This window comes from Diuraphis noxia, unplaced genomic scaffold, assembly GCF_037042655.1.
Source record: "Diuraphis noxia isolate RWA-SAM2 unplaced genomic scaffold, SU_Dnox_SAM2 contig0001, whole genome shotgun sequence".
In the NCBI taxonomy this organism is placed as follows: domain Eukaryota; kingdom Metazoa; phylum Arthropoda; class Insecta; order Hemiptera; family Aphididae; genus Diuraphis; species Diuraphis noxia.
Genome location: NW_028301711.1, coordinates 40568075 through 40640163, shown reverse-complemented (window position 1 = coordinate 40640163; position 72089 = coordinate 40568075). Strand labels below are relative to the sequence as shown.

The following is a 72089-nucleotide window of genomic DNA, read 5'->3' as shown; positions in this document are numbered from 1 at the left end:
GATGATCACTACCATTTTGTTCTATTATTAGCGTTACATTGCGCATAGATTGGTAGTAGATATAATACATTAATACTACACTAAGATATACCTATATATTTTATGATATAATTGGGCGAATGCGAACTACTCGTACTCTTACTCGAATGATGACGTGTTATTCCTTTTTGCTTTGCATATCTAAGACATTTTTTATGTTTAGTTTAATATTTCTTAATTTGTTAGAATAAAGAGCCAAAAATTCTATCATTATTCCATTACTTTGTTCTGGATAATATTGAGTAGAAACTTACCTACCCCAGCCCCTAGATGTAAGGGCTGCATACGAACTGAGTCCCAATATAACCTTTTATGATGAATTGAATTTTAAGATAATATATACCAATGGGCCTACCAATGGGCGTCACCGTTTTCGGCCAAAATGTACCCTTCCGTTTTCGGCCAACACTTACCCTACTCTTTTCCGCCAAAACTTAACGTTTACTTTTCGGCCAGCACAGTTTTCTATAAAATTTACAATTTTAACAACTTATGACTTTATGAGTTATGATTGTATCAAAAAATATAATTTTTTTTAAAAAAATATTACATAATACTTTGTGAAAAAATAATAAAATAAAATGTTATAATATAATACATCAGTCGAATAAAAATATAATAATAATTAGATAAGCATCTAATACTTTGTGAAAAATAATAAAATAAATAAATTGAATAAAATGTTATAATATAATACATCAGTCATAAAAGAGTGAGGACTACAAAAATAGTAAAATTTGTCAAACAAAAATGAATTTTTATTTAACAAATGTAATAATTTGTTCAGTTGTTAAAATTGTAAATTTTAAAGAAAACTGTACTGGCCGAAAAGTAAACGGTAAGTTTTGGCCGAAAAGTGACACTGGCCCAAAAGGGAAGGGTACATTTTGGCCGAAAAGGGGGCCGCCCATACCAATTGAGTCCATGTTTTAATACTAACCGAGTCCTGTCAAATTAAAAAAAAAAAAACATTTTCCTTCCTATGTTTACAGATTTAGGACTGTCTCAGTCTATCTGTAACAAAATATTCTACAGGTATGGTTAAAAATGTTTTACAAGCATATTGTATAAATTAAATAAATATAGATGATGAAATGACATTTTTATATATGTAAAAATGTATGGGATCAACATTGTATATTATGCTCAAATCTAGTTATTGTGTTCGATTGCAACAGCTGCATTTGATCACTGATTTCTTTTACTTTTATATAATTTCTTGTATTAATTATATGAACACTTCTAATTTTTTATATACGTTTCGCATTGTACATTCAACGAAATGTTTATAAATTGGTAAATGTTTAGATGGGCTGAATAAAACATAGCATTAAATATAAATAAAAATGATATTAAAGTGATACATATATAATATATAGGTATATCCACCTGGAGCGGTTTTTGACGCGTGGCACAACTATGCGGCATAATTTCCGCCATGTCTGGACTCTGGATGGTTGATTTTATATTTTACTCAAAATAATTCTGGACTCAATTCGTATACTATTAGTTTCCTAACCCAGGGCGCAATTAGTATATTATTTTTTTCCCGTTCAGGTATAGGGACTCAATTATTATACAGCGGATGCAAGGGAGCTTAAAGAGTTATTGTTGATCGTGATGTTGCAGTTTTCCAGATATGTAGGTGAGATGATTATTAATGTTTCGTAAATAGAGTAAGTTTCTTCTGTACACTGCATTACCTATAATATAGTGTAGTATGGTAACCGGAAAATATGATATTCCTAGTCGCCTTGTCTATAATTACTGATCATCAATAAAATAGCCTCGCCATTTATGTATATTTAAGGTATAAGCTAGTTAATGTTTGGATGTTTAATACATTCCGAGTATTATTTATATTAAGTACTCGTATATATAATATATTATTATTTACCCGAACCTCAATCTACTCATCCTCTCTGTAACTGATCACCAAAACATATCTGATTATAATCATCACTCAACTCGCCAAATACTGCAAACATAAAGTTCTGTATTATACATAATAATTTCATGGCACAAATTTATTATATATTCTAAAACAGGTACCTATCGTAGTCTATTTGTCTATATGTATTAATATCATATTATTTATATTATTATAGTACGCACAATATTTATTATTAACTTCCTCAAGCAAACCAATATTTATAACCAAATCTAAACATGTAAGCAAATGTAATGTTAAAAATAAAATAACTAATGGCCTTTGTTGCCGAAGTTGTAAACGATCAATAAAAAAAAAAATATATATTTATTGTAATATAAGTTTTTGGAATAGGTATTCAATTATTTTGATAAACTCACTAGTTTGACTCAATTTTTCATATTAGTGTTTGTCAGCTCAATTTTAATAATTTGTTTGCTTCACACTTTAACATAATTTTATATTTTAATTGATAATTCGTTCACCTGATGTAAACGGTTTAATGTTCATAAACCATAAGACATCAGACATTTTAGTTACCTATCTGATTTATTCACCTTGTTTATCTGGCAAGTAAGTTAGTTTAAGTTATTTTAATCTCTGTACTATGATTAATCTTTGACTTTAGAATTACAGATAATTATTTTTTATACATCAATTAGGTACAATATGCGATATATAACTGTAGACACTAATAAACCAATCAGAAATAACAATAAAAATAAGGCAACACCTCATTATGATCATTAACCAAATTCACTATGAAAAAGTATAGAAAAAAAACATTAGTGCCTACTACCTATAGAAAGTATAAAAATTATTTTAAGTTTCTCATAAACTTATAAATATATATATATATATATAGGACATTTAGGTGGTTCAAATAAAATATTAAAGATCATACCTATGAATATTTGGAACTTGAAATTATAATTTGAACAGTTCACTGAGTACCTATACAGTTGAACTATTTATTTCCATACAACTATTATAGGTACCTTGCTTATAAAGGCAGAGCTTGCGCTAATGTGCAGTTCTTATTTAAATGTTGTGCAGTTCATAACAAATATTATGATTTGAATTTTCAAAAATTAATTTTGTATTATGTCTATGAACTTGTAACATAGGTACCATTTGACATTTTGTTTCCTGAATTTATTAGAAATTATGATTAAAACATTGATAATAAATATTTATCTATGATTATCAAAAGATTAAAACTACGGTCATAAAATAATGTATACATTATGACGTATAATATAATATAATAATTATTTTTTTTTTATGTGCGAGCGAAGCGACCATCAAATTTTTTTACTTCTGTAACACGAACAGTATATTGTGCAGTTCTAATATTTCTTTAGCGCAAGCTCTGTATAAAGGTACCTACTAAAGTATATAATTAATTAAAATACTTAAGGATTATTTATAAGTTTGTGGTCTTGCGAGGGGTACCAGGAGGCGTGTCTTATTTCATTTATTATTAATTGTTTTATCACTTGTAAACACTAAAAAATGGTATGTGCTGTGTTATCGGATATTTTTGACTTTGACTCCCCCACCCCTGGATTATATTTCTACAGGTGTGTTTGTTTATAGATAGTATCTAAACTAGATATATAATTTGAAATATTTAAAATTAAGTAAAACAATTATAATTTTATTGAACTATTAAATACAAAATCAATGTAAAATAATTGCGTATTATAATATGATTAGTAATTAAGAAAAATTACTATTATAAAAGTTACAATGAGCGAACATATGAAACTTTAAAATCTAAAACGATTGGATTAATAATTACTAATAACTTATAAGCATAGTTTTTTGTTTTGTTTTTGAATTTGCTTTTTATTATAAAAAAAATATAAGCATAGTTGAATCTTATTATTTACTATACTCCAAAACAAGACATTTTAGATAATCGATATGAGCAAAATATGTAGTATGGTAAATTATGAAAACTGGCCACCTTGAATTAAATATAAAATTGCATATAAATGTAATTAGTATTAGTAATACATAACTATATAATAACATAAACACTCTACAATGATTATTGAATATTGATTAAAAATAAATATAATTACCTAGATAAACATATTTTATTATCGATCATTTTCGCATTAATAAATCCTAAGATAAAAAAAGCATATTTTATCAAGTACGTAAATTGTAAACCTATACTTTAAGTACAATTAATAAAATATTTATTAATAAATAATATAAAGTATTTAAGTTTGTAATTAGATCTTGAAAATATGTTGTAAGAAACTATTAAAATAGAATTGGCTATTTGTTTGAATACGAACTATAATTTAATATTTTTTTCATGTGGAATAAAAGTGTAGATTTCATGACAGATTGCATTTCAGTTTGCTTTGGGTCAAAGTCGTTAAATACGTTACGTCCCATTATGCCGAATCCTATCTCGCCGAAAACTAATTCGACGAATCCCATCTAACCGAAAACTAATTCGACGAATCCCATCTAGCCGAATCAAAATAAATACTATAACAAAACTAAATTTATGTTTTACTCGTAATATTTGAAGGAGCACGTTAAGATTTCAAAAAAATGAATACATCTTTTACATAGTCAAATAGAAAATTTAATTAGTTGATAAAATAAAAATACAATTATTTATAGTAATTTGTGATTTTAATCAAGATGGAAGTTGTATATAATAGCATCTAGATACTTCATGAGTGTTATTTATCCATTTTCCATTTCAAATGAAACATACGTTTTTTTTTATTATTGTCTCTTCATCAGCGATAAGATAACGCGCGGAAACATGTTTTCTAACAAGTCACCCGCGACGGAAGTGTCTTACCTCTATAGGTACATAATATTTAACATTATATAATAATATACTATAATATATATCATAAATCATAATATTAAATGTAATAACTAATAATTAATAATAATATAATAATATATATTATACATTTATTTTTTATTTTTTCGGCCAAATGGGCCTAAATCTATCGATAGTATATTTTTTAATTTATTATCTTATACCCAAATAAGAAATATTCAAATATTCAATATCATTATTTAAAATAATTTAAAAAATATATAAATTAATAAAATATAACTTAAAATAAAATTACATGTAGGCATATAAGTGATAAGTCTGAGATAAATATGTATTATCGCTTAAGAACCAGTAAATTATAATGTATCAAGTAAATGGAATAGTATATCTATTGGTAAAATTTGTTTACCTGGCTTGTCTACCCCCCAATTTTGGGGCCAAGTATTTAATTATTTTATCATTTTATCATACCAAGTTCTAACTTGTCTTGTTCATTACATTTTAAATTCCCTTCAAGAATGTAGAAACTCTAACCGATGCTTCATCAGCCATTCAACTTTCGTTTTCTCAGCAAGGAAATTGTCAACATTTTTAACGAGTATTGACAATTTCTCCACTTAAGAATTTAACAAAGAAATTATTTTTGTTTGTGAAAGTTTATTATTTTTTTTTTATATATAATATAGTTAACTATAAAATATAATTTTTCGTCATAATTTAATTTTTATAAAAATAAAAAACTTACACAATAATTGAAAAAAAATATTATTGTGTAACATGATATACGTGTTTAAAAATATAAGATGAAATAATTAAATTCAAAAACGATATATGAAGAGGCGTGATCAAAATATATTATTTTACTTTAGTGTAGTACTTTACTATTCAGTTTGCAAAAGAGTATTCACAGGAATACTAATAAAAATGGGGTGTTAATTCTTCTATTTCAATTTAAAATTATATTTTTACTAAGAATGCAATGCACTTTGACATAAACTTAATATTTTTTCATCCATTATCCATGGTACCAAGAAAACCTTTTTTTATTTACTTTATGTCAACTTAAGGTACTAAGGAAACAATTTAGTACCTGATTAGTATTACTTAAGTAATTCAAATGATTTTGGATGAAATACTTTAACCTAACCTACTTATCCTTCCCCCACAAAATCTAAAATACATGGGAGGGTGTAACAAATATCATTAACCTCCCTCCCCTCACATATTAATATTTTTCATTTTTTTTTTTTTTTTTTTTTGGTTGATATACAGTATTCAAATTGTATGATTTTTCAGAGATATTCAAACTTAAATCCTCCTCCTTCTCTACAGATTTAAAAAACAATGAGAGCATCAATCAGGAACATATTTGAACATCAGCTGTACCCACATTTTTTATTCAAAAATGATTAGGAAACTATGTATTTCTATGTCTTAAAACAATAGTACAACCAACATTTATTATACTTAATTTTAAAGTTATAACTTATAACCTTTTGAAGTCCTTTACGTATTTCCACACACCGCCATCGAGTGTAGGAGGGGCTATTAAATTACTTTATCAACAATAAAATAAAAATTAAGTTCATTAAAATGTTAAAGATTAAAAAACTCACATTTACAACAAGTAAATAAATCAAAAATGTTGTTTTTTGTATTTCAGTTATAAAAAAGAATTTGAAATTTTGGAGGTTTTGACCACAAATTCCAAAGAAAATTAATAATTAGACAGACTTTTTTTAAAGTGCCATCATATAATTAACCAATTGAAAAAAAGCATAAAAATTGCATTGGAGCTAAATCGCATTTGCTCCAAAATGTAATTTTTTCATAAAAATAGTTCATTATTCCCCATTTCACTAACACCCAAAAAATTAAGAGCTCATTCTAGTTAACTTCTGTACAAAAATATCGACCTTTTAAATTTTTTTATACAAATTACTCCCAACTAATACGAGTTTCCTCCTTACGTAATAAACTAAAATAGTTCTAATACCTGCTATTTCCCTCCAAATGAACTGGTAATAATAGGTATTAAATGTAAAAATAATGTTTTAAATGATAAATTGTATAAATATATATTTTATTGACTAATTATACTTTTAATTATAATAGTTGTGTATAATATGTATATGTTACGGGCAATGTAGAAAGCCTGGTATTTTATAAAATGCCCGGGCAATGTCTAGAATGCCCAATGTAGGCGGTCAATGTAGAAATTACCATACTTGGCCCGTGCATTCTATACAATGACCTTAGTCTAATAGGCAATATAATATTATATAATTAAGATTATTGATACAATTAGTTAAAACTTAGTAAAATAAAGTTAACATTTTGATATCTGTATCTTTATCTTTATCTACTAGTAAAACAAAATTATTATACAAATTATATATATAGTTATTGGGTAATTAAACATTAAAAAAAAAAGATTTTAAAATGTATTATTATTTATTGCAACATGGATTACTGCCACGGCATTTTGATGTACAAAGGCGTCCTGCAGCTTTGCATTTTTGTAAGCATGAACATCAATCATATCCCTGACCACCCAAGTTTGATAATTTCCTTGCCACTTCCCTTAAATTAATATTTGATTGTGGCACGTCGTCAACTTTAATAAAAGATTACTTACATATTGTAAATTGATTACGGCTATAGGTATAAGTTGGGAAGACGGCCTTCTGATGTTCCAATTTCATACATATTATTATTGACTATCAAAATAAATCCATAACAAAGTAATCATTCAAACAAGCATACTTAAGAGTATGTTATACACTTATAAAGGACAATGTCTCGGTTTCACATTAATTTGAATATACGTTGTAATATATATATATATCGTTGTAATTGATGTACTGTTTACAAAATACAAAATTAGTTTTTTAAATAATGATTTTGATTCATTTTTTGGTATAGATATGTTCTTTAGAATAAGAATTATTAAATAATCTGTAATCAAATGATTTAGTTTACAAATATGAAATAAGTCTTCGTTTATTCCTGAAAAATACAGGAAAGTCCGAATTGGTATAGTTTGTTCTATCTGTATCTGATATCATAACGTATTCGTGTGAGTCGTCTTGCCACCAGTACCTCCTAATAGTCATAATTTCCACCTCTAATCAATATTCTTAATGAATATGGATACAAAATGTTTAACTGATAGACAGACTTAGCTCAGAATTTTTTCAGAGTATAGAGCCTTTAATATATATTATAGACTATAGACGATGATTTATTATTCAATTCACATTTAAAAGTTCTGGTACTTGATACCCCTATTACCTATTGGCTATTACCTATTACTTATTATTATATACAGCAGTGCGACTTCTTAAATTTTGTATGCCACTTTTACTCATATTAGAGCTTTCTGAATTATGAACTAATTTGTTCACTTAATTATTTTAGTAATAATAAGTTTTCTACCTAATAATTATGTACACTAACATGCTTTAAAAACAGTTTAATACAAGTCCATTATTATTTCATTTTTCTAAAGATTATCTTAATATTTCATATTATAAAGACGCTATATGACAGTACGACGTTTTTACAGCTCTCGAACGGGGTGTTTGGTTTTGCTATAAAAGGGGTAAAATTATACAAAAATAAAAATAGAAATAATAATACACGAATAAGCTTGATAAAAGCAGCCACCCAGTGATGACACTTTTAAGTGAGGTTGTACATTAATTTATACATATATAGGTATATATATGTATATATATATTTTTTTTAATTAACTTATCTCTATATAAGTTGTGTCTTAAGCGCCTTGGAAGATTTTGTAAGTGTTATTCGAAAATATTATTCGCGAGAACTGGGAATCAATACTTTTACGTTTATTATATTTTACTATAAACTCATTATATGACATTTCAAGCATATTTAGATTAACAAATTTTTAAACTACTGTAGTACTGCGCATATTATTATACTGCAAACCTATTGTGCACCACGTCATCTGTAATAAGACTCAAAAGTCAATAAAATAACGTATATGATATTATAATTATATATGTTATATTTGGTTAAAACCAATTCAACCTAAATACATAAAAATACTAAAAGTATAAGCTATATTAAGTTAAAATAAAATTTATTTGATTGTTATACATGACCGTCTCCCATCAAAATCGTTTTTTTTTTTTGTGTGTGTGTGTGTGTGTGAAATATGGTTTATGACTTAATTCAAATTTAACTTATCCATTTTAGTAACCCATTCAAAGACGAAGTAACTTGACTCCTGTCTCCTACTAGTCCTACTAAACAACAAACCGCGGAGTTCTTTGATTTTTTATTCTGCAATATTTAGCACTCGATTGAAAATTTTCATAATTTCTCAAAACTACGTTGTATATTATATTTTCCAAAAGCTTCACAAAATCCGTTTATTTTTAAATTTTATATTTTATTATTATTTTTTTAATTATATTTAATTATTTAAGTTTTTAATTACTTTCATATATTCATGAGTATAATCATGTGAATTATGTTTTATTGTTGTATTAAATCATTGTACGTATAGTAAAAGCAGTACACTGAGTATCTATGCTGACCTGATTTTTAAGTTTATATGATTTTTAATAGAAAATAATAATATAATTATGTTGAAAAGTTAAAGTCCTTATACGATGAATATTTTTTGAATAATCCATATGTACGTATATATATATATATTTAAAATTATCATACTATACTAACAATATACGACTATAAAATCGATGGAGGAAAATTCATAATTTTTAGTTTAAATAGTCATTCCTGTCGAATCTGGTACTTATTAGTCTTAATAATTCGATTTAAAATAAAATCTCACTAGCTGTTTATTGAAAGTTATAATTATTTAAGTAATACTGGAATTTATCAAGGTTATTAATAATTTTTGAATAATAAAAGAATAACAAAAATATTTTAAAAATTTTTAATTACTGTAAGAAGGACTTACGAGGAAGATTTAATTACATTTTCAGACTTTTTGTCTTATAGACAAAAATTTAAACATAGATAAACTGAAAAAAATCGATAATGTATTTATATTGCACAAAAAAGTATGTATTTCAAATATTTGAATATTATATTATTATATGATGAATATTATACCTATATGTGATATGTAATATAATATAATCATCTGTATAAATATAAAAATAAATATTCATTGAAAAAAGTTTCTATACAGTTATTCATTTTTGAATTGCAGTAAAATACATATTCGATTTCGCAGACAAATAAAAGATTTCTGTTTCCCGTAAATTTTATTATTATTTTTTGTTTAATAGAGTGCTTTGATTAAGTATAGTAAGTATACTTTATATTTATGTTTTAATATATATAACACCCTCCCCCTCCTCCAAGTACCATATAGATACAATTTTCTACCATAAACCACCCTCAAAGTAAAATATTGAAGCATATTATTACTGAACCAAAAAATAATGTCAGTCATAAGAAATAGGTACACACATTATTGTAAAAATATATTCATCCTTCTGTTCAAAATCTAAAAGAATAAAAATTACATAATCGATAAATGTTATCCATTTGTATTTGAATTTAAATATTTAATTCATTATTATTGAAGAAATCAAAAGTGTGGTAGGTATCGCTGTATTCTGTGTAGTATTTTAATACTTTAAAGATAAGTTGTTATTTTTATAAATGTATTGTGTAATGTGTAAATTGTAAATTGAAATTTATTTATCTATCTATATAGATTGTAAGTTAGGGGATGGACATATTGTATAGTTTTAGAGAGATAGACTATATATTGTCAGAATGACCAACTATATTAGCTAAATCAATTATAATAAGGTTCCAGAAAAAAAATATATATTTCCATAATATAATATTTAATCAACAGTATCTTATAAGTATATATTGTGACAATAGCTTATGATTTTTTTTTTCATATAAAATATTCAATTTTAGACTAAAATATTTTTGAGAAAATATTTGAGATTGGTATTCATCTCGGAAGCTTTAATAATTTAAATACTAAATATAGCCCCTGTTTATTGTTATGTTCAGTATACATTAATATAGACCAATGAATAACGTCTACTACGACTGCTTTAATTTATGTATATCATGTATGGATGTTTAAATTGAGAACGGAAGTTTACAATTAAAAACTATGTGCCTATATGCATATTATAATGGTTATATAAAATAATATAAAAATAGTATATAGTATCTTATGTATGTGAATATGTTAATAAATGTCTGCGTGTAGGTACCAGAGATACCTATATGAATAAAATATGCCGAGTATTATTTAGTTTGTTAGTAAAATTTGGAAATGAACAAAACGATGCCAAAATGGAACAATATAACAATATATGAAGCATTAAATTTAATCAATATGCAATGGCATCGACAGCCATTTTGATTTCACAAATAACAATTATTAAACTTGATGAAAAACAATTTAAAATCATCGCGAAAATTATTTAACTAAGAATAATTTAGTTAGGTACAACTTGTAATAGTATATTTTAATAAATTATCATAACTCATTAATTAAAACACCTATATATCATTGAAAACATTGATATCTATCTAATCATTTTTCAAGTGGAAAAATAATTAAATTATGCAAACATGTATGAAACAAAGGTAAAATAATAATAATTTACTCAATTTCAAATAAAATAGTATAGTAGCTTTAAGTACCGATGTACAAGTATACATATTATTTAAAATTATAAAGGTAAAAATAGCAGACAGCATGTTATTTACATAAATAAACATGTACCTACTGTGGTTTTATTATTTTTAATATGTAATTTTTTATATTTTTGTGCATAATTGGGGGAAAAAACTAGACGAACTTAATTGTCTGCAATATTATGTAAAAACTACGTCAATACATTATATAATATTATATTATAGATTTAATAAATCACTACAAAACTTTTTGTGAGTCGAATACGATTTAGAAAAAAAAAACGAATAATCTATACTATGATAACGATAACGAATAGGGAAAAAACGGTGACATTTTAATCATTGTATACCTATATTATTATGTACAATATAATATATTATAAATATTAATTGAATAATATTGTATCAGCGCTGTACACCACATAACATGCAATAAAAAAATAAATCATAAATTATATTTTATGGTTGCACCGGATAACAAGGTTGGTTAATGGTTAAGTACTTTGGTAAAATAGCTCTTGACAAGAAAAAAAAAACGAAACCGCGTTGTTTGTCCTTGAAATGAAATGAAAAAATATCTCTATCGATCGGTTGTAAAACGCTTTGCCAAACTTTAATAATTATAAAACCACTCATATTATACATTTAATACTAAGTACCTTCTTATAAAATTTTATCATAATATTTATCGGTTAATATCGTTTCAATTAGAGGAAAACTAGGATGGAAGAGGGATAGGTGAAATCAATTTCGAATACAAAATTTAACATTATTTTAGGTCTACTAGTGCAGCTGATACATCGTACAGATATAATAATATTATAGTTGTATAAATAACATATCCATCTAACTTCATCAAAGAGACGCATTCGATTTTTAAAAACTTTACAGTAATGATATTAATAATACCATTACATAACTTTATTAAGGCAATAATATTATATTGCAAAATTATAGTTAAAAATAATATAACAATATAACAGCATCGTTGTGGTCGTTCCGAGCGAAATAATGAATCAACGACGGACTAGGCACAAGGTGTGGTTCGTTGGGTCGTTGAAAAGGAAAAAAAAATAATAGAAAAAAAAAAATGGATGGCATTTTGTAATGCGCAAAATGGCCGGTCGGTCGTACGCGTTTTATTACATAATGCTGTGCGCGAAATATAAAACGAGAATACCGAAGGCTGCTGCAGCGGCGGCGCGGGCCGACGAGTTCGAGTCAACGACCTTTCCGCACTTTTTGACGGTCGATTCCCACTCGTCGCGTGATGGCAGCCGCGCGCGCGTTTCGCAGAGTGCGCGGCCGTGTACACCGCGGGCTGACCGAACGAACGAGCCGTGTGCGCCGATTTTACACCGCAACCGTGTATGATACACAGACTTCAATACTCCAACTACAGTATAGAAGTCTGTGGTATGGTATTATTATCGCATGATAATAATAATAATAATATAACATTTGGCTAATAAACATTTGTATTTGAAGCCTTTAATTAATAATAAAAAAAAAAAAAATATCACATTTTAACATCAATCGTTATAGGTACTTGCTGGGATTTCTGTATAGATGCTAATTTAGTTTTGACGACGTCAGTATTATAAAATGATTTTATTCTTTCATAAAATATATTTATATCTATTGACTGCTGACTAGCCGGCTTAGGAGCATTTCAGCGCACTATTAATTGTTTTCTCTCTCTGACCCACGCGCGACACGAACAATTGGCGTTCAGTAGAACCACGCAATAACCTTGTGTTGTGTAGCTGCTTAAGTACAATAGAGACATTAGAGTGAATTGATTTATGACCGAACTTCAAGTACAAATAAAAAAAATAATTAAATTGTGCTTTCGTTGACTTCTTTTTATGATATCTCCATTTTAATGTAAGATATGCGCATTTTTTTAACTGTAACATTTTACATACTCATTATTCACAATTTACTTGAAAAATGAGTAAAATAATATCAATAGGTACTTACGAATATATTATACTGTTAAAGCTTACCACACAAAGTTTTTCTAATTATCCCAAATTTACCGTGGTATCGCGTGGATAGTAGAGTAGTACGCTGATGCATGACATCCTTTAAGGATCAGATATTATAGGCATATTATACTGTTAAATATAAAATATATGGGTTGTCTGATTATACATTTTGTTTAAACTATATAAAGTTTGTAGGGTTTGGGGTTTTTATTCATATTAACATTATATCGGTTTACGCAATATACCAAAAGATATTTATAGGTAAAATATTATATTTTATTTTTAGATAATAATAATTATACACCTTTTGTGTGTATGTATGCATAACATCATTAACCATTGATTAAAAATACTATTATTCGAGTATTATTTATATTCAAAGGTATCTATAGCTAATGACAACCGTCGTAAAATGTATAGCTTAAAATAGATCATTATATAAAAGAATTAATTTAATTTTGAAAATATTCCTGTTATAAGTACTTTATATAAAATGGTAATTGAATTGTTATTGTTTGTCATTTGGTTTATTTATGATGATTGCTGAATCCACTTTTTTTTAAATACAAAACCGTTTAAAGATTAACTTATTTGTTATTGCAATGATATTCCATAATGACAATATACTTAGGTAGATACCTCCTAACAATAAAAAACATAAAAGTGTATTATACCGACTACCGAGTAGGTACAAGTTTTGAAGTGTAGTTTTTTTTGATTTTAAAAACATTTTTATGTTGTGTTTTATTTTAATTCGTATATTATATTTAATTAAATTTTTTTCTTTTCAATTTTTAGGAAAATTTTTCTTGGACTGCTGTAAGGAATCGCCCATTTTTCCTCCCCTTCAAACCGGCCTTGAGTTTTTAATATTTCAATTATGATACGCGACTACGCGGGTAAATATAGTGTAGGTACAAACAATTCGAGTATAATAATACATGTATGATGTATAATGTATTGAACCGACCGGGACGCCGGTTCGTTGTTCTCGCCTGGCGAACGCAATTAGCGACGTAGCTAACAGGGAAGGGCGGCAACCGTAGCCGCAGCCAAGAATTTTATTTTGTGTTTGTGCATGTGTGCTGGGCTTTGGTTTTGTGAAAAAATCATTTTCGGAAGTGCTAAAATTCGTGAATTCATCGAGGCCATCGCCACATATTCTCACCTCCTACTCCTCGTTGTAAATGCACATTATAATATTATTATGTATAATTATTAGTTATGCATTTTAACATAACCCTGTATTATACCATAAAAACTTACCTGTTCAATATTACTAATCTTATTATTTTTTTTCATTATTATAACTATAGTCTGTAACTACTTATACTGGTAACAACTAATACATGATATACTTTTTTAATTTCCCGTAGCTTAGATATGATTAGGTTTTATATACTATTTTTAGTTATTTGAAATAATTTATCTGTATGCCTTTTGCGCATCAAATCCTGCTAAAACACTACCTAAAGATTATGCATTTTTGAGAACAATTCATGCATACAGTACCCTCCTACTAAAAATTATATTGAAATTGTCTTATAATAAAAAATACATTCATCACTCCACCCAGTACCTAATACTATTAGGCTAATAGTACTAACTCCTAATAGTATGTTGGGCCATTTGCTCTATGCCCTATGCGGTCTCTATATACGGTCTCTGTGTACTTATCAGTTATCGTAGATAAAAATGTATCTGTCGCTAATTAAATTGGTCAATAAGTATGCGTATTTGTTATTAATTTTGTAGACATAATTATATCTGCACCTCGTGTACCCTCATAATATAAGGCATTATATAACAATAATATAGAGCCTAAGCAGAGGCACGTATACATATTGTAATATAGTAATAATAATGATAAATGTATTTATATACATTACGCATTGGCATTACATTAGTTCGCAAATTGTGCGATAAGTTATTGTATTTTATTATTATTATGGTACATGCACAGTAGTATAGGTTAGGTACATGGCGTATAATTGGCGTGCTAAAATGTGAAGTTACACCAGTCGAGCGGGCGGGCGGGAGGTCGGTCGGCCGCCAGACGGACCAGACCGCAATAATATTGTTGCGCGGAGCGAAATTGGCGGGGGGCGCATGCGCGGCTAACGCATTCTACCGTCTGGCCTTAACTCGGTGTCGATTGAGGCAGGTCAGTGTCAATGCACTTTAATGACGTTCGCAACTCATCCTCCGTTGCGCTAGCAAGCAAGCAGCTCTCCATCACAATAATATTTCTCAGCTTCTACCGATCGGAAGATCGTGTATGCTATGATTTTTCTATCCTTTTTTTTCGTGTAGATTTAATTTTCTACGAAACTCATTTATACTGACGCCATCCGTATCCATAGTATCGGAGTGGAACATTTTTTTAAAATTTTTTCCGTTTTTTTTCCAATTCCTTGCCGACGACTATCACCCAAACAGCCGAATGCCGAAACCGACACAGAACGAGAGATGGTCACAAACAACGGACGATGGGAAATCACAATTTCGACGTGGCGATCAGCTATTGCGAAATATCTGGTAAGATTGTTTTTGCATACCATGTAGTACATTACATATAATTTATAAGATAGTTATGGTATTATATTACGGTTTCATTTATGCGTGTGTATACTTTTCATCGGAAAAAAAAACCGCCCAGCGCAAAATTTTCATTTTGAGCTTTAGCGGCAGCGGCAGTGGTAGCGGTGGTGACGGCGACAACGGCGGCGTTGTCTAGGTTATGGCTGGCGCGCGGTTGGGGTGAGAGTTCAACGGACCCCGGTCGGTCCGGTCATCCACCGCGAATGCCACCCCACCGCCATTTCAGGCGTGGTGTCAAAGGGGTGAACGACTCGTCGATTACGGGTTGGGGTAGGTACGCTGGTTTCATTTATTATTATACATTTCCCATTCACGTTGAGGTGGGTCAAGACGCGCGAATTTCGCAATCCTCATCCCATCTGCGCCACATTTTAATAATTTGAATACTTATTAGTTATTACTGTAATGTACGTTCTTTGTTTCGCACGCTGCATTTGTCTCGGAGAACCACGGCAATACATTATAATATACAATACGATATTGACAATTGAGTATTTCATGCGGGGACGATTTGGTAAGTCTTATGTAGAATTTCAATGACCATAACTTTTTTAATAGCTGTATATAATTTTTTTAACTTGTATTAAACATCAAGATAATTTATTATAATAATATGTTACCAATATTATGTGTATGACACTTGTGTGTTATTAACGATGTATATTAGTTTTTATAAATAACAATAATATCTTATAAGAGTGTGTGCCTGTGTGCGTGGCGTGTGTTTTAAGTATATTACAACAACGATAGTGACGTAGACATAGGTCAGTAACTCTCGAGAAAGACCTGTACGGCGCGCGCTAAAACACATTGTCATTGGGCGACAACGCAACCTTGTCGAGACAACGACGTGGTATATAATATTATGTATCTAAAATGCATTCAAGGTTAACAACCTATCCTATATAATATATACTTTATATTCTTGCACCATCGAAGTGTCCCCCCTACCACCGACGTCGTGAAATAATAATCATAATAACAACACTCACGTTAATATTAGGTAGGTATTAGGTATCTCTTATTATATACGACGTCGAAAGTTACAATTTCCGATCTTTTTGCTTACCGCCTACCGGCCATGTCAATGAACTTTTTGTCGTCCATTGTCGATCTTCTACACATTTTCAACTTTTCACGCTAAAAACTCGCCCTATTTCTCTTGCTTATTCCCTATAAAAATTATCTGAAATCCGACCTCCTCAATACTATGGTGTTGCACGCCTACAGTCTGAAATACATGCTCGGGGAGTTCACCGTTTTAATATTATTAATATCTGGTATTCTCGTTCCTAAAAATAGTTCTGGGTATAATTTTATTTTTACGCTTTATTGATCGTATACATACCTACACAAACGAGCTACAAACACACACACACACACACACTCGCATGCACGCACGGACACGCACCTGGCTGGCTGGCTGGTTCCAGACGAGATCTCGAATTCACTTTTCGCGTTCCATCCGAATACACGTTTGCGTGCGAAACAAATGACAATGAATAAAACAGAGACGTAGGTCAGTAACACGCTTAGCTATGATAATACGCGTATAGACTATCATGTGTATATAGTATATTATACACGGACACATTATAATTAGATATATGAATATATACGAGTAGGTACGACTAAGAACTGCGCGAACCGGACGCGCGTGAGTGTGCTGCTTATCATCTCTGTGACCAGGCCACACCGTTGTTACAAATCGGACGTATTATTATTTATTGCTTAGGTTTAATGACTAATGACTCATAATATTGTAGTGTTCTAATAAGTACCTACCATTAATGTTCAATTTTGGGTGAATTACATTATTATTGGTTTCGTATTTCGTATACAGTTTCGTTGCGTAATAATGTTTATATCAATATTATTCCTATTTATACAATAATAATAATATAATAATCGGACGCGATAGCGATCAGCAAACAAAAGATTAAAAACAATGCGATATATATAGGTAGGTATACCTTACACGGGATATAGCTATAAATAATATTATAATACAGTACTTGCCTACAATAAAATAATATAAAATAGTTTGTACACAAAAACATATTATGTTATGTAAAAAAGGGAGACGACTATGCAATATGCGCTATTATTTTTTTTCTCTAACGATTTTTCCCCTTTAGCGTTATTGAAATTTTCCCCTCAGTGAAAAAAAAAATTGGATTTCTATATGCTTGTCATATTTACTCACGTTTAATTTCAATTAGTGTTTAAATTACCTACCATTTCTCGTTGAAAGTAAATAGAAAACGGATATTTAAAAAAGAAAAATTAGTATAGATACTTACATATTATGTACCTTACATTCGGAAAAATATTTGAAAATATTACTTTATATTTTTACACTAATGAAATCATTTTTCATTTTTAATCATTTTACGCAAAATTTCAACTCCGTTATTTACTTTAAAGTTTTGTAATGTGATTTTTAAATACTTAATGTACTACTATGTGTTTATTAAATTAAATATTTTAATTAATAATAAATAGACGATTATTTCACATATTTTATGTTGACAAATAATAAAAATGGGATCCCTATATGTAGCCAATATCAGCAACTACCTATATTATTTTAATGTTTAGAATGTATTTTCAATAAATTTAGATTCAATATGAATATTAAATCTGAATAAACAATTTTAAATACGAATAGGTACTATAATGTTATAAATATTATTAACAATAACTTTAATGTATTATACAAAAATCTATAATCTTATATAAATATAATTCGATTAACTTTTATTACGTATGATATATAAATTTAGTAAATAATTTTAAAATACAAGTAAATTATATTATTAATAAATAATAATCATACTGAAGAAGAAATGTTTGGAGTATCATTTTCAATTCTTCTTAACTGAATAATATGCATTGTAGACGACTTTACAAAAATAGAATATTGTGAGTTTAATGCCAGATGATGTTTATAGGTCTGTTGCGTTTTTTAACTGCAATGGTTCCATGGCATAAAACCTAGTATGCGTTATTACGTTGCCCTTTTAAATCTACATTTAAAATAAGCTATTGATTACATATTTTAACATTCTGTTTCAATTACTATCCCTTGAGTATTTTTCAATCAAAATCCCAATGTTTTAATTCAATTTGAACATTTTTTTTTATACATAAAGAAATAATAACTGAAAAAACTGAATAAACCATCTAGATATACAATATAATTATTGTACGTTATACTTGATTTGAAATTATTATTTTGAATATACTATTAAGTATTCAGTGGCTTCGCACCAATTCGCGTCACGGTTAATCAAATTTGGGAGTAACATTCGAACCACTAAATAAAAAATGTAAAAAAATTTAATGAGTCAGTTAAATAACAATTTTCATAAATACAAGATGTTTGCATCCGTTAAAAGACGGTGAACTTGAATTGGGCTTTGAATGTCAATAATTATAAGCCAGCTTTTTTATATATAATGCATATACATGGGTATATCCTATATTAAACTTATATAAGTTAAGTATTTTATACTATGTAGGTACAAAACTTTTTATAAAATACATAATTTTTTTTTTTTTTTTATGAAATAGTAATAAATATTCACTTGTAATTAAAAAATTTTTATTCGTTAGCAAAAAATAATCAACCTTGAATAATCCTTGAATATTTGCCAAATAACTCATTGTAAAACCTCAAGTGTAACCACTTATAATAAAGACTTTTCTGACTAAATACATTTTATTTCATTTTAAAATATGTATTTAATTTTTAAAATGTGACTGTAGTTTATGATAATTATTTTGGATTTAAAAAAAAAATGAGAAAAATGCAGTGAAAACTGAGTTGCTACGACCCGTAGATCCGAACTTGTGTCTCAAAGTTTAGTATCGCAAGTTCGTTTCTAGAGGATACAGCCTCTCAGTGCACTCATCTATTATAAATAATGCATGGCTCTAATAAAGAATTTATTAAATTTACTGAATTCTATTAAAAAATAATAAAATTAAAAAATTAAAATTAATTATTATGATTACTGTTAAATTAACTAAATATTCTATAGTATCATATCATATAAATCAACAGTCTGAAATAATTATACAATTACACGACTAGATTTTTCGTAATATACTTATTAGAATGAAATAAAATTGTATAACTAAATACAATAGGTACAATAGGTACATTCAAATATAAAATTTTTATTCTAATATTGTGTACTATTTATCTGTGTTAAAAAAAAATTCAAGTTAAGTATGACATCCTACATAATTCCCAAAGATAACATTGAACAATTTTATAACATAATGTTAATATTACAATTTAGTTGTCAAATATAAGTCTATAATACTTCATACTATTTATCAGTGTTTTTTAAGAGGATGTCAACGTCACATATTATGTTATCAGATAATAGTTATCACTGTATATCATTTACAAAGTTAATTGCAACATCGCAATTCGCATTTCACATTTCGTAGCTAAATTAGGTTAACATATATTGCACAAATTTTGTAGTGTCCCACGTAAGCTTAATATTTTCATTTTTTTTTTAAAGTTTTAAGTACATTATATATTTAAACATTATAATCAACTGTTAGTATCATAAATATCAATCAAACTTACAGTTTCTTAAATAATTTAACCATGGGACACTAAATCAACAATATGTGTAATTTTTACTAAATTTAAGTAGGTAACTAGACTACTAATTAAGAAATGTGAATTCGCTATGAAACCACTTTTTACAATAACGACGAGGATGATATTTTTTTAATCACTGATTTTGGATTCCAACGTTTTATAAGTACCTACCCTACTACTTATATACACTATTGTTGATTATTTTTAATAAATATAAAATTTAATGTTAATCCATGAAAGTAAAGAATACAGAAATACATTTTTCGGGGGGGTAATGAATGTTAAATAATATAGATCGACGTTTTGATTATGATTTTCATGGTACTTATTTCATTATCGAATATCTAATAATTTTAATTTCTAAAATAGAATTCCAAAATAAATAGGATAATGTTATAGATAATTTTAAAATTACCGTATCATACAGGTATACCCTTGTATTTACATTTGTTGTATAAATTATTCAAAACTCTTTAGACCTCAACAAAAATGTTTATTCAGTATTGTTAATGTAAGTAGAATATTTATTCATATTATATGCCAACATACTTAATGTAAAACACAAGTTTATATTATGTATTTATATATCTACCTAATAACTAAGTGTTTTACTTTATTTAGTAGATATTACTTTTAAGTTTAATTATCAAGTTTTAGTGTTACATTAGGTATTGTTAAAGTTAATTTAACAAAAATTAATGAATACAATTTTTAACTTCATATTGATAAATATTATGGAATCAATTTATACACATTGATAGATTCAGTTATTTTTAAGATAGAAATTAACTGACAAAAATCCATCTTAATCATGAAACTACTTAAATAAAATATTTCTTTAAAATAATTCTGAATTATAATTTTTCAGGTTTTATATTGGATAAAAATATTATTTGGATATCTACGCTGACAAGAGTGAGGTAGTTGGTTGTATAGTAGTTTATTATTTGACTTTACTATACAATCGGCTAACTTTACTTCTGTTTTGCTGAAGTGTCTTCATATAGAACAGAACAAATATGGTCGATTCAATCTTTGGAATGGAGAACATTTTCAACTTTCAATAAGGTGCACAGTGCGCACATGTCGTTTAAAATGTATAAATGTATAAGCCATGAGGTACAATGTACATGATATTGTAAATTCGATGTGTTATAATATAATATTATAATTTATAAAAATTATAAATAAACATGTTTGTAATGATTATATTATTCAATATTATAGTAGATACTACGTATTGAGGAGTGGCCTACCACACTGTTATATCTGGAGATTCCCAGAAGTCTGGACAACTATACTACTGTCGTTATTAATAAATTGATTTGTATAAAGTATTGGTATTAATTTTAGATTTTAGAAATTACTGTATTGAATTTGTTTGCTAAATAGTCCGTGTCTCCCGATTACGTAGTATATTTTGTATTTATAAGTAGGTACTAACCACTAACGTCGATTTAATGCACTAATACGTATTTTCTGTGACCATTTTTTTTCGTTGGTTTAATTATTATCAAACTATGTACCTATACAATTACTTTTTAGTATCTCTAATTTATGTAGACGTAAGTAGGCGTATAATAAGCTTTAATATCTTATGATTTTACAAAACCAACGAGTGACTAAATACTCGTACTAATTGTTAGGTAGGTATTACTGTATTAGGTATAATTTTATTAATTTAGTATTTATATTGAACTGCATAAGCTAATAACAGATTTTAATATAATTGAGTGTATCGTATTCGTAACATATTATATAATAATAAGTTGTTTCAATGTGCTGCAGCATAAACATTACTCATACACATTATTGTCTATAGCTTCTAATCTGTGTTGAAAATCGTAATAAGTTATTTTTATATCACCAGATTATGTGGTAGGAATACGCACAGAACTAATATTTTTAACGAAAGACTTCACGATTAGCGAACGATGGTTGCTGTAAAACAATTGACGTACATTGGTGTGGTATTACTCAAAATATTTTCATTACTTTAAATAATTTTACTTAAGTATAATAACGTGATATCAAATTGCTATTTTAATAAATCATCCAATTTCCACATTTATTGGTAAATAATAAAAAAAGCAAATCGTTTTAATTATAAAAACTTCTAGGTATAAGTCTATTTTTAATTTTTCTCTACTGAAAATATAATAAAAAGGATTCGCTACTTCTGTTGCTGTAAAATTGGATCATTATTATGAATAAAGACTCATATAGAGGCTACCCACTTGTATTATCTTGATGTAGAGTAGGTATGTACATTTCATATTAATAAAAAGCTTAACGATCAAAAACGATTTTTGTTTATTACATATTTTATATTCTTGTATTCAAGTTATTAAAAATATATTGGACGTAGCAACCATATATATATATATAAATATTAAACATGTAGGTATAGGTACTAGTGTACTACCTATAATAATCTTATCTAAGCATACTTCAGTCAAAATTCCACTTGAGTTTATGTGTCAGCCTGTCTAGTCGTCTAGACTAATATTATAAAACTGTTCAATCTACCTACCTAAGTTATTAAGTAAGATTTCTCTATTATTTTATAACAATAATATAACCGATATGATAATTCCTATAATTTTTTTTATTCAGAATTGTTCATACCTATATTTATTGCTTAAATGATAATTGCTGTGTATGATTTATATTACTTATAGGTACCTTATTTATACATACATTATATTCTTGAATCTATATTAGGTGTATAATGAATACCTACCTAATTATTTAAATTTATAGAATTTTATACAATTTCAGTAAAAGCATATTTCGAATTAAAATATTCGATGAAAATCAATAAACTTAATTTTCTTTCCTACCTATATTTAACTCTCTAGAATCGATTCTTAATTCTAAGTTAATACTGTGAATTTTTCCAAGATGTTGAATGTTGATTAATTTTAGTTGCTCCCAAATATTCATCAACCTTTTTTTTTTTAAATTGAAATATAACTTCTTGACTTTAAAACAGAATTATCTACCTATAATGTCCATGCATTATAATATATTTATATGTGTTATATTATAATAGTTTGATATTAACAAAAAAAAAAGCTAATGGTAAATAAATAGACAGATATCAAAATAATATAAGTGCCTAGCATTACTGATTTTTTTCATAGAATGCTATATAATTATTTGATTATAGTATGAAGAATAAACAACTCGTTTATTTATACGTTTTTGACATGATATATAATATATATATATAGGTTTTAAAAAATATGGTAGAATTTAATTTGAATTTGAACACTTAACAAGTATCTATTCTATACGATTTAAATAAAATATACAATTTCAACTAAAGTTTCCTACGTGCTATAAATCTCCATTTATTTGAATATTCAATCGAAATGAATGTTTGAATGAAATGTTCTTGCATTATTAATATTTATTATTAATTTAATGCATAATTTTATTGCTGGTTAAAATTAAAATGTCGAGTTAAAGAGTTTTACAATTTTATTTTTTCTTATCAAACGAGTCCAATAAAAAATTGTGAATATCATATTCTGGTCACGATTTTGTTAACAACCTAAATGATCTCATTAAAAAATATGTGATAACTCAATATTTGGATTACTTTTTGTATTTATATAGGTAGTATTGTATTAAATAATTAATATTTATTATTTAATGATAGATAGGTACAATACCTACAACGCCAGAATAATAAGGATATAAGTCTAGGAATACAAATACCTACCTACCTATGTAGGTATAATAAAAATGATAACTAGATAAAAAAAAAAATTGAAATATTGATGTTTATATTCTTCTAGTATTTGGAACTATAATCTTTCGTTTGAATAATTTTAAAAACTATTTAAAATTTAAATAAAAAGTAGGTACAATTTGTAAATGAAATAACAGTGCTTTTTGAACTGGTTTTGACTTGATGGGTGTGACGGTGTGTGTGGGTAAACAATTCATCAAAAACACGTCTTATTAAATAATTTGTTAAGGAACTTGAAAATATTGTTTTTCCGTGTACAAGTAATATAATTGAAATTGTATGGGTACCTAAATGATACAGATGCAGAGCTATAAGTTTGTAACTAATTATGTATTTACATATAAGAAAAAATGTATGTAGATATAATGAGGTTTTTTTCACACAATTTCAATATATTATTAGCTTTGCTTTTATAATTTGATGACTAAACAAATTTGTTTTCAACATCTCTCGCTGTTTTCTGTTTTCTTAACTTTATATTTCTGGATGAGTTTGTTTAAATTAATTTTGAATTATGTAGATACCTATAAATATATGGGAATCATATTTTTGGTTAATGTTGAAGATAGTTAACTTTAAGTGTTGTGTTTAATTTAAATTGTATAATATTTGTTACTTAAACAAAGATATGATCAGTTAATAAAGCACCCCACCCAGCAGTGGCGTACTCAGATTTTCGAATGAGGGGTGCTAAACAAAGTACCTAAATCAAAATTTGACATCTTAACAAACTAGTTTAAATAAAGTCTTATAGCAGTTAATGTTAATATTTCATTATTATATACTTTTTAATTTTTATAACACATACATAATATATTATTGATACAATTAAATAGTAGGAAGTAGGAACTGATTTATTATACAAAATATGCTGTACGATAAATTATAAATTATTTTATTTTATATAACTTCAAAATACATATTTTATTTTTTACTTTATTTGCTCCAGTCTTCTAATTGCATCCTTCTGGATGACTTTTTGGAAAATAATTTAACTATTTCATCCTCGCTGAGTAGTTCTGTTTTGTTAATATTGGTTAATGCCAATCCATTGAGTCGTTCTTCCGATATGGTTAACCGTAGATACGTTTTTAATCGTTTTAGTGTTTAAAATGTACGTTCAGGTGTGGCTGAGGTAACTGGCAATGTTTCAAACAATATTGTAAAAGTATTTTAATATTTTGTACGACAGCTGTGTAATGGGGTAACGTATCAATAGCCGAATCTGGATTAATTTGCTTATTTTTCCATTGGTGTCTCCAAATGCGCAACTCTGCTTTAAGAATAGAATTATCATCAGTTGAGAGATCTTGAGCATATAAATAGAAGCCGCCTTCAAAATAATTTCGTCGTCGTGCATACTACAATTTGATGGAATAAGTCCCTGCAAAGGTATTATATCACTTAGCCGTTGATTAAATTGTGCATCCAATTCTTGAAGGATGAAATCAAGAAAAGGAAGAAACACTGATACTTTGAAGTATGTGTCTCTGGATCTTTTGAATTTATATTTATTCTTTGTGCTTGTCTACCACATATCGGAGGCATGCATATTTCTACATTTGCTAAATTTGCAATATCTGAAACATCCTTAAAAATGTGTTTAAAGTGTCCATCTGCACCTTCTCGAAGCTCTTCTAGTGCACTGCAAATAACCATGACGTCGGATAATGCCTTAGAAATATATTGTTGTTTGCTATGTATAGAAAAATACTGATTGCAAAGTGTAGGCAAAACAGTTACTGTAACTTCAAGTGCAACGATAAAATCAATTTTTGTCACTGAATTTAAATATAATGAAGCTTTGCATGAGCTTTCAGGGATCATATGAAATATCTTGTGGTTACTAAGTTCATGCAAATCAAATAATATTATATCGGTATTCGGTACCATAATAAACGTAGGTAACGTTTATTCTTTGCTTATACCTACTAGGTCGTTATTACTAAAGATAATAGATAGTAGGTACGATGTATTCAATACCGTTTTTTAGAAATATCATGGTTGTACTTTGTCTTTTATAATACCTATAAAATGTATTCCATAACACGGCCAATGAGGGGGGGGGGTTGAAGTCCCCTAAGCGCCCCCTGGGTACGCCATTGCCACCCATAGTTCAGAATTGTTACTAAATACATTTTATTTTATATTTATTATTTATATATTGCTACTATTATCTGAAGTAATTCATTTTGCTACACACTATTATAATACAGTGTCATTCGGTATGAATATTAAATGAACAATGGTAAATTCATATTAATCTAAAAGTTGAAAATGTCATATAATATGTGATATTGAGTAAAGTATGATTGAAAAGTTACTTTTACGTACCTAAGTACAAAGTTGTAAAACTGCTATCGGCATTACAGAAAAAACTAAGAATTAAAAAAAAAAAGAATATTTAAAATTTCTATAAATAGGTCAAAATAAGTTAAATTATTTAAAATGTATACTATGTTTAGAAAATGGTCATATAAACATTAAGTGAGTATTTAAATTACAAATATAAAAATTCATATCATAATTTTATTACTATTATAGTTATTGTCATTTATTTAATCGTTTTTATGTTTCATCAAAAACACAATAATATAGTAAATTTCGTCAAAAACAAATGTTGAGTAAAAATTCTTATTTTTCATTAATTTTAAGCTTTAGATTTTCATAAAATGTTTATACCTAGAAAAATATATTTTCGCCATGTCCAATATAGCTTGAAAGTGTATCAAGATTCCCCACAAGTTGTATTAATAGTTCATAAATATAAAATACTATTAGACACATAAGAATGTTTTTTTTCAATTTATACAATGTTCATTTTGTATTGCTAAGGATTGAAAATGTACTACAGGGTGATTTATTAATTGTTCATATTGTAACCAAAAACCTAAAAAAAAAAAATTAAAAATCTAAAGGTGCAATTTTTTCCATAGATTCTCAGATCAAATTTGGATTAAAAAAAATATTCAAACAAAGAACAAATAACACGTTTATTTATTTTGTTGTAATTTAAAAATAATATTCATGGCCTCATGATTACTCATATTACTCAATTTTTAAGGTAGATATAAGATAGGTATATCAATATTCAATATATTATTATATTGTTTTCATAAAATGGCATTTTAACTGCAATATTTTCACCAAAAAAAAATTCAGCCTACTTTATCACTATTTTCTTATAGTAAAATAAATTAAAAGAGCAATAATCTCTTAAAATATTCTATAGTATAGCCAATATAGGCTTATAGATCGTCGTTCAAAATCGTTTTTCGACTTTTCGTTTATAGTGATAATATAAATAATTGAATTCTATTTTAATAAGTACGTAAAGTACTAAGTAAATCTATAACATTAGAGATAATCACATGAAACCTAATGTGCGTCAGAGCTGTAGGTATCCACATGTTCACTTTTTTTTTATTTATCATTTATCAAATTTAAATTAAATATTATACTTTAAACAATTATAGGTAAGTAATTAGTATAGGGGCGTATTTAAGGGAGGGACACATGTGGATGGGGCCCATGCCTCCCCCATTCACCGTATTTTATACTTATTTTTATTATATGAGAAATTTTACAACTCTACGCCCCATGTACGTAAATTTGAACTTTTTGTTTGTGCCCCCCCCCCCCCCCCTTAAGACATTTCTAAATACGCCCCTGCTTACCTATGTTATATTATCATATAACAGTTGGCAGTAATGTGAGTAATATATCTTTTGTTATAGATGGTTCCTTTTTTTTGGAATATTTTTGTTTTGTTCAATTTGTAAGCTATTGCAGGTAAATATTTTTGATTACGACAGTTATTATTACATAATATTACCGTTAATTAATATTTTCAATGAAAAATGATTCTTGTAACTTGATAGTTAAAGTTATACATCACCATACGGGCAACTAGGAAGGGGTTAGAGCAATAGGGAATAGTTTCCCAACCGTTTCCCTCACGAAACACTAGTCCTAATGCATGTTTAGCCGTAGCAGACTAGCAGCACACAGGGGCGCCATTTGGGGGGAGCAGGGTGTGCACTTGCACACCCTGAATTTATTATTTGCTATTGGCCTAGGCGTCACTGATACACGGCCTTGCCACCTTGGCCTTCAGTTTTCCTATCTTTAACTTTATGGTTTAGGTCATAAACTGCTTTTAATGATTGATTTGTATTTTCTATTTTTATTTCTATTTTAATTTCAAATATAGGTACCTAACTATTAATTAAATTTATGCGTTAAAAAATTTTAAAATAGTAATAGTTGAATGGTAAGATATCTAGTACCTAAAATATTAATATTAAATGTATTAATTTGTAATATTTTATGTATGAAAGCCAAATGTTTTTTTAATAGTAAAAATTGTATAGAAAAAATACGATGAGAAACGTTTTTTTGACAATTGGCCTGGTGGTAGGAAAAAATTGGCCTCTTTAATTGCATGCACACCCTTAAAAAAAACTGAAGTGGCGCCCCTGGCAGCACACTGACACTGGCTTATATATGTTAAATAAAAATTTTTTTTTTTAAATTATTAGGGCATTAGGTTTTCAACATACTAATACAAAAAGTGTACAGTCAATAAATTGCTAGCAAATAATTTAAAACGGTGTTTAATTTAGGTTAGGAAAACTCGCGCATGTAAATTCATATTTTAATTTATTGAAAATATGAAATTAATTGATATTGTAAAACAGAGACATTACATTATTATTATTATCTTGTATAATATTTATGTTGGATATAAAAATCTAGTCCTATAATAGTGAGAGATTTGTCACTGGTTTACACTGTATTCGAATAGTTAACATGAACACTCTTATAATAGAGTAAGAGAATTATTAAAATTATTTTAACTTATTATCGAAATTATAATAGTATGCGTATTAAGAATCATGATATTTCGTGGCACACCTATTCAGGCTTTAAGGCTTTAAGGCTTGTGCCGTGGCACATCGGTTGAGAAACGATAGGTTAGGGTCTGCCCCCCAATTTTTTTTCTTAACTTTCAAGAGCTGTGGGTAAGTTGCGGCCCGACTTGTCGTTTCTGGTGTTGAAGACCGGTGAATTTCGGCCCGATAGTTATTTTATGTAGAGGTTAATTGCGGCCCGACAATATTTTAGCAGTAGGTGAGTGGCGGCCCGAGTAATTATCATTATTCATTACAGGGGCGTAATTAAGGGGGGAGGGGGGGGGGGTGAGGGGGATATATCCCCCCACCCAGAGCCTTTATAATGTGTATATTTATATATTAATTTGAAGCTTATGGAATTATATCTTTTATCGTGCTGACATCACGACGAAATATATTAAATATAATTAATATCAAGAAATCTATAAATTATTATTTAATTTAAAAGTAAATTTTAATTCTAATACAGTGAAAACTCTCTATAACGAATCTGAAGGGACCATGTGATTTCTTTCGTTATTGAGAGTTTTTGTAATAGAGAGTAATTAATAGGTTTTAAATCAAACCAACCATTATAAGTTAACTTAATGCTATTTATGTAATATATAGTTTTTCGTTACAACGAGTTTTGTTATAAAGAGTTGTCCTGTAATTACTCTCTATTACAAAAACTCTTAATAACGAAAGAAATCACATGGTCCCCTCAGATGCGTTATAGAGAGTTTTCACTGTAATAGGTTTTAAATCAAACCAACCATTATAAGTTAACTTAATGTTATTTACGTAATATAGAGTTTTTCGTTATAAAGAGTTTTCACTGTATATTCAAAATTTACATTTTGAAGAAATTATTATAATATTGTATAGGTACTAAATTGTGTAGAATTTTAAAGCACATTTATTAATACATTTTGTGTATATATATATTAGTTTAAGAATTTTTGATGAAATAGTTTTCCCAGATGATACTTGAAAATCTAAGTATTTTGTATGGAAAAAAATGTTTATCCCCCCCTAAGAAAAATTCCTAATTACGCCACTGATTCATTACTATATAAACTTACCTATATAATATAAATATATATATACCTATTACCTATGTACCTAGCAGATGTGGTTTTGGATATGCATAGCGGCCAATAAACAAATAACAATAAACGAAATGTTCAATACGTATATGCGAAGTTATATTTTCGTATAATATAGATTGTTTTATTGTGAGATGGTTATTTGCTGTATGACTTGCATTAACTACAATAATCGGATTATTTCAAATAGCAAAATGAGAATTGTCAATGCGTATTCAGTCCGAAATCAATCGTTGTTTCGTTTGTATAATTTATTATACGTATGAACTATTATTTTTTTCAAGACAAATATTAATATTATATAGTATGACAATTTATACTAGAAAATACGTAATATTGTGATGTTTATATACTATATATTGTAGTCATATAGTATAATATATATATATATATATATATATGTGTGTGTGTGTGTGTGTATTATACTATTATATATACATTATTGTATGGCCGGTGTATGGCAATTCGTACGTACCTCTCATAAACTCGGGCTGCAACTAGCTAGTACGTCATTTAGGGATTGGGCCGCAACTTACCAACACTGCTCTCAAGAACCTCAAGATAAATAAAATTAATCATCGAACTTATATAAAAAGTTAATATCAAATAAACAAATAATAATTATTAGTGCTCCAATCGTATTATCGTACGCTATCGCGATTGTATTATACTATTATTGTAACATTGTCTTTTTGTATTATTTTGTACGTTTGATAATATTTCTGCCAAAAACTAGTCCCACATTGAAAGTCGTACCGAGCACAGTGAGCGACCATACAACTATTTAACTTATAATAAAACCATACAGTGCACACTTAAGCGTTTAATCTTTTTATTAATAGTTTCAACCTTTACAACCAAACAATAATAATGAGTAACCAAGTAAAGACGTAAAGTATACCTACCTATTTTAGCACATTTCACATTAGAATGTTTCCGGTGAAATGTAAATACCTAATATTCAAAGCCTATGTCAACGATATCATCTCATATAGTCATATTAACTTATTATTCCATTAATTTACTTATTCTACATAGGTTGTATGATTTTATATGTATTGAAAATCTATTTCTAAAAATAGTTGAGCAGTAAAGCATAATTATAAGTAATAAGTATATTCTTCTTTCTTCTATTTTTCTTTTTCGGTAAATTCGGCCCCTAGGACCATCTCGACATACATCCTTGCCTCCAATTTTTTCTATCCGCTGCCAGTTTCTTCCAGTCTAGCCCTCCTCCTAACGTTTTCACATAATTTCTTACTACGTCTTCCCATCTCAGACGTGATCTTCCCAGTGGTATTTTTCCAGTAGGGTTTTCTTCTAATATTGTGCGTATGAGTGGGTTTTGGCTACGCCTAGCATGCCCAGCCCATAGCAATCTTTTGTTCTTAATTGTTTCGAGTATATTGGGTTTATGGAAGAGCGTTTCTAATTCATAATTTTTTCTTATTCTCCACTCACCGCTTAGCATATCTTTAACTGGTCCAAAAATCTTTCTTAGTATCTTTCTTTCCTGAACTAAGAGTTTTCTTTCATCACTTTTCCTTAATGGCCATGTCTCAGCTCCATAGGTAATTACAGGTCGTACCAATGTGATGTATAATTGTATTTTTAAATCTTTTGAAAATGATCTCGATCCCAGTAATTTTGCAAGACCATAGAGGCATTTATTTCCTGATTGAATTCTTGCTCCTATTTCTATTTCGATTTCATTTCTCTCCGATAGTACAGACTCTAGGTACTTAAATTGTTTTTTTTTTTTTAAATTTCGGTTGTTGATTTTAAGCGTTGGATATAATCTCGTCTTCCTACCACCATGTATTCCGTTTCGTCTTCATTAATGTGGAGTCCAACTTTCTGTGCTGCTTTTTCCAGCTGATTTAAAAGATATTTTAGTCCGTCTTGTGATTCCTCCATGATCACCAAATCATCTGCATAAGCCAGCAGTCCTATGGACAATTCCTAGAATATAACTCCTTCTTGCGGTGTAATATGCATAACCCTTATTACTTTTTCTACCACTATATTGAATAAAATTGGTGACATAGCATCTCCTTATCTTAAACCTGATTTAACTGATATTGGGTCTATTATTATGTTTCCAACCCTAACATTGACAAATGTCTCCAAAATGCTTATCTCAATCAGTTTTATAAGCTTGACCCCAAAATGGAATTCTCTCAAGATATTGATAAGGTTTTCTCTGTGTATGCTATCATACGCCTTCTTAAAATCTATAAAGAGAACATGTATTTCTCTATCAAATTCCTAGGTTTTTTGGTATATTTGTCTTAGGATAAATATCTGGTCTGTGGTCGACCTTCCTGGCCTGAAGCCACATTGGTAATTGCCAATAACTTGTTCCGATTTTTCTTTTATTCTTGATAATATACAATTTGAAAAAATTCTATAAGCCATATTTAAGAGGGCTATCCCACGGTAATTATTGTAGTCTTGTTTTGCTCCGACTGAATGTTATCTTTCCCAGGAGATTTATTGTTTTTTAGTATATTTATCTGTGATTTTATTTCCTCCAAGGTCAGTTCTTCACAGCCCTGTGACTTTCGGATTTCCTTATTAAAATGGAAAAATTTCATTAGGTTCTTCACAATTCAGCAGTTTTTCAAAGTAATCACCCCATTTCTTTGCCAGTTCTTCACTTGTAGTTATTAGGGAGCCATTATCATCCCTTAGAAATCTTTTTTTTTATATCCATCCCTGAGGTCATTCACTCGCTCATATATATCTCTTGTTCTGTGTGCCTTATAGTCGAGTTCTGACATTTCAACTATTTTTTGAACATATTTTCTCTTTTTACTCCTCATTATCTTACTGGCTTCCTTTTGGTGATTTATAAACCTTCTCAAAGTTATTTCATCACTGGTGTCAATCAACCATTCTTGTCTTGTTAGTTTTCTTCTTTGTACTGCTTCTTCGCAAATCCTATTGAATCACGGTTTTGCCTTTGCTACTATTTTTCCTAACACCTTCGTTGCTGCTTCAGTTATACTTTCTTTTACAAGTATTCCCATGTTTTATCTACATTTTCTTTCACATCTAGTTGCCTATTTTTAATAATATTTGAAAGCTTTCTGCATATTCCTTACATATTTGTTTGTCCGTTAACATAACTATATCAAAGAGAGGGCGATCTTCGTTAAATTACATTTCTTATACTTCTTAATTTTCACTCTCTTCTATATTCCAACAAGTAAGTGGTCCGAGTCCATATCAGCTCCCCGTAAGGTTCTTATATTCAGAATACTATTTTTGAACCCACCATTTATTAGGACGTGATCAATTTGATTTTTATATCTCCCATTCGGCGAGATCCATGTATATTTGTACATGTATGTCTTTTCGTGGGAACATAGTACTTTTACCACCATATATTTTCCCAAAGCAAAGTCGATTAGTTTAATACCATTATCATTTGTGTTTATACGTAGGCTATGGCTTCCAATAGTCGATCTGTAGCATTCTTCACGTCCTATTTTCGCATTAAAATCACCTAATACTTATCTTATATCATCCCCTTTCGACAAGTTAAACGTATCTTCTAGTGCTTCATAAAATATCTCTTTTTCTTCTTCATCCTTATCCTCTGTTGGTGCATGCACGTTAATTAGTACCATGTCAAAATTATCTGTTTTAAGAGTTAAAGTTGAAATTCTAGGATTTATAACTCTTAACTCCTTTACCGAATGTATAATTGATTCGTGCACCGCAAAACCAGTTCCCAGTCTATGGCCATTTTCGCAATCTCCGTTGAAGATAGTTGTTTGAGACATTTTGGTTGTCCCGGCATCTTCCAATCTGATTTTTTGAAGTGCTACACACTTCATTCCGTATTTTTCTAATTCCTTGACCATGTCCAATGTAATTCGATTTTTCAATAAACGCGTGATGTTGGTCAAGTAATGAAGTAGGTAATACCAGCTAAATAATTACTTAAGTTCTTTCCTCCGGATGTACGAGGAACAACAATTATTACATATATATATATATCTTAATCTATGTAACATGCATGATGCATCTATCTTATTCTGAACTGTAGCACTTATTAATTGGGTATTCTGTTCAATTTAAGAAACGTAGTCAGCGAGACGGCGACTCACTTATGCGTAGGTGCATAGCAATACTATACTTGGTTGCACGCACTAAGATTAGTAAGATTAATAGGACTGGAAACAGTGGAAACGAACAATAGTGCACGGTATACTGAAAAGATCCACATCTGTTACGGATAATCAACGAGCGATTATAGCGCCATCTCCTGGTTAATGTATCTTTACATTATTATTGTTGAATCGAAATCAAAAATATTGTAGCTACCAAAAAAGAAATGAACTAAAATTTAAAGTGTTGATTAGAATATTAAATTAATCAAATAATTAGTAGTTTTTTTACATTGAAATAGACTCCGCAGCTATTTTATTATATTTTATATAGCTCATCTAATGTTCTGAATATTGTCTAAAAATCTTGGACTAAAAACTCTATGCTAAAAATAAATAAAAAATTCCTAATGGCTACCTACCTATTTTATTTTATGTATACAGTGTACAATTATTATATATTCTTATATATTGGAAAATATTACGAGTAAATATGTTAACTATCGATCGTGTTGATCGTAATACATACATTAATAAAAAACTGTAATGGAGTGTACCTACTACCTACCTATATCTTAAAATATTTTTAAATGGTTTATAAGTGCTTAGTACTAAATTCTAAGAGTCATGACTCTTAAAATGTACTCTATTTTCTATACCTGCTGACCCTGTATCAAATAATTATGGAATAATGTAGTTTCTGAATATAACAATCAAGTTAATGTTATAAAAAAAATATTAAAAATATTTCACGTTATCATAAGATACTTAATAATTTTATTTATTTAATTGTACAAAATACATAATTTGTACCTATGTCTTTTTTCATCAGCTTCATGAACTGTACTCGTATTCATATTTCATAGTGACCCGTCGAAACCGAGGTACGGGCCATGGGGTCCATTTCAATTTATTACCTATATGAGGCCCATACTTAAATAAAATAATATAAGAATTAATAATCTATACTAATAACAATATTTTTTTAATTAGATCATAATATAATATTAGTAATATAATGATAATGCCGTTAGTACTTTGTTATTTTAGCACAATAGCATCCTCTGTAGCTCCCATATAATAAGATATAATAACACATTATAATATAATTATTTTTAAATATTTTGAATACATAATACATTATGTACTGTATAGTTTCTTAATAGTTTAAGTAAATAAAGAGTAGCGATTATATTAACATTTATACAATTTCAACTTTATTATTAGTTATTAATTTGTCTAATGTCTATACAAGTATTGAAGTATAGTGGAGAGATAGATCCCCTTGGTCTCTTATTTATAATATCGTGACGTCGATGGTAAGTGAATTAACCCCTCCCCTTAGTGAAATTAAATGTTTGTTATCGTATTATATCCACTTCTTGACAAAATCCTTAATAAGTCCCCCCACCAGTTTGCACTTAAAGTAGCAATAATTTAATTATGCACGTACTCATAAACTGCGTATCAAAAAAAGTAATTTGAATCTAAAGACAAGCCCATCATTAAATATTTTCCATCTTAAACTCTAAAGTGAAAATTTTAATGTCACTATTCTTTATTGATATGTATTCAATTTTGCCGCCTTAAAACAACACATGACTTGATTGTGCCCTAGCAACGGACCTGACTTGGACGTATTAATGTCAGGGTCCAATTTACTGAGGTATAGTATTTTGATAATCCTAATAATATATTGTATTACATTTTTTTCTTAGAATTCGTTTTACGTTGTTGTGGGTTTCATTTATAAATTGATACAGAGTTAAACGACTAAATATCTTAAGATATCTATTTAATTTTTACTTTCAAAATAATAAATTTTACCACAAATATTTACTGTTTACACTTTTAAACTAACATTCCTATATACCTAACTTAAAATAATGTAAACGTTGCTAAATTCTAATAGCGAGTAGAAAACATAGATTATACTTAGAACAGTAAATACTTAAAATTTAAGTCTTAAATGATAATATGCCTTATTATTAATTTTCAAGTTAATTTCTGACTCACTGATTTGATTGGGTCGCCATTTCAATAACTGGTAAGATAGAAATCCACATTCTTTATTGAGTATTTTTTTTCAAAGAATAAAGAATAAGAAAGAACAATAAAAAATATGTAACCTTCAAAGTCAAACATAGAGAATATCAGGAAATTCAAAAACTTAATTTACAATGATACAATGATGCTAATTTCTAAAGTATAAATTTTATTTTTACTAAATAATTTCCCATATCCTTGAATATTATCATATTATATAGCTAAAAATCCATAATTATATAAATTAAGTAATATTTCAGTAAATACATATTTTCTCAATGGTTTTATTGAAAATATGCTAGCTTCTAAGTGCAATTGTAATAGTATTGTGAGAATTAAAATACTATAGAAATGCTTTAATCCTTCAATGATTCGAGAAAATTCATTCAAAATGAGATACATTGTTGCAATATGGTTAAATGTATATTAGTGATCATTTTAACAAATATATAAGAATAAAAATAATAACACACATTCAGACATGAAAGAAAGTATAAAAACTCAAAAAATATTATGATAAAATTAATAGATAATAGATATATTAAAAAAATAAAAGGTGTAATATGAAGCAATGATAATAATAAAAAAAAATACAGTAGGATAAATGTATTATATAAGTGCTTCTAAATAGTAATATTAAACAATATTTATCTAAACTATAATAATAATAATAAAAATAATAGTAATAGTAATAATAATAATAATAATAATAATAATAATGTTAATAATAAATAATATAGCAATATAACATACAAATCCAACAATAATTTTTAATTTGTTAACCTATTAAGTATTAATCACAAATCCTATTAATATTAAAGGTATGTGTTTTTAAAATAATGTTTAAAACTTTTATGTTTGTATTTATAAATGTATTAAAGTATTATCAAAACTTTAACATGCTAAGAATAAATAATTCTATAAACATGCATATGCATAATATATTAATATCTTATATTTTAGATGATTAAATATGAATTACCTATAACAAAGAAAACTGCTAGGAAAAATTTGCATTTGATTTATATTTAAACATAAATAAAACAAATAGCAATTAATCATAACATTAATAATTTGATTATAATATTGTATTATCTACTTAACACTTTAAGATTAATATAATTATCAATATAAAAGTGTACATAAACATATCTGAATATGCTAAAAATTGAATTTTAATATTAATATACTTATAAGATTGTTTAAACTTTACAAAAAGTATTTATGGTGTTAATTTTAATTGATCATTCATTACTTTATTGATGCACAATAATAATTATTATAATAACAATAAAACTTTATCACTTATTGTTAAATTATTCCACCAACAATTTACTATAGGAACAAGTATTTAGAAATATTATAATTCCAGTAATTATGTTATAATTGTTTCATTCATGAATCTAGAATAGTTATAAGGATTTTAGACAAAATTAATGTGAGATGTTAAGTTATAGAATTAATAAATAATAACAATTATAACTATCCTTAAAAAATTATTTTAAATAAAAGGAATTTTTAAATGAAATTAGCTATTACATTGTTTAAATATCCCAAATAATATTTAGAGTTGTTTAAGAATAACTTTAGAGGTACATATAGACTTTGATAAATTATTCAATTATTTAACTGTTGAATTAAAGGAATAAAATTAACTATTGAGTTTCTAGTCGTTTTAATAAGTTAATCATTTCGGAATCTTCAATGCATTCATAATACTTCAATCCTTGTGGTGTTAATAAATTTGTAATTGCTCCCTAAAATATTTTTTTAATTAATAAAAATAAAACCATTCAATTTTATTTTATTTAAACTTACCTTTTCAATCAAATACTTGGCAACTTTGAAATGGTTTTCCCATAGAGCACACAGCAATGGAGTAATACCAAAATTGTCCTTTTTCTAAAAATAAATTCAATTTATGTGATAAGTGTATATAATAGATTATATAATTGTCATATTTTTAAATAAATATTGATGAACTGTATTACCAAAATGCTCTCATATACATACATATATGTATAAATTAATTTTAGCTTGTCTATAATATTAATAAATTAAAAAACTATTGGACTGTTGTCTATTTTCAGTAAAAGTTACATAAATTCCTTAAGACTTAAAACGTGTTTATAACTTTTTTTCAACCCCTATAGGTAAATAAAGGGTAATAACTCACACATTAATTCTTTTTCCAGCTCACGAAAAAGTAATTTTTTTAGTGTATTTTTTCAGTTAACCAATGTTACATATTATATTACTGTTTTTTAACTGAAAACATGGTAAATTCATGGCACAGGAAGTACATAATTTATATTTATATAACAAAGACATCATTGCATTATTACATTATGGTAAAAACTCACCAACATAGATATATTTTATTTATGTCAATTCTTATTTTTACAAAATAATTGTGGTGTTGCCTTTTGAGGATAAAATGTTCATAATACAAAATATTAAATAAAGAGAGCCCCTGGATGTGGTTTGAAGTACAATGTTGGCAGCAAATCTTATATTGTTGTATCTTATATTTGTGTGTATTTAAATTCACGCAAAAATTAGTGTTAGTGAACCTTAGCCTCTGTAAAATAATTTGACCTAGAGGAGCAACCGAAAGTCATGGATCGGATATAAACTAGGTTTAAACTACTTACTTTCTAAACTTTTTTGATATCTTTAAAAACAATTTCAGAGATTTTTGTCAAATTTAATTGAGTAGTTTATGAGTATATAAGCTACAAATATATGTTTAGTTTACAGAAATTGTATTTTCAATCAAGGCCATATTATGTAAACGCGACAATTTTATGCATGCTTGTACCTGATCTGTCAGAGTAACCAATTTCCTCACTTTACATATATTATAAGTAAAAACAAGTTTCAATTTTCACTGTGAATCTCAAAATATACCTTTGAGGACCTTTTTAAAATCTGAATTTTGGAAAATCCTTTGATAGTGGTTTTCTGCACTATAAAACAAATCTACTGACCAAATTTTATACTCATAGCTTTGGCGGTCCCAACTAGTTGATGATAAATCTGTCAGTCACAGTAAGTACAAGTTATTTGATATAGTATAATCATTTATCGTTATACGTTCCGGTGTTTAAAATCTTTAAACATTGTGTTTTATAAAGACTAAGATTATTGTGTAATAAATCTTAATCAAATGGAATATATTCATACCTTTTATTTTATTATGTATCATTATAAAATCAATGATTGAGTTGATAAATAAATAAAAGGGTAATGGGTTTGGTGCATATTAAAATAGATGAAAAATCAGAGGATTTACAATAAAAAATAGTAACAATATAGTCTGGTTAAACAACTAACAACTTACATTTATATCAGCACCATTTTGAATTAAATATTCAACGATATCCAAATGACCGTAATCACAAGCTTTATGTAACATAGTTCTTCCATTTGAAACATTGTTTATATTCCAATCCTAAAATACACAAATACAAATTTAAATTTTTTTTAATTTGTGTGGTTAAAATTAAATTATTAAATCAATATTCGTAAAAGATATATTAATTTGATGCAATGGTTTTAAGCCTACTAAGATTTTTGAACCAGCCCACCAACTCAGTACTGACTGGCTTTGAAAATGTATAGTTATAATAGGTATATATAATTATGTACATTTTTATACACGTGGCATCACCATAATATTCAAGAGAAAAAATGACAGTTAAATACTTAAATATTATTTTCCAATAAGTGCTTGTAACATGAAAAATATTAGTAACTATTTTATTTTAATAGATTTTAAAAGATAATTATTTAGTTTTAAATTTGTAATATTTTCACAATACTAAATTTAATTATAAATCAGGACCAAACATACAGATTTTGATTGTACAATAAGTATAGGTAATGGTTTTTAATTTTTAAAAGATTTTTTACCATAGTAATTGTGAAACTAAATCATTATTTTAACAAACTATTAAATTTAGTACATGTCCAATAAAACATTATAGTTTGCATCTAAAGTATATTTTTCATATTCTTCTAAAATGTTAACTATTATTTATTGATAACATTCAACACAGGTTTGAATTAATTTAGATTTACTTGATTTTGTAGGTATAAATTAATTCTGGGGTGAATTCATATAATATAATATTATAATACACTATAATTTGGTTTAGTGCATCAATCAAATTGTTCACTTTGGAGTATGAATACTACTTATGAAAAATTAGATAATATATAATTAATATACTGAAGTTCTAAACTTGTTTCAGAAACAATTTATTTACCAAATAAAATATTTAAAAATATAATCATCTCTCAAATTATAAGAATTAAAAAAATGGTTCTTATTAGGTAGGTACATTTTTATTGATTACAGAAATATCATCAATGATGATGATGCACCTACTGTTTACATATTATGTATACAAAATGATTATGTTAATGTTTGACATAAGATAAATCCAAGCTCTTAATCTAAAATGAAAAAATTACCCTGTTTTCTTTGGCAAGTCTCTGTAACTGTTCTTTGACCGTGTCAAGATCGCCAATTTGCAATGCCCACGATAAGTCTTCATTTGCAACTGCAGAGTTTCCATTCTCATTAGTGCAAACTTCCATTTTTAGGTAGGTACCTAAACAATAATTGTATTATAGTATACTATGTTTCTATATTTTATCAAAATCACCTATTTCTGGGAGGGTAAGTTAAAGACGATGACGAGTGAAATTTAAAACCCTAACAGAGGCCGCAAACTTTGACTGCGAAAACGAATATCGTACACGTAATTGAATTAAACAGACATAAATTATTCAGTTAACGGTAAGTAGGTAAAGTGGCCAAATTCACGATTCACCGCTTCCACCTGCCATATTATTATTGTTCATCTAGCTTATCGCGTTAAGCCACAGAATCCTGATTTATACATTTTTATCAGAACGTTTTATTTTCTTTGCGATATAACAAAATATGTGACTGCTGTTAAATTGCCAAAGAGGTTACAGATAGGTATTATTAGATCTATGGAGGTACAATTACAGATAGTAAATACCAGGTAGGTCCTCCCTATCTATTTTGCGGCGCGGAAAATATAATTTTATCATACGAAACACTAAGCGACTAAGCATATAGTTTTAATTATAGAAATAAGAAATCATTATTAGGATCATTAATTGTAAATACAATGCTAACATAAACCAAGATAATATAAAAGTTCATGGTTATTAATTATTGCTTTACTAGTCAGTATAACAGTATTAATTATTGCTTTACTAGTCAGTATAACAGTATTAATTATTGCTTTACTAGTCAGTATAACAGTATTAATTATTGCTTTACTAGTCAGTATAACAGTATTAATTATTGCTTTACTAGTCAGTATAACAGTAATAAATTATGATTACCTGCAACAACTGTAGTAGCCTGTTGGTAGATATACTTAACCTGAGTTTTTTTTTTTTACTAGTTATAAACATCCAGATTAATTTGTTCAAATCTGTTTAAGATTCTGATAGCGGAGTGATGACGATGACGAATAATATGCACCTATTACTTATTAGTTTTACAATCATGAAAAAAATGCTTTAATTTCTATGGTAGTTAATTGGTTCTAGTTTGTAGGTAGGTAATTTGGGTAGTCGAAGTCAACAAATTACTGGTAAGTACCTATTTTTAAAAATAATCGGAAAGTTCTAATAAAAAATACGTAGAACGGGAAAATTGAAATATATTCACGTAAATAAAGTTGTTAATAAATATCTTGACCGTCTGTTGACTATTAATATTATAATAATATTATTTATAATTATTTTTCCATAATGTATCCTGCTCCTGCAATATATCCGATAATTATTAAGTATAAGGGTACTGGGTACAATGTGTAAACATGATTCAATCTTAATGTATGTATTGTAGAGACGTAGAGAGGATGATCAAGTTTAATTTATGCAGTCTTAAATTTCATGAGTAGTATAATAATTGATAATCCATAATCTATTAATAATTACAGTTTCATATTTTCTATTGTTATAAATTAAAGGGCAACAAGTCATAACGTGATATTGCCAAAATCACAGTTCTTCATAAAAACGGTTTTTATGTTTTGATTTATAGGCTTATATTGTATTTTACTGTATTATATTTATCTTTAAGAGTAAAATATACGGAATTTTATTTATTTATAAAAAAATCGACCTTTAATTGTATTTTAAATGGGTTTTTTCGTAAAATTTAAAAATAACATGTTTTGACAAAATTGTTGGAAATATTGCGTTTTGATAAAACGTTATTTTAATAATAATTTATTAAAATTTGAAAATGTGAAAAGTACTCATTTATTATTACATTGATCTATTATATTATGCTGATAAATAGATAAGTAGTTAAATACGATTATATATACAATTTTAACTTTATCAATAAATTTTTATATAATAAATTAACTGCATATCCAATTAAATCATTTTTATTTTTAAACTTCAACCTTTTTTATTATTTTAACAATTTATTATTGTATACATATTATAAAACGAAACAAAAAAATAAATGACAATCATAATAAAATAAAATTATAGGTCACTTTTAGTTTCACACTGTGATCTTATAGTTTTTGATGTGCAAACATAGATATATTTACGGCTCTTCTGTGTAAAATATATATAATTGCTCATTGCTGTAATACTTTCATGCAAATTTACAATGTGTTATAATAAATAAAATATAGGTATTAGGTTCTTAGTTTCGTTAATAATTCTGTCTTTCACCCAGCAGGGAACACGCTTTTAAATGTTTACACATATTATAATATTATATTATTAACAGTTATTAGCTGCAGGGTTGGGATTTTATAGCACTTAAAATTGCATAAATATGCGCTATAATATGACCTTAACTATCGCTAAATATGCGCTAAAAATATGCAATAAAAACAACAAAATATGCAAAAAAAATGGAAATTTATTAATTAATCACTTACAAATTTGAAGTTATTATAGGTAGTTACTTAAGTTAATTATCGCTAAATATGCGCTAAAAATATGCAAACAACAATACGTACAACAATACGGTATACGTAATTCAGTCACTCTGGTCAGAATCCTGAAGGGCTGTAAAAAAAATTACCCAATTAATTATTTTCAAAAATTTTAAATAAAAAGTAAGCGATTTAAAATGTTTACCTTGAGTGTTACATTGGATTATTAAATGCTTGGCCAGATTATCAAATTTGAATTTACGGCGGTTGTCAGCCAACAAAGTCTTGTACGTCGAAAATGAACGTTCGACGTCCACTGACACAATTGGTGCGTATTTGAAATATACAATATCGCTACATGTAAGTTCACCAAGAATAAGAAATTAATCATAAGAAATATGCAAATGCTATAAAATCCCAACCCTGGTTATTAGTATAATAAGTACAATTATGCGTTATGCCTAGGTACAAGACAAGCGCATCACTGACAAATGGGTATAGCCGTATAGGCAGGTGTATAATAATTAATGGCCGCATAATAAGTAGGTATCTACTATCTATCACAGTTATTACTTATTACCATTATTATATTTAAGTATCTAATCAGTATAAAGTTTGGATGTTTATTATTGCATATTTTTTTCACGCAACCTAAATTATATCTGAGTATGATATAAATTCTATTCATGAAGTTAAAATTTTTTTTTTTTTACTAACACGAAATATACCCTCGGCGACATGTTACATTGGGTTGTATTTACATTGACAACTATATTATTTTACAGTGTTCATATTTTATTTTGTAGTTCTGTCTCTGTGATGAACTTGTTAAAATAAAGTATAATACAAATCAACGATGATAAATGATAATAATATGGACAATTTTAAAATTATGTTTATAATTTATAATATATATACCAAATAATCTCGAAATAATCAATATATTCATAATGCATTTATATGCTCAATAGTGTCAAATGTATACCAAAAGATGCAAGATAAGTTTACATATTATCTAAAGCGGTAGTCGGAACTTCGGTAATCTGGAATGACTTGAAGCGAATATATAAGCTGAAAGCTCCCAAATGTTATTAGTTCAATTTTCACTGCGGAATCATTTGCAATTCTCAAAGGTATACAATTAGTCATAGACTCAAACATTACAAGAGCAACAACTTTTTCAGATTCCCTCAGTGCGAAAAACAACATAAAAAAGGCGGGTAAGTCGTGGATGTCGCTCTGCTGTACAGTAGATTACAAGTGGGTTACTGTAATGGATGGAATTAAATTTGAATCCAATGATATTATATCATTGTATACGAAAAACGATTTTGAGCGAAGACGGTTTATCTGTCTAGGATATATTATAGATTATTAAAAATTTTCAAATCTTAGATTTAAAAAGAATTTTTTTTATGAATTTCTAGTTTGAAATAATTTGCGAATTTTCGTGATTTTTACATATGTTGTCAAAATTCAAACTTTGAATGCTTGTAAAAAAAAAATTTTGACCATGAATTTATTTTATATTTCAACTGCTATTGTTAAAATGGGTTAGAAGCCTTGTATTAAATTTTCAAGCTTTTCTGCCCAACAAATAAATTTTTATTAATGCGCTCTTACCCACTTAAAAAAACTCCAAATATTCCAAAATAAGATTTTAAGAATAATAACTAACGCACCATGGTTTGTAAGAAATCAAAGTATTCACAAAGACCTCAAGATACCAAAACTTCAAGACCACATTAAAATTCTGGCTGACAGTTTCTTCAGGTCTATTCAAAAGTCAACGGGATCAATGCATTATCAACTCAACATAGAACCACCGATCCAACGCCGCCTCCGACGCGGACGACCACACGGCCTACTTGCATAACTAACGCTCAAGAAACTACGTACATAATTAACTGTTAGCTAATCATACTATCTGTGTTTTTTTTTTCTTAACGCTATCATGTTATAAAAGTCAAAAACTAAATTTGTAAATATTATCTCTAGATTTAGATAGCCTACTGTTGGCTAGGAATGTCTTAAAATAAAACCTTATAAAAAAAAAAATACCCATTTATAAGAGAATATAATTTTTTTGAATTGATGTTTACCCTTTTTAGTTTTTTTTGCACATTTTTGTCGAAAAATAGGTATATTTATTATATTTTGTGTCATATAAATACATATTTTAATAATATTTTGGTCATCAACATCTAAGCTCTGCTGACTGCTCATCAGTATTTTAAATAGCAAATGACTATAAATAATACATATCTTTAGTTATTATAACCAATAGGCAATAGGTACCTACCGGGTCATAAATAATCTACAGATGCCATTAGGTATGCCTATTAGAATATCCAGGTATACATAAATATATACTATATATTATATGTTATGACTGATGCCTGACAAACCAAAGCTTAAACAAAAAATAGGTAACTAAATAATAGTATAATAATACTGATAATAAATTTAAAATAATATTAATTATTATTTAAAGATGTATAACAATGTAAGTATGCATTATTATTACAACATAAAATTCTACAAAAGACGTTTTAGATTAAATATTACCGATACTCATATTTGAATAGTAAAATTATTATTGAATATAATTGTTGTCCAAGTTTGCATCTTCGTCTAGAATACTAGAATATATTTCTTTCAGTTTACTTATTTGTTCTTCGAAGACCTAAAAAAATGAATTGCTTAACATTAAGTCCAGATTCAGGCATGTTATATTCCAGGGCAGGCATTTAAAATATAAATATGATAATTTATTTACATATTATATAAAATTTTATAAGGGTTGTTGTAGGTACGTTGTGTTTATAAGGCAGAGACAATAACGCATCATAATATGTACATGTGGGTGTAATTCACCAAGATTTTTTAAAATTTAAATGTACAAATATAAAATATGTACCTAATAACACCATGATAATATTGTGTACGTACATTTAATGTTTTTGTGTTCCATTTCCACCGGAAACGATAAGCTTTTTCCCTAATCACCTTCAGAAGTTCTAGAGATATTAAACCTTTTAAAATAAATAAATAATAAAAAATAAATATAATAATAATTTCATTGAAATAAAATAAAATAGGTTATTGGTATTTAAACTTGTAGGTATTAATGTATTATATAAATATATATATATATATATATATATATATTGTACATATAAATACACTATTAGTAATAAAAAGAACAGGTAAAATATTATTGGCTCTTACTATAAGATGTATAGAAAAAATCAAACTTTAAGCAAATTTATACTAATAAAAACACATATATTTATACCTAAATATAAATATATATATATATTTTTTTTTTCAAGGTATGAAATTATTTTGATTGTAAATGTGTCTCAGATATTATTATAATTTGTAACATTCAATTTTGTATTTACCTAATAATCGACATTGACCTAATCTTAGTTTTTGTATTAAATCCAACATTTCCATGCATAATTTTTCTTTATAAAGCAATTGTTCATGATTCAAACCTATAGGTATAAGAAGAAAATGTTGTTTGATTAAACTTAAACTACCTATATTACACCTTTTTAAATCAAACGTTACTTTGGTTTTTTGACTTCCAAATAAATTTCAATCTTAAATCAACTACAAATGGACTGTCTTTATGAATATTAAATGACTTTAAAATTGCTTCAAAGCTTTTTGGACAGAATAAATTTATGCTTTTCATTAAAGTTTCAACATGTTTGTAGAAACATATCATTTCTGAGCTCGATACCAATTTTTTGCAAATCTTGCATTGCCAAATCGACATTTTGTCTAATGGATTGATTGGTAAAATGCGACCGTCACAGTTTTTAACTATGCAATTCAGTGCTGCTAACTCAGTTCCAAATTCCTGTCGTAAAATACAAATTATTACAATTAAGATGTCAGTAAAATGTAACCGTGATTATAATTTTATATTATTATTTTTTACTCGTATGATAACTAACTTCTATGTCACAGCATCTACTACAGGTGCAAATAAATTGTTTTGACATTAACAAGTGCTTCTGACGTAGCGAAGTAGGCCAAATTGAATATGTGTAACTAGTATTAATTTCCTGTCCTTTATATATTGGCAAGGAAGCTTTTACGATCATTTGAAGTTTCTCGTTAAAATTGTGCATTGTGTTTGGAACACAACAATGGTTCATAAATGCTGCTACAGGGTACAAACCTTTCAAACTTATTGATTTATTGGAACGATTTACTATTGTTTCAAAACAATTAGCATCCATTATTTTACATGTAGTTACCATTATTTTTTCATCTTCCTTGTCTAAATCCATACTTATGTTTCTTTTCAGTTCTTCAACCTATTTATAATATGAAAATATTAAATATTTTAGACTTTATCTATTATATGGTAAATTGTAGGTATATGTGCCATACGTTATTGAAATATTGGTAGGTACAAATTATAGAAATAATAGGTACCTATATTGTACATTTAATAATTACATTTTACTGACAGCTGATTTGTCAGATGGGTGATGGCAAAAGTGGTTTTTGAGTAGCCACAGGGGGGGGGGTCACAAATATTTTTTATGTACTTACAATTTACATAAATATCCCATTTATATTTTACTATTGCTTTCATATTTGTATATGGCTCCAGGGAGGGGGCGCGGTCCACCTATCGTCCCACCATAAAACTAAGGAGTCGAAATACTTTAAAAAAATTAATATAATACAATATCAACATATTTTGTTGAAAATTTCAAATATTTTCGATTATTTATTTTCAAACCTTAGGTATTAATATTAAAAATTGTATATAATTAAACTATTTGCAAATTTTTGTAACTTTATTTATAAATTTGTCAAAATTTAACCTTTAGACGTCTTTTTTCGATATTTTTTAATTGGATATTGAACCATTTAAGAAAAAGCTTGTATGACATTTAAGCTGTTCGATCCAACAATAAAAAAAAATTACCGACATTTATAGGAGAAAACTAAAAGAAATTTCAAATATCTATAAATAGCTTAAAATTAATCAAAATATTTTTATAATTTATAGAAATATTAATTTACTGATTTCTTGAAAGTTTCAAATACTTATTCGAAGTAAAACTTTAAAAATAATTGTTTTGAACTATTCTGGTTGCAAGTTGCTCTAGTGAAGGGATATTCTTAAAGTAAAATATTATTAGGGGATTCGAATCTGACTTGTATTGTCTACCAAAATAGAACTTCCTATCTTATGATAATTTATTATGGATGCCTATATACTGATTATCTTACAACTTCAGAAAATATATTTGAATTCGAGGAGAGTTTAAATTGAAAACGCCATTTTTTCCTTTTGAAATTATCGAACTTTAAAAAAATTACCTCTAGGGTTTTTGACGTTTCAAAATTAAATTTTTAACTTTTGAATATTTTGCATTTTTAAATTTTAATGATAAGAATTAAATTAATTTGTTTTAAAATATAAGAAAGTCGATTTCAAGCAAACTTCATAAAAAATTCAAATATATTTTTAGAAATTTTATCATGTACTTAAGTTTTTCAACAAAAAAAAAAAACTAATAAAAAAACAAATATTCGTGTAGGGTATTATTGACATCGTGGTGCTCATGCAGCTACTTCATAACAGTCGTACACATTTTAATGATCACGTCATATTACCATGAATCCTTGCATATAATATGCAGACATTAACACAACCCGCACGCAGTCGTCACGGTCAGCTTAGGAATTTGCCTATATTTCTGAAAACGGATATTTTCAAATCTCCGATTCCAACCAAATTCATAGTCAAAATTATCATCGTCAAGATGGATTAATGACTATGTCTTATGGTCCTATTGAATACAAATTTGACTGGATCATAAACTTTATGATGACACCGAAACATTTAAAGGACCTTATATAGGTATTGTTGTATTGAAATTTTAAAACATTTTGATATAGATGAATTAATTTTTATATATACCTAAATATATTGGTATGTGTATGAAAATTACAATTTGTTGTATAAAATTTTAGTTTTTTGTTGTTGATTGTTATTAGGGAGTAGGTACGGTATGACATTACCTACCCATAAGTTTTTTGTTATAAATAAATTACTGCCTAGTGCCTAATATGAATGTATATTATTTATTAACTACCATTTTGCTCCTTTATTATTAGTTTTAACTTTTAATAACCTTGCCAGTGAGTAGTTTGAGTTTAAAAAAAAATCAAATATTCAGTCAAACTATAAGTATTATTGGTTTTTGGTTTAATTACTTCAATCATAGGTGATAAGACCTTGCAGGACAATAACCTATTTTTAGGTTTAGGTATATAGATTTATATAATTGTCAAAAGTATAGGTAGGTCATACTTTGTCACGCTCGCATCGAAAGTTAAATTTTCAATGTCATTGAAGCATTAGAAACGACTTTATTCCAACCAGCGGTCTGTAAATACTTTTTTCCGTTGGTAAGATTCATACATATTATACATGCACTTGACATGTATAGATATGTTTTGCCTAATCTACCATCAAATACTATAGCTGGTAGGTTGCCAGGTGGGTTACTCACATACTGCTCTATGAAAACCTTATATCCGATCTTGAGAATAGTACATTATAATTTATATTGTTTATTACTGGCCATAGGCATTTTCAGAGGCACTTGAAATGAAACAAATGGGGAAAGGTAGTCTTTGCACTGAAGTTACACACTTAAAGGCCTTGTCACACAATGTATTATGTTATTGTTCGAAACTTACTAAACATTACCTATGTGGCTATGTATCTGTATGCAAGTGTGTAAAAGAACAAATATTTCAACACACCACACTCCCCAGTTATAATATAATATAGGTAAAGAAGAACCCGGTTTGTGGGCATGTTATTTTTTGACTTCCCTTTCATCACATACATTTTAGTTGGTATAGTATAACAATGAAAAATACCTCAAACGTAAGTTTATCCGTCAATTTTTTTTGCAACATGTCCAGGAAGTACTTGTACTCCCCGTCCCTGATCGAAAGGCCCCGGACGGCCGTGATTGCATTGTACATGCCCGCTGACCACGTCTGGTCGTCGCTCTTTGTTTTCGGGCATAGCTGTCGGACGTACCGGCACTCGTTCTGGTGTTCGGGATGGTTGGCACACTGAAGTCCACACACCGGCCACTGGCAACCACCCGGACATCCGATTGGCGTCGTTAATACAGAGTAGCATACTGGACACACTGGGCTTCGGGTGCCGTCCGTGCTCAACGCTCTCGGTGAAACAATCAGTGGAACGTCTACGAATATCACGTCACCCACGTTGTAATCACGGGTGGCCACGACGCCACGACCAGCCACCGTTGCGGGTCCAGTGCTGATCGTCCACTCATCATAGCCTTTGAGTTCACCACCGACGTGAGTCAGGTAATTCTTCACGCGATCGTTGATAGCGTCCATCTCCATACCTATTAAACCGTCGAAGTAGCATAGAAGTATAAACTATAAATATAGCTTCTAATTGATTCATATTTAAAAAATCTAAAAAACTAAAAAATAGTTATAAAAGTAGTATAACCTATAATAAGATATGAATAAGTTAATGAAAAAAAAAGAGTCAGATACCTCGAGTTAACGTTAAATTATAATAGTTAATAATTAACAAACAAAATATTCAACTTAAAAAGTAAAAGTTTAAAGTTAATATAAAGAAAAATATTAACTCAACTTAGTTCAAAGCATTTAAATAATTTTTTATGATTTATATTTAAATCATACATAAATAAAGTGATTGTTGTGCAATTTTCAATTTTTTAAATAATATATATTTTTATCAAACATAAATATTGTAATATTTCTATTCTTATCAAAACATATTTTAACGTATAAAGTACGTGGCAAAATTTGGAAGAAAAATCGCTGGCACTGATGAGGTTAATTTAGGTTAGGGTTCACCTATACCTAATATGTTCCTCTAATAAAAATTTTTACAAAATGTGCCACCCAGAAAATATTATTTAAAATATGCTCTAATTCTTATTGCACACTAGCCACTAGCTGCAGCGGTTAAGGAAATTACAGGTTAGTGACACATTAAGTTATTAATTATTTTTTCCAGAAAATCTGTAAGTTTATTTTTATTTAAAATTTCAAAATTAATCATCTATAGTTATGTTTGAAAATTGTAATAGAAATAACTTTTTAACTTAGCTTCAATTTCTTAGCTTGAAAATTCTCAGGTCTCACCTTCGACAATATTGATTATTGATACAATGAAATTTACACACACGTATAAAGGATAAAGAAGGAAATTTACTTATAGATGAAATAGCGATAGCGAATAGATGGAAAGAATACGTAGAAGAACTATATAGAGAAGAAGAAAACACCAACCTACTCGTTGAAAACCCAACCGACGGTGACTTTGATTCAAATGCAAATACAAGGATCCCAAAATCAGAATTTGAAGAAATGAAGACACACTTCAAACAATGAAGAAAAACAAAGCACCAGGCCCAGACAAACTGAACACAGAACTCCTACAAAATACAGATGATGAAATAAAGAACACTCTGTACGAACTGTTGTGTAAAATATACGAGACTGAGATAATTCCGAGAGACTTTGGATGTAGTAGATTAGTTATCCTACCAAAAAAACCAAGAGCCAACCAGTGCGAAAATTTTCGGACCTTAAGCCTGATATCGCATGTGGCTAAATTACTGACAATAATTGTAAGCAACAGGATAAGTAAAAGGATGGAAGCTAGATTAGACAACGACCAATATGGTTTCCGGAAAAACAAAGGAACTAGGGAGGCTATTTTAGGTCTGAGAGTAATACTTGAAAAACAAATTGAGAGACAAAAAATCACTTATATGGCTTTTATAGACCTAGAAAAAGTATTCGATAGCATAAATTGGACAAGTCTCTTTAAAATTTTGGAAGTAACAGAGATAGATTTTAAAGACAGACGAATGCTCTATAAGATTTATGAAGAACAAGAAACCATTATCAACATTAATACAACAGCAGTGACTGCTAGAATCCAAAAAGGCGTGAGACAAGGGTGTCCACTTTCACCTGCATTGTTCAATGTATTTATTGAAAAAGCAATAAATGTCATAAAGCTTTGGTTAGAATAAAAAGGAATCGGAGTGAAAATAGAAGGGGTACTAATAACAATGCTTCGCTTTGCTGATGATATAGTTGTTCTCGCAACATCTGAGGAAGACTTACAAGCAGCATTAAATGTAATGCATTTTACGTTAAAAGAATATAGTCTCAAAATAAATACAGTCAAGACCAAAACCGTAGTATGCTACAAGAATAACGTACCATCTATAAATATAACACTAGAAAACAAAGAAATTATCCAAGTACACCATTTCAAATACTTAGGCAGCATTATAACAGACGACGGGAAATCAATTAAAGAAATCAGAAGCAGGATAGGTCAAGCAAAGAACACATTCCTTAAAAAGAGAAAAATACTAACATCAAAAAATATGAACATAGCGACGAAAAAACGGCTCATTAAAACATACGTATGGAGTGTGGCATTATATGGAAGCGAGACCTGGACAATTAATAAGAAAGGAAAAGATATGATAGAAGCTCTCGAGATGTGGTGTTGGAGAAAAATGCAGAGAATAAGCTGGACTGATAGAAGATCAAATAAAGACATCCTGAGAACAATAGATGAAAAACGAACATTGATAGACACCATAAAGAGAAGGAGATGGCAGATGATAGGACACACGTTGAGACATGGAGACGAACTGCATAGTATAATAATCGAAGGTATGATAGAGGGTACAAGATCAAGAGGAAGACCTAGGACGAGATACATTAGTCAAATAATGTAAGATGCAGGAGTCACTTTCTACAGGTAGCTTAAGAATATGGCGAATGATAGAGAAAAATGGTGAAGTCAATTATTGTAAAACATTTGTTAAAAACCAATCTCCGGATTGAAAAACAAAAAAAAAACAATGAAATTAATTTTTTTAACAATAATATGAAAATTAAATTTATTTGAAGAATTCAAATTTTGAATTACCGACTGTACCTAACTTTCTGGTCTATTTTTTGTTCGGCGTACCTAAATTATACGCGTTCTGTGTAGTCTTGGTAGTAAATTACAGACTATGGATAGACAACTAATTGTCTAACTATATCCTGTAGCTGTAGGATACTGGATAAGTAAGATTTATTCTATAATATGATAGGTACTCGTAAAAATATGGATAAATTAATGAAAATAATTAAATGAATTTACGTTAAGTGAGTACAAGATCGTGAAATAAGAGATCCGTAGCTGACAAAAATGCTAAGCAAATGATACATTTAATTTTAGCTTACATTAGAGTTAATATGGAAATTCAGTTAAAAATGATATTGTATATTATCTTAATTAGTAGGTAGTAGGTATATATAACGTGTATCACACATTCACACAATTACGCAAAACGTATTTTGCGTCCATCTATAATATTATATTATTATATATCTATTATGGTATTATTTTATCATGAAAAATAACAGAGATTATAGCATCAGATTATTTTTATTTAAAATTATATAATGAGTATTGTAATAATTAATGCATCAGCCATTTAAAAAATTAAATCATTTTAACAATATTAATTAAATTAGTTCTTTAGTAAATAGAAAATAACGTTTAAAACAAAAATAAACTTTTAAACTATAGTTTATAATGCCTACCTTCAAATATGGGTGAACGTCGTTCAAGATAAGACCTATGTGTATTATATAGGTACCTTCAGAAAATACTCGTACCTATGAATGTGTGTCGTTAGATTACGATGGAGGTTCGTGTCTGCACTACTACATGATTTCTTCGGTGTTGACAGACGGACGTAGGTTCATCGAATCGAATGTATAAAAATAAAAATCTCTGCTGCAGTTGTATTCAAACAGCAGGTACACACACAAACCTAAGTAACAATGTACAATATAATATTTCGATTTATTATAATAATAGTATTTTGTATGCAAAACGTGATCACGCTTTGAACTAGCTCTCATTGAAGTTTGTATAGTATAATGTATTATGTACGTACCTATGTCCTATACTATTACCTGTAAGCGGTACGAACGTGTACTGAAATATTACTCGCCGATGCATCCCGAGTAATAAATTGTCACGCAAAATGGCAAAGTGTCAATTTTGTGCACTATATATATATATATTATAAAGCCGCGCGTGTCACCAGCTAGGATGATCGATATCGAAATAGATCTTCACGCCAGTATAATAATTATATGCTTAAAAGTAGTTTACGATGCCTGGATGATGGCCAAACACGACTTTTCACGTAGATAGGTATTTTACCGACGGCTAAAATTAACCAAATTAACCGACCAAAATTGTTGTTTTATAAATGTATTATTATTAGCGGTAAATTGGCCAAAAATGTTGGCCCGGGAAATAATTACCGTGTTGGTCCACCCAATATATTATAATACCTACTTAATTGATAATAATTTTTTATAAAAAAAAAATGTAAAAAGAAACATTTCTTTAGGAATCATCTTATTTATATATATATTTTTAAATTAAAATAATTTACGTTTATAATGAGGAAGTACGCAAATTATGTTTATTTGATGACTGATGAGTGATGAATGGCCTAATCCTAAATTACCAATTACATTTACTTTCCTACTAGAAAAGATGATAAAATCGAAGCATTTATGCCTCAACAACTGATGTTAGTCACCAACATTTTGTTTTTTAAATACACTTCTATAAAATCAATATACATTCAAGTATATACAATACATACAAAAGTGGGGGGTGGTGGTAAACTCTCCTGATTTTTGAAACTATTAAATTTTTCCGGTTCAAAATTATGTTTACCTGAAGAAAATGTATTAACTCCTGGGTCAATTTTAAGTTTACCTGAAGAAAATGTGTAAACTCTCTCGGATCAACATAACGTTTATTTATTTAGTTTATAGGTATATAATATTATAATACTTAAGTAATAAACTAATAACAATTATATATAATACAATAGACATAATGTTATAACTGAAAAGTAGGTAAGCAAGTCTACTTTTTAGACATTCATCTAGACAAGGTGCAGTGTAAATTTATTTTTAACTACAAATACAAAATTAATTAAAAAATATAAATTAAAATCATAGTAAGTTCATACAAAAACTTACTAATATTGTGATATTGTCGTATTATGAATTATGATGACATGTGACAGATCGAATTATTTTAGAGTTATCAATTGCGTGATACGAATAATGCTCCACGCTTCCCTAGCTCAGTAGAGCTGTAGTATTGTGAACACGCCAACCTAGGAGAGTTTACATCTTTCAATCAGGTAGTATTATTTATAGAGTAGGCCCGAGAGAGTTTACAATCGTTCATCAATTCGACCAGTTCGCCGGCTACAGAATATATTTTACACTACTAGGAGGAACACGGCGACTGGACGACAATATTCAATCGTCTGACTGGATCCTTAGTGTCAAGTAAGCCATGACATTTTTTGGTCGCAACTGCTGAGATTATACCGTGCCTAAAGAAATTTCACAGCAGAAATCAAAACAATACTTATGAAGAATGTATCTCCTATTTGTTTCTTCTATATTTTATATAGTGGGTGTATAGACTTTTTGTCAAACAAGCTGCAATAACCTGTCATTGATAAATAAACTGTTTTATCTATCGACTAATGTATTTGGGCGCATAAAATAGGTACACGAGGTATACTGAATTCATAATACAGATTATAATTTATAAGTCAGTAATCACAATAGTTTATTATTAATAATTAACATTCATAATCATAAATAAATCAGTAATCACAATTTCAAATAAATACGTTCATAAATTATCATTAAATTGTAGTAGGTACTCTATAATAATATTATCACACAATAAAAGAAAAAAAAATACAACAACCATCTAATTAAAACACATTGGCAATGATTATGATATTACATGAACGAACAAGGAGATCATGAAATTCTTAAATACTTAAATTATATATCTTAACATAAAAATGTATTAACATCTATTGCAACTGATATTGTTAGTTTTATATAAACAAATAATAACAACAATTCAATAAATATGAATTAAAAATAATGAGTTCACAATTATTGTACTAAAAATTAATTTAAGGCAATGATTTTTTACATTGTACATTATCAATAAAAATATTAATTGTATTTTTGTGAATAACAAGAGTATAAAACTAATGACAAAATATTATCAATGTTAAGTAGAGAAAACAGTAATACATTATAATGTTGTAAGTAGTTAAATTTAATGTTGTTACACTAAAAATAACTTCGTCACATAAAAAAATTTATTCACAATTGAATTATTAGCATATAATAGATGATTAGGTAATAAATATAAAATAAACAATTTTTTCATCAAACAATAAATTAATAAAATGTTAATTAAGAATTATATATTTTCATGACAAATTAAGTCCATATTCAAAGTAATAAATGTTTAAAATATTGTTTATTCTTCAAAATTATGTCTTTCAATTAATCATAAGTTAAGTTGAGACTTAATTTTGAATAATATTGCCTTCTTAATGTTCCAATTATATTGATTGTCAAAATAAAATGTAAAAGTAAAATTGTATATCTATATAAAAAGAGTCAAAAAATGTTATTTAAATTAATCTTCAGCTAGATAATATTTTAAAAATAAGTAAATAAAACACCAATTGCAAAACTTATTGTAAATATTTGTTTAAATTATATTAGCTAAAATCAATAACATCTGATATGCATGACATTGATTTTAAGATATTATTTCCACAAAAGAAATCACAGAAAATGTATAAAAATATTTTATTAAATAAATTTTATATACAAATTTTTATATTGAAGTATTGCAGTGGAATATACAATATTATGAAATTGCATTGTATAGACTCTAATTTCTTGATAAAAAAGTCTAATTTAAGTTTTTGAAATAAAAATCTTGTAAAAAAAGTGTTTGTTAGAAAACATAAAAATAGGTTTTAAAGAATTATTGTAATAATGTTTTGTTAATTTAATTTAAATTGTTTTTAATGTTAATATAAAATAATGTAGTCATAAACCATAAATCAACTAAAGATAAAAACGAATATTTTTCTGGTGAGATTAAAACAATAAAATACAATGATCAACAAATTCTAACATCATAGACTAATTATTATTATTTTTCTTCATGAAGAAAGTTTGTGTGAAAATAATTTTAATTAATAATATTGAATATTTGTGTTCTATTTGACTATTTAGATATTTTAAAACATTAAATAATTATTATACTTGAAAAATTATTTTTTTAAATTAATAATTTTAAAATTAATTTTTATTGATACAATCAAATAATATGTTCCTTAATAGTTGTAGAACTCACTAGTAATAACTCAAGAGTTAAGACACATATACCTAAATCTATACATTATACATCAAAGTCTAAAATTACAATAGATTATAATATTATATACAATTTAAAATTAAAGCTTTTGATACACAATTTTATTCTAGATTACTCTGTTTGTCGCGACTGAAATATTGTTGATGATATTTGTTTACTTGAAGAAAGCATTTGATTTTCTATTGGAATGTTCATAAAGTTATGCGATGATGGGATAAATATATCATCATTTTCATTTGAGATTGTGTTATTTAACATTACTTGATCACTATTTGCATTTTTAAAAATTTTCTGAGATAGTAGTTGTTTATTTCTTTTTATGGATTCTTGATTTGTTTGATTAGGTAACTCACATTCAAACATTACTTCAGAAATATTCTCTATTATAGGTTTTGACTGATTTGTAGTTTTTTGATTCAAAAAAAGACCTGTAAAATATAATATAATTATCTTAATGTGCATGTGTTTATTTTACAAAATGGTATATCATAAATGATGGTATAATTATTTTTAGACAAACCAAAATTATGGATAAAACATTCTTAAGCAGATGTTAGTGCATTTTTTTTCCCTGACCCACACACAGCATATCAAATTGTATGTTCACAATAATAATTATAATCATAATAATTTCTAAAATTAATGTGAGATAATCTTTTAAAAAATCTAAAGGTAATATTATCTAGGGAATTTCATTGATTTATTGTTAAATTTTAATTTTAAAATGAGTTAAGAGTATTTTAAAAATGTAAATTGTTTGTACATCTTAAAATATTCATGACAGGATGTCCTAGATAATAATCTTATCTTTAAATTTCATAAGAGGCCATTTCAATCTAATTTTTGAAATTATTATTACTATTATTATATTATCATTATTGTAACAAAAAATTATTTTTTGCACATACTTCAGAGAGAAATAGAGAAATGTGTTGACATCCTTTTAAACAAATAATATATTGAAACGTTTTTGAATGATTACTTAAATAACATTTTTAATTATTTTATTTAAGTTAATAGTATGTATACTGAATAATAGAACATATAAGTGAACATATTTGTAACAATTAATACAATTTATAAACATCAAGAATTATTTATAGTTTAATAACAACATTGAAGTATCAGTAAAAAATGGTAGCTTCTTTTTATAAATAGATTAATGGCTGTACAATACCAAAAATCGGATTGAAAAACATGCTTTAGTGCTTTCAATAGTATTCAAGACTTCCTGGTCATAGAATCTAATTTTGTTTTACAAAAATCTCATTTTATAATTCATATTACTGCTTAATGCCCATCAAAATTTACAAAAACATGAATGATTTTGTAAAATATGCTCAAATTATGTCATGTCATTGTTGGTGCAATAAGACTAATTGATTTACAAACTAAGTTATATTGTATAAATGAAAATTAGATAAATAATAATAATAATAATAATAAATAAATGGTCTTACGTTTTCGAATATAACTTGGATTACGAAATTTTGGATGTTTTAGCCATCCAATAAGATTAACATTATTATGCTTTCTTATCCAAATTCTATTTTCTTCGTTATCAGAATATAAGCCATCTTCAGTCCGTTTTAAACAAAATAGTGGCCATAATTTGTTACCAAAAAACCTACCGAAATATTCAGCAGATACTAGTCCTACAGCTTCCTCCGTTAAAATATTTGAATGACTTCTTATTAGAAATTTTTTACATTCCTAAAACACATATTTAATAATTAAAATATATCAAAATAATTTAAATTAAATATTTTTTGTTATTCAAAATTCAATATAATGTAACTACAAAAAAAAAAAAAATAAAAATAAAAATTATAAAAGCATTATATAATTTATTCTTGAATAGCCATATTGTAGTTATAAGATACAACCATAATTTAACTATTCAAGAATGAATTATAGAATACTTTTACCATGTTTTAATAAAATAATCATTATAATAGAATATACCCTCATAGTTAATATATAACAAGTAAAAACTCTTATTTTATTTAAATATAAGTATAAAAACAATTCTGATATATAGCTGGGTTGTAACAAAAGTCACCTATGATTTACAAGTTAAATGTTGAGAAAAAATATGAAAAGTTTTTCATTCACTTAGATTATCTTTCCTATATTTTTACCGATTCAATAGTTTTAGCATTTATATTTTATGGGAATTGACTATTGAGCTATTTTATCGAATGACATTTGATAAAAAATTTATTTTTTATAATAATAATAGACGTAAATGTGACATTGTCACAAAAATTTCTATTTATAGTTTTGGAACATAGTTGGTTTATATCAGTAAAAATCACTAATGTTATGATTGAAAATAGTTAATTATTAATTATTTATACAACTCTATTTTAAATCAAATAATTTTACTTTTACAACAATATTAATTTTTAACTTAAAAACATTTATTAATTTTAACCATATTATTATTTACCATTTATTATTTCAAACTTATTTACACACATTTTTATGATACTTATAAATGTCAAATTTTTTTTTGCTGGATTTCATGCAGACTTAAAGTAGAACTTTTTTTAAAACTAAAATGTAACAAGAAATAATTAAAATCCATTTTACAAATCCATGTCAATTTCTGATGGAAATGAATTGAAAGTACAGAAAAAACAAAGAAAGATGTCTCATTGTTTATTGTATAGTATTGGTTAACCAATTTTAAGAGAGCAACAATTTCAACACATTTTTGTGTGAAAGAAATAAAAGCATGCATTTGAAATAGTTTATCATATAAAAATTTAAACAAATGTTTTTATGATCTGTAAAAAGATATTGAAAAAAAAAAACTGATACTAATAAGTACTTATATAAAAAAAATATGTAAACTAGTTTAAAAAGATTGTATGCTAGAAGATTGATTAAATAATTACTTAATAATATTTTAATCAGTTTCATAAGACACAATAACTAAATATCAAAATATCAAAATTAAAATTAAACATATATCAATATAAAATCAGTAGGAGATTGAAAATAAAATCTTGAATAAAAAATCTAAATTCACATAATATTAACTTGTCTTTAGTAACTTTTTGTGCTAAGCCTACAAATTACATAAGTTCATGCAAAAATAAATAGCAGTTATCAAACTATACTATGGCTTAAATTAATTTAAAAATAAGTATCACTAAAAATCATATTTTTCTTACCCTTAACAAATAAAATAACCTATAAGTAACTTCAGCTTGTACAATTTCGAGTGCTTCATCAGTTAAGTTTAAAATTGGATCGTCTTTATGACATTTATTATTAATTTCATCCATACAAATTTGTATAGATTTTTCTGTAATAACTAAATGTTTAATCCTTTCACTTAGTGAAATTGGATTAATTTTTGAATTGGCAATTATTTCATTATGATTTCTAGATACAGATGGACGAGTTATAGGAACACGGGTTGGGAATGAATTTGGACGTACAGGAAGTGGTGGTTGTCGGGGTAAAGTTTGTCTAGGTAAAGTTTGTTGTGGGGAACTTTGCCGTTGGGAACTTTGTCGTGGTGATGTTTGTCGCTGTGTAGTTTGTCGCGGGGAAGCATTTCGTGGACCAGGAAGTCGAGGAGGCGGCAAATTTCTTATTACCTGTGAACATAAATTTATTTTAATTAATCAATTGATAATAATATAAATTTTAAATTAATTGTATTTGACTTACTTGAGATTGAATATTTACAGGTTTTAATATTAATCTATAATCAACACCTTTTCGTGGGGATGATACCATAGCTGCTCGATAGTTTGATGGTAAAATAACTGATCGAATAGTTTGATGTTGTCCAATACGTATATTATTCTCAATATTCGGTTGTGAGTTATTACGAGAAAGTGTAGCTCCAGGTTTTTGAGATATTGGAATTTGCATATAATTTGTATTGTGTTGTTGATTATTTGAAACTGGAGTACTTGAAGTACTAGATTTACTATCAGTTGAACTAATTCCCTTAAGAACAAAATAAAATAAAAATCATTAAAAAAATGTATAATGAAAATTGTAAGTTTAAAATAATTAAATAGTTAAATAATACTATATTTTATAATATTTTTTATACATAACATATAATAAATAAATAATTAATATACCTCCTCTAATAATACACAAAATAATATTTAAAATTTTAAATATTATGTTGCATGTAGTATAACAGATACTACATGCAACATAATATTTAAAATTTTAAATATTATGTTGCATGTAGTATAACAGTACTTCTCATAACTGTTTATTCCAGTTGTGAAAATAAAATAAATATATAATTATTATACCTCCTCTAATAATACACAAAATAATATTATAAATTTTAAATATTATGTCGCATGTAGTATAACAGTACTTTTCATAACTTTTATTCCAGTTGTGAAAATAAAATTAATATGGTATACATTGTTAGAATTGTAAGAGCTTTATTAAGTAATAAGGAATACCTAATAATAATTAGTTTAAATTTAATTTTTATTAAAAATATTAATAAGGTATCCAAAAATGTAAACAATTACTTCTAATTATTAATGATATTAATTAAATGTAAAATGCAACTTTTTAGTTAAAAATTATTATAAATATTTAAAAACCAAATAATTAATTATTTTAAGCGTTTCAATATTTTTTCTGCATTTAAATATTGAAAACATTAACTTATAAACATTATAATAATACAGTGTATTGTTGTATTATATAACTACAATAGGATTTATATCAATTTTTAAAAATATTTATAATAATTATTTTTATGGAAGTAAATAAGTGATATTAGACTAATATTAATTAAAATATTTTGAATGTATAATATTGTTCAAAAAAATTTTTTTATCTTTAAAATTAATTATTTATTTTATATAATTCTATAATTATGTCTTACTTGGGTTGTTACATTAATCGAGTTTAGAACTAATTTACAATCAGTGCCTTGATGTGGAGAAACAGCTGTTCGGTAATTTGATGGCAAAATTACTGAACGAATTGATTGATGCTGAGATTTTTGTTGTTGAGTATCAACATTAGACTTCAAAGGGTTAGTAGATAACACAGTCCCAGACTTTTGAATCAATGGTATTTGCATATAATTTGTATTAATTTTTTGTAAACTTGATATGGGGACATTTTTAGTGCGGGACCAATCATTTGATGTTAATATAAAACTTGTGCCTGGTTTTTGTTCATTCAAATCTAAAATAATAATTATTTCATAAATTAATTGATTATTCCACTTTTACATTGTATTAAGATACTTACTAGGCCGAAAAGAAATCTTCGTCGTTTCATTTCCTTTTATTGGGCTGTAATATGTTGCATTCGATCTAGGAAAATTTGAACCAGTTTTTTGAAATACTGGAGACGTACATGTGTTTACACCAACTGTTCTAGACATCGTAACACTTGATCCAGCTAAATTAATACATAAATATGTTATAGTAAGAAATAGAATAATGTTTATGGTACTAGGTAGGTACTTTAAGCATCATATACTATTAACGACAGTACTATTGCAATGAATTTAAGTTGGTAGATATGAGAAGTTTATTAAACAATACAAAGTTGGATAAACCCAAGCGTATTTTGCACTTAAAAACTACTTGATCTAATGCTTTTACTCACAATTATTTTCTGTGTCAGTTGAAACACTTGTTATTGAAGATTGTGTTCCTATTGACGATTTATTAGTAGAATTTGTTTTTGGAGTACTCGATGTCAAAATATATTGCGTATTAGATTTTTGTTCTCCAGTTACTGTTGTAGTTACGACATTGTTCATCCTGACAATATGAGCACCAGATGGCAACATGTAAGTAACATTTGACTGTTGAGTGCTGGGCGATACAATATGTTTAACGTTGTTCGAGTTAGCATACTGAGGTATAGTTGTTCGAGTGGTTGATTGGACTACATACTGATGGGTGACAGGAACCTGTGAACTAGCAACGAGAGTGTAGTTGGTAACAGGCCTCAGGTTACTAGAAGTCAACACATAGCTATTGGTCGGTGGAGAAATTATTGTAGATGCCATTTGAGTCGTTTGTACTTGACAGGTGACCGCCATGGGTATAGGAAACGTAGAAGAGCTACTACAGCTTGGTTGTGGATTTGTTTGATCCATATCATACGATTAATATCAAGTGACAGTGGATATTGTATCCATCGAGAGAGCTGATTTGGACATAATAGTAAAATTAAATGAATACAAAGAAAAATAAATATGTTGTTCTGGTAAGGTCACAGAAGTTGACTTCGTGTGTGCCGAAGCCGTGAACAACGGGCGTTTAAGTAAACAATAAATGGTTAAAAAAAATCAAAAGGGACAAATTAAAATGTTGCACGAAATCGACGTATACTGTAACCATTTGAAATGTTGTATGTAACTTGCACATGACCGATACTAGTATCACACGTTGCGGTGTTTTTGATAAGAGGCTTGTCCAATGAAAAGGTATCATCTCGAACGTACCGGCAAATGTTATTGTAGTTTAGATAAATACAATGTTGATAATAAGTAATAACCGGTGCAACTACAATTTTGCTTTACAGATAAGTATGACAGCAAGTTTTCGACGTTGTCCTATGTCGAAGTCGGGTGAAAATTATGTCAAACAATGTTATCTTACTTATCTAAGTTTTAAGTACCTATTTGCCTATTATATCTGTTGTGAGTAAGTTGTGACCAGAAAAAAAAAATGATATATGATACACAAAAAAATAAACAAGTATAGGTACTTACTACTTGTTGTATGACCCAATCGTACTATTATTTTCCATCACTTTGGTTTTTACATTTTAATTTTTGTACCTACCTAAATATTATTCGAAATTTGTAAGACGTCCTTGTAATGTATTATACTACCGTGGGTAGCCTGCAGCTCATTGAACAATATTATGGTATTTTGCAAGTTCCATTGTCTAGGTAAGTATTAAAATATATAATATATTAATATTAGTACAACAATAATTTGGTGATCTGGATTTCATTTTTCTTACATCTACTAGGTATAATACTTTGTAATATGTTAACAGATGACTATTCATACCTAATCTTTTGAGGTAGCTATTGACTTGGTCAGTGAGCAACTACTGTTACATTGCACACTGGTGTTTGCACCTACAATCCTTTTTTAGGACTTTACAATAATCCATGTATAGTTTATACAGGGCCAGATAAATTGAAAATAGTGCACTAGACAAAATCAAATTTTGCCGTTTCTAAAATAATATTATTGTTTTGAAATGCCTCTTTTCTACTAAATTGCCGCTCTAGGCCCATGTTGCCTACCCTTTGAGCTGAGTTTGTGTGAATAAAACTTAATGATTGTCAATGTGATACTAACTAGTTGTAAAAAGCATGTGTAGTAAATTGAAATGCATACCAAGTAATTATATTTTCTTTTGTATTTAGTTTTAATTTGTGGCTGGTGTAAAGTTTTTATAAAGACCTTATAGAACATGGAAATTTAAAATAAATATTATATCTATTGGAAACCAAGCATTAGATATTATGCCATTATAGTGAATAACTGTAAATTAATTTAATTTTTTTTATTTGTGTCTGGGTTGTTTAGATGCTTGTCATATTCCTACTTATTTTATTGACTTACATAAATAAATTAAATAAATTAAATTGATTAATGGATAAGTTTAGTTAAAATATTTTGAACTCTTTTTAATTTAATTATTTTCATTTTAAATTATCATAGAATAGTCTTATTGTAAACAGTTGGTTTATTCTTTGATAATTTTAAATTAAATAACTGTAGAAAATACAATTTGTTAAAATTCTGTTGAAGTATTTTACTTATAGTTATAAAATTTAAATATATATTTAAATATTAATGATTATATTGTGTATATGACTATTGAAAACAATTATTTTTATTTTATAGGCTGGTCACACTTGATTGCAACTCTGAAAGATGTTTGTAGCAATTTTAATACCATGCTGCCCATGTTAATATTTATCGTCTAGTCCAATATTATCTAAATGGTAAGTGAAATCAAATAAATTTATTTTTTGGTATTATTATAGATGTGGTTTTGTCTTTTGTGTATTTAAACTGCAATGTTATTAATTGTAATCAACTTACAATATAATTTATGTGATTTTTGTTTGTATAGAACTCTAGCTTTTGGATTTCATAGTCTGCATTATAACAAAATATTCTTAGAAGTTGTATTATAGCTATAATAATAGTCATAATATTATATTTTCAACAGCCATTTTTAATCACAAATGTTGAAATATCCAGAAGTAAGAAAAGTTCAAATTCAATTGAAACCCAAAATCAATGTTAGTGTCCAAAAAAAAAAAATTTATAATGATATGGTAATTATTAGTTCAATTTTTTTGAAATTTTAATTGTTATTAACTAATGAACAATAATATCAAACCAATAGAAATTTTTAGTTTTATTTACTATTGTTTAATGCTTAGGTACTATAACATAATATCACAGTATACAGGTTAGATAAAACTAATTTTAATAATGTGCTGATGAAAATAGTAAAAAATTATAATTTATTATAATTAGATGTATTAATATTCTATACGTCTTGTAACCAGTAAAAAAATCCCAAATCAAACTCCAAGTTATGCGTTATATTTAAAATTTAATATACGATGGTATATATCTGAGAGGTATTCAAGCTTTTTCATCCCGCGGCTTCTTTAGATGGTCACAATATTTTGATGACTTCCAAATAATTATGAAAAAATTGAAACAACACACAGATGATAATAACAGTGACATTATGACATTAGTACTAAAAATAAAACTTCAAATTGTTATGTGGTGTGTTTCGTTTTTATTTCCACAATGATTACAAATAATATTTATAATAATCATACAAGACCTAGGTAGAACATTGGTTTCTGGTACTTTGACGCAGCTTCCTTCACAATCTCTCGCGACGCCTCTGGGAGCCATCACGCACAGTTGGAATACCTCAGATTTAAAACATTTTTGTTTCAAATGTTAAACCTATGCTTATGATATATTTTTAATTGTACTAGTTGAATGATGAAAATCAGCTAAAAAGATAAAGTTAACAAGTAATCTCCAAATTCAAAATAATATAATAATTTACATTTCGGTATAAAAATAATAATATAATATGTCCGCATTTTACTTGAAGATACACCACAATGAGACACATTGTATAATGTATTTTATAGTTTATTTTATACTGTGTTTTAGCAAGTTTATTTTATAGAAATACTAAAATGTTTGTAAAATGTCTACATGCCTATCAATTGTTTTTTAGTAAATGTTTTATATACTTCTGGTCGGGCTGTACAAACACAACCATAGTACCGCCATATTACCATCATTACCACTGCACCGGCTGTTTTCAGCGTATTATTTTGTACTATGTGTTTATTTTTACAATATTTCCATTGTTTTTTGTGATAATCCTGCCAACTGCCAAACACTTGGTAAATTTGTACTGATTTAGTGATTTATATTATTGAAATACAATATTTTAATTAGAACATAATATTATGTTTTATGGTGCTACCTACTAAGTTTAACTAGTAACTATTTGGCCTATAAGCTCTTGCATAGTTAGATTGGTTTTGATATTTATAAATTTTTTTTATATAGCCATAGCTTGTGGCCCACTGTGCTGTAGAATAATAATAATAACACAGTCGCCAAGTCCAGCTTAGACTATTGGAATAACTATACAATCCACTATAAAATAAATAATGATTTTATATAATATGTAACCATCTAATAACTAAAGTTACAACTTAAAAATAATAATTTATATGCCACCACGTATAATCAATAAATAAACTTTATTTTTGATAATTTAATAAATAATATAATTACTATTTTGTTTCATATTCAATTACTCAATTACCAGAATATTATTTTATTATTATTTATTATATAAATTAAAAATTACCTACATTTTTATGCGCATGCGCAATAAAACTTAAATTTTTTTAAATAGCATCACCTATTTTGAACACCAGATTTTGATAGAACTATTTTTTTCAAGCAACTTTGATATGCAAACTTTTTTCTTATCTCAAAAATTGACAAAATCACAGCAGTCCTAAGTTTAAATAAAAAAAAAAATGTTGTTAAATTGTTCAATGTTCTGTATTTTATCATTTTATTATTATTTTTAGTTGGAAGCATAATAAATGGAAGGGCATGTGTTTAGAGGTTATTTAAATAAATTTACATTTTATTTTATAATAAAGTTTAAATTTAATTTCAATTATTTTTAAACATTTAATTACAAGTAATACAAATCACCTTATAAATTGTTCGAAGTTTTCTCTGTTGTTAAGTAAACATAATTGTAAGCAGTGTTTGACTTCGTCTTGAGAAGCTGTCATTATTTGTTCCTTAGTCAGTCTTGTGCATGCTTCGGTGATATTTTGTTTTAAATGCCGAAGGTTAATTAAAAGAAAACTTCAAACAATTTATAAGGTGATTTGTATTATTTGTAATAAAATGTTTAAAAATAATTGAAATTAAATTTAAACTTTATTATAAAATAAAATGTAAATTTGTTTAAATAACCTCTAAACACATGCCCTTCCATTTATTATGCTTCCAACCAAAAATAATAATAAAATGATAAAATACAGAACATTGAACAATTTAACAAAAATTTGTTTTTAATTTAAACTTAGGACTGCTGTGATTTAGTCAATTTTTGAGATAGGAAAAAAGTTTGTTTATCAAAGTTGCTTAAAAAAAAATAGTTCTATCGAAAATAGGTGTTGCTATTTAAAAAAAATTAAGTTTAATTGCGCATGTGCAATAACATAATTAAAAATTCAAAAATGATCACAAAATGTGTATATTAGTATTCCCTAGTTCCTCGAAAAAAAAATCCCAATTCAATCCATGGTCACTGAACAGGAATATTTCGTGTTAAATGTATAACACATATTTACATGTATAATATATATATATATTATTGTTAATTATAAACTTGTATATTTACTGATGTTGACAGTGTATTTGAAAAAAAGATTGTTTTATACTTATAACTCCTAAAACACCTCATTATGAAGATAATGCTCTTTTTATAGATTACCTACAATATGTGAACCATTCTAGTGTTAGATAATAGTATGATAGTGTGTTAATTGTTGTTATTTTATTTACAGGTGAAGGATTTAGTGTTTGAATATATTATGGAATGTGTCCATTAAGAATGTTTGGAAAAAAAAGTTTCAAAAGTTTAATTATAGGACTTACTGGATCAAATAACCCTATAGTTCCAGGCAGAAAACAGTTATCACAACAATTGGATTTAAAATATGAACTAAATGTTTCAATGCTAACTAATTTAATAGCAAAACATGATTATATTTGTGCAATAGTTGATATACGGAGTACCAATAACTGAAGTTTTATGGGTATACACTACTTTTTTTACACACTATTAATATTGATTATTTTATAATAAGTTATGATTCATTTGTAGGATTGACTTCTCACATCATAGGCGAAGAAACATATTTTTTCCATTCTTCTGCCATTGGTTGTATACCTATTAAAGGAAGCCATAACTATCAAAATATTACTAAAGTTATAACCAAAATTACAAAAAGAACAATATTTATTTATCATACGTATATTGTGATAAATGATGCTTATAACTTTGGTATAGCATTCAGAGTGTTCCCTTCTTTTGCAACTCATGAAGCAAATACAAGTGATTTGGGTAATTTTTTGGTATAAGCTGTTAAATCGTTGAATTAATGTGAATTAAATGTACACACTCAAAATTATATAAATAATTAGGAAGTGTTCATTATTGAAACCACAGTGTATAGACTGATGTGGAGTGAGGTATACACATTATTTCGCGTATGGTGAGTCATTCCCTCACCATATATATATATATATATATGTATAAATTATTTAATACTACGTAACATCTCTTTCCTTACAAATAAATTTTGATTTTCTATGCAAACTGTAATATAATTTTGAGCATTTAACTTTATTATTAGTTTATGACTTACATTTGTAATATAACTTTATTACTACGTTTATATGATGACATTAAAATGGTTTAAAAAATGTAAACCGTTTTAAAAGTTAAAACACTTTTACATACTATGTAGTTCAAGAATTTTAAACCTATTTAATTGTTAACTGTTTAAATGCCATCATATAAACGCAGTACATACTTACAATAATATAATGTGCTGTAAAAATTGTTATATTATTACTAACTACAACTTTTATTTTTATGAAAGCAAAATTTATGTTTTTTAAAAATTTAGAATTAGAAAGGGAATATTTTTAAAGGGCTTTCTTTTTCTTGAGGTTCTAGGAGTTGGATGTATATTATATTGATTGTGTGTGTTGGCTGATTGATTAGTGTCATCATTATTTGGTAAATTTATTATGCTAGTTGAAAGAGACAATGATGTTATGATTTTACACAACAAATTAAATAACGGACGGAAAGTAATTAAATAAAAATTAGGTTTTATTATTAACTACGACTTATGACGTAAAATACAATGTGCTAGTTTAGACGTATACAATAGAATCCTTGTGTCAGCGGATTCCATGGTCTCGTCGTCGTATAACACACTATTCCTGATGCTCTGTAAATTATCATGTAAAATATTATAACATAATATTATAATATGATTCAGGGGTTCGTAACACCCCCCAGAATAAATTAAACACGAGGTTCTAATGATCACCGAGTTTCGCCCAATTCCAAATATCTGCGAAGTTCTGAAAAATGTTCTGAGCAGGTCAGTGTTAATACAGTAAGAGAAAAAAATAAATAAATCAAATTTCTTCCTAGGCTTAGTTTGGTAGTTCTGGATTATACATTCTTACAATGTTATTTTTATACTTAAAGACTAATATATTTGCTGAACATACGAAAGTAAAAAAGAAATACATAAATTATTAATATCTGAAAACCAATTCTAAAAATTAATATTGGTTCTGACGGTACTTTTATTTGATCTGCCGTTTTTTCAAGAGAATTTAGATTTTTTATTAAACCTTTGTTTATAATTTTCTGAGGCAGTGTGAATTCGAGGATTTTGTTTAAAGTAATTAATATATTATTTGTAGGATTTTCTCGTATGTTTAAATTAACATCTCTGTTAATTGAGTAAGTGGACATGTGAATAAAATTACCTGTATGCAATTTACAAGATGGAAGGATAGATATTCTTCCTATACCAGAAATTATGTTTTAATTCTTTGGGGAGGGTCTGAAAAAACTATTGTTATTTTAAGTGGTCTTGTATAATATAACCATGAATTTGTCTGTGGTAAGCTATGCAAAATAATGGTGTCTAATGATAAGAATCTTAGTTCGCAAGTTTCTGGTAGAATTTGTTGTTTTGTAAATAATGATAACATGCATTGATTAAACAGAACTTGGTGTTGGATGGGTTGGTCAATTTCACATAGATTAAAGGATTTTAGTTTGTAACACTTTCCCCATTGTTCTGTACTAAATGTAAGGTAGTCTTCGGTATCGTCACTCAATGCTATTACATCTACTTCAGTGTTGATTAAAACTACTGAATCGGTATCAAATGGTATGGGTAACGGAATGGGATGATACGTAGTATATTTACTTCTGGAGATAAGTGGAATTTGAATCGAGTACATCAAGTTATTGTTTTGGTGAAATATTGTTATTTACGATATCTTAAAAATGTCCTTTGAACTCTCTGTATTCAGTTCAAATGGAAAGGCGCTTCCTGAAGGTAAAACAATTTTGATTCTTCTTAATTCCTCAATTAATCTTTTGTAGTTGATTACTGTTGCATGGATTTTCCCATTTAACGCTGCGTTTATCATAGATATGAGGTTTTGATTTTCATTAGCATATTGATTAAGAGTGATTTCAAATAATGACGATTGTTCCAATAATTTTGTTTGAAAAGTTAATTTGTTAATGTTCTGTATATTTTCTGAAGTCTGTTTTTGTAAGTATCTGAGGTTGTTTTCAAGTTTCTGTTGATGTTCAGTAATTTGCTGTTGTGAGAAATTGGATTCATTTGTCTCGGATCGCACAACTATTGTCCTTTCTTCAATCAAATTAATGTTCTGTGCCTTGTTTACTGATAG

At 27.3% G+C, this 72089-nt stretch overlaps 4 protein-coding genes and 1 long non-coding RNA gene across 7 annotated transcripts; 1 reads left to right on the top strand and 4 right to left on the bottom strand.

Annotated features, from left to right (window-relative positions):
• Positions 1-33975: 33975 nt before the first annotated feature.
• On the bottom strand, positions 33976-34329 carry LOC149060682 (uncharacterized). Its single transcript, XM_089230210.1, has one exon. The coding sequence runs from the start codon at positions 34327-34329 to the stop codon at positions 33976-33978; it is 354 nt and encodes a 117-aa protein (XP_089086336.1).
• A 2693-nt stretch (positions 34330-37022) lies between these two features.
• LOC107169114 (myotrophin homolog) lies at positions 37023-41518 on the bottom strand. The gene is made up of 5 exons (XM_089217442.1): positions 41295-41518; positions 41101-41240; positions 39965-40075; positions 38440-38523; positions 37023-38378 (listed from the first exon to the last, which is right to left on the bottom strand). The coding sequence occupies exons 2-5, from the start codon at positions 41224-41226 to the stop codon at positions 38277-38279; spliced, it is 423 nt and encodes a 140-aa protein (XP_089073568.1). The 5' UTR covers positions 41227-41240; positions 41295-41518; the 3' UTR covers positions 37023-38276.
• Positions 41519-43816: 2298 nt separating this feature from the next.
• Positions 43817-54664, bottom strand: LOC107169113 (SET domain-containing protein SmydA-8-like). Of its 3 annotated transcripts, none has more exons than XM_089217725.1 (8): positions 54635-54664; positions 54276-54508; positions 50511-51016; positions 47549-47914; positions 47157-47451; positions 46985-47080; positions 46498-46612; positions 43817-46263 (listed from the first exon to the last, which is right to left on the bottom strand). In XM_089217725.1, the coding sequence occupies exons 3-8, from the start codon at positions 51012-51014 to the stop codon at positions 46245-46247; spliced, it is 1395 nt and encodes a 464-aa protein (XP_089073851.1). In that variant the 5' UTR covers positions 51015-51016; positions 54276-54508; positions 54635-54664; the 3' UTR covers positions 43817-46244. The 3 variants fall into 3 exon arrangements, with proteins under 3 accessions (XP_089073851.1, XP_089073849.1, XP_089073850.1); XM_089217723.1 differs by having other exon boundaries at positions 46530-46612; XM_089217724.1 differs by having other exon boundaries at positions 46530-46612; positions 54351-54508.
• A 2064-nt stretch (positions 54665-56728) lies between these two features.
• Positions 56729-64357, bottom strand: LOC107169119 (uncharacterized). Its single transcript, XM_015518764.2, has 7 exons — positions 63610-64357; positions 63247-63399; positions 62873-63180; positions 61672-61956; positions 61167-61598; positions 59445-59697; positions 56729-58412 (listed from the first exon to the last, which is right to left on the bottom strand). Exons 1-7 carry the CDS (start codon positions 64106-64108, stop codon positions 58096-58098), a joined length of 2247 nt encoding a protein of 748 aa, XP_015374250.2. The 5' UTR covers positions 64109-64357; the 3' UTR covers positions 56729-58095.
• Positions 64358-64523: 166 nt separating this feature from the next.
• LOC107169121 (uncharacterized) lies at positions 64524-69984 on the top strand. The gene is made up of 5 exons (XR_001506235.2): positions 64524-64909; positions 65883-65983; positions 66115-66322; positions 69134-69385; positions 69454-69984. It is a non-coding gene; the product is annotated as an uncharacterized LOC107169121 (long non-coding RNA).
• The last annotated feature ends 2105 nt before the right edge of the window (positions 69985-72089 follow it).

Coding starts and splice junctions, on each gene's coding strand:
- LOC107169114 (XM_089217442.1), bottom strand. CDS start 41,226: ATGGAAGTTTGCACTAATGAGAATGGAAACTCTGCAGTTGCAAATGAA. Junction 40,076..41,100: donor GACTTGCCAAAGAAAACAGG/GTAATTTTTTCA, acceptor TGTGTATTTTAG/GATTGGAATATAAACAATGT. Junction 38,379..38,439: donor CCAAGTATTTGATTGAAAAG/GTAAGTTTAAAT, acceptor AAAATATTTTAG/GGAGCAATTACAAATTTATT.
- LOC107169119 (XM_015518764.2), bottom strand. CDS start 64,108: ATGGATCAAACAAATCCACAACCAAGCTGTAGTAGCTCTTCTACGTTT. Junction 61,599..61,671: donor CTGTAAATATTCAATCTCAA/GTAAGTCAAATA, acceptor TTATGTTCACAG/GTAATAAGAAATTTGCCGCC. Junction 59,698..61,166: donor GGTTATTTTATTTGTTAAGG/GTAAGAAAAATA, acceptor TATGTGTTTTAG/GAATGTAAAAAATTTCTAAT.
- LOC107169113 (XM_089217723.1), bottom strand. CDS start 51,014: ATGGAGATGGACGCTATCAACGATCGCGTGAAGAATTACCTGACTCAC. Junction 47,915..50,510: donor CGGATAAACTTACGTTTGAG/GTATTTTTCATT, acceptor TATTATAAATAG/GTTGAAGAACTGAAAAGAAA. Junction 47,081..47,156: donor TTGGAAGTCAAAAAACCAAA/GTAACGTTTGAT, acceptor TTATACCTATAG/GTTTGAATCATGAACAATTG.
- LOC149060682 (XM_089230210.1), bottom strand. CDS start 34,329: ATGGTCAAGGAATTAGAAAAATACGGAATGAAGTGTGTAGCACTTCAA.